At 42.6% G+C, this 72,089-nt stretch overlaps 2 protein-coding genes and 1 pseudogene across 2 annotated transcripts; 1 reads left to right on the forward strand and 2 right to left on the reverse strand.

The window, feature by feature from the left end:
- Window positions 1-10,196: 10,196 nt before the first annotated feature.
- On the reverse strand, window positions 10,197-20,462 carry LOC148140658 (putative G protein-coupled receptor 139). Its single transcript, XM_087978910.1, has 2 exons — window positions 20,399-20,462; window positions 10,197-11,107 (listed from the first exon to the last, which is right to left on the reverse strand). Exons 1-2 carry the CDS (start codon window positions 20,460-20,462, stop codon window positions 10,197-10,199), a joined length of 975 nt encoding a protein of 324 aa, XP_087835036.1.
- Window positions 20,463-23,494: 3,032 nt separating this feature from the next.
- On the forward strand, window positions 23,495-46,912 carry LOC122541320 (major histocompatibility complex class I-related protein 1-like). The gene is made up of 8 exons (XM_043677977.2): window positions 23,495-23,672; window positions 27,700-27,960; window positions 34,316-34,591; window positions 35,902-36,159; window positions 40,840-40,944; window positions 43,841-43,873; window positions 44,225-44,272; window positions 45,570-46,912. Exons 1-7 carry the CDS (start codon window positions 23,606-23,608, stop codon window positions 44,269-44,271), a joined length of 1,047 nt encoding a protein of 348 aa, XP_043533912.2. The 5' UTR covers window positions 23,495-23,605; the 3' UTR covers window position 44,272; window positions 45,570-46,912.
- Window positions 46,913-52,689: 5,777 nt separating this feature from the next.
- Window positions 52,690-57,239, reverse strand: LOC148140659 (putative G protein-coupled receptor 139; annotated as a pseudogene).
- Between the last annotated feature and the right edge of the window lie 14,850 nt (window positions 57,240-72,089).

Consider the following 72,089-nt stretch of genomic DNA (forward strand, 5'->3'; position numbering starts at 1 on the left):
AATTATACGTTGGAATGGGGTGATTAAAAAATTTCAAGGTAAGGGTAGTTAGATCATTGACTATCAAAAGAATCAAACATTATTTGGGAAATGTGGTGGTGAGGCTAAAAGCAGATCAGACGTGCTCTTATTGAATGGAAGTGCTGGTAAAAGTGGATGAATACTCTGCTTATTTACATGTTCGCAAGAAAAGATTCTGAGCGAAGGAGAGATTCCAACCATCACCATTATTAATCAGCATTAATCACTGTTATTAAGTGTTACCAGAGATTCCTGTATTTACCAAAGATTCTCTCGCTTTTGTTTTGTTTTCACTTCACAAACATTTGCAGGCTTCATTCTCATTGTGAACCATGTGATAATTTGCTGGCACATAGTCCCAGCTCAGGGAGTGTCTGTCTCAAGAGCTTCACTATGAACTGCAAAAGATGTAAAGACTTCACACAGACATTAGCAGAGTGCCGTGAATTATTCGTGGCTTTGTGAAGGTTAATTCCTGCTGATCATCCATTGGCATGATTCGGATTGTTTCTTTTCCCGTGCGTGAATGTGGAAGATCCCAACATTAGGTTCCCCGTAAGAGAATAAACCTGCACCAAAACTAATATTTCAATATTTGTGGGCGGCACGGTGGCACAGTGGTTAGCACTGCTGCCTCACAGCGCCTGAGACCCGGGTTCTATTCCCGCCTCAGGCGACTGACTGTGTGGAGTTTGCACGTTCTCCCCGTGTCTGCGTGGGTTTCCTCCGGGTGCTCCGGTTTCCTCCCACCGTCCAAAGATGTGCAGGTCAGGTGAATTGGCCATGCTAAATTGCCCGTAGTGTTAGGTAAGGGGTAAATGTCGGGGTATGGGTGAGTTGCGCTTCGGCGGGGCAGTGTGGACTTGTTGGGCCGAAGGGACTGTTTCCACACTGTAATGTAATCTAATCTAATCTAATATTGGCAAGGGCTGAAGGCATAGCCCTCAGTCCCCATCACAAATGCAATTCCCTAATCGCTGACTCCTTCCTCTCAGACTTGATGGGAGAGTTCACAATCTTGAAATTCTTTCTATGCTTCCAATCGCATATTGTCTCCTTGACAAAGACTGCTTACTTCCACTGCTGTATCATGGTCTGACTCCACCACGATCTCAGCTCATCGCCTGAAACCTTTATTCCTGTCTTTGTTACCTCCACCCTTGACTATTCCCATTCTCTGTGGTCCACTTCCCACCTTCCCTCAGTTTGAACGCCTTCCAAATTTCACTGCCATGTTAAAACCCGCACAGCACCCTACTCTCCCATCACCTCCCCACTCTCACAGACCTGCACTGGCTGCCAGTCAAGCTCCCCCATCATCTCTGAAGAAGGGTTACACCCGAATGGTGATTTCTCCAACTCCTGATATTGCCTGGCTTGCTGTGTTCTTCCAGCTCTTGCTTATCTACTCTCATCAACTTTGGCATCTTCACGCAAGGTGATATATTGCAGATGCAGGAAATCTGAAACAAAATTGCTTGCATTTTTGTGCTGGACTGGCTGTGCTGCTCAAACAAAGCACAACACAAGGCTGAGGAATGTCATCTCATTTTCTGTGCAGGCGCTTTACAGCTTCAACTTCTTCATATTGAGTTTAAGTTCTTCAGAAGCTGACCGTCATTATGTAGGAGAGACTAGGACCCGAGAGCACAGCCTCAGAGTGAAGGGACAACCCTTTAGAACTGAGATGAGGTGGAATTTCTTCAGCCAGAGGGTGGTGAATCTGGGAAACTCATTGCCACAGAAGGCCGTTGAGGCCAAGTCATTGAGTGTATTTAAGACGGAGCTAACAACACTCTCACTCCAATTTAACATGCAGTTTTAGCAGTGGTACGGTGGCTCAGTGGTTAGCATTGTTACCTCACAGCACTAAGGACCAGGGTTCAATTCCATTCTCAGATGACTGTCTGTGCGGAGTTTGCGCATTCTGTCTATGTCTGTGTGGTTTTTCTCTGGGTGCTCTGGCTTCCTCCACAATTCGAAGATGTGGATTGGCTATGGGAAATGTAGGGTAAGAGTGTGGTTCTGGGTGGAATGCTCTTTGGAGGATTGGTATTGGCCAAATGGCCTGTTTCCAAACTGTAGGGATTCTACGATTCCTTTAAGTTTAAATGTTTGACCGAGTCCTTAAAACTAAATGTGGTTCCATCTCAGATGATAGTTAACTTTCCACTGAAGCACCTTGGGATGCTTTACTGCACTAAAAGTGCTACATAAATGCAGATAAAACACAACAAAGCACTCCGATAGCTTGAAATCTAAAACAAAACCAGGAATTGCTGGAGAAACTCGGTTGGTCTGGCAGCATGAAGATAAAACATTTTGAATGGTTTTTTAGAACCATCAACAATCCTTTTGTCTGCCTAACCTTTTTGCTGTCTTTCTCTGGGATCCATTTCAATGTGTCTCCACTCATGACTTTCTCTATCCCCATGCCATGTTATCAGCATAAATACCACCTTTTCCTAGCTGCTCCCAGTTCTGAGGAATGGTCACTGGTCTCGAAACATTACCCTTTAACTCGAAACATTTAAGGGGAGGGAGATGATGGCATAGTATTGTTGCCGGACTGTTAATCTGGAGATCCAGATAATATTCTGGGGACCCAGGTTCAAATCTAACCACGCAAGATGGTGGAATTTGAATTCAATAAAAATCTAGAGATAAGAATCTAATGGTCACCATGAAACAATTGTCACGGAAAGCACCTCTGGCTCACTAATATCATTTAAGGAAGGAAACTGCCACTCTTACCCCATCTGGTCTACATGTGACTCTGGACCCAAAGCAACACCATTATCATAGTTCCTGTACAATGTGGGAGCAGGCCATTTGGCCCATCAAGTCCATACCAACCCTCCTACACAGACCCACCCTCATACCCCTGCATTTCCTATAGCCAACCCACCTAGCCTGCGCATCTCTGAACACTATGGTCAATTTAGCAGCCAATCCATCTAACCTGCACATCTTTGCACTGTGGGATGACACTGGAGCATCAGCAGAAACCCATGCAGACATCGGGATGGGACCATTCGCCACAGCAGATTCGCCGCCACCGATTAGCCACTGCCCTTTGACCACCGAGCATATCTAAACTATATAAAATTGTCGTTATATTGGTTAAGGTAGTATTTGTGTTGTTTCAGTAACAACTTATTTTCGTTACAGGAGAGTTTTTTTAAGCTTGTTTTTTTTTTCCAGTTACCCTCAAGTCTTGAAAATGGGAACAGAAATTATTAGTTAACGTGGAAATAATAAGTTTTACCACCTTTGCTTCCCCATGATATGTGGTCAGTCTATGAGACAACAATAAATGATGAAGACCGTTGAAATAATCACGCTGAAGCCGCTCATCGGAGATTTGCTTTTGAACTCGGAGCTCACCACCCAACCATATGGAAATTTATTGGAATGTTAATGAAAGTACAAAACGGGCGAGATTTAAATATGGAATAGCGGGTTACCCACTACAAATAATGATCAACAAAAATTGAGACGCAGACGATAGGATAAAAAAAAGTCTTGAAAATGGTGAAAGAGATTGTTTGGAATATCTTAGAGGAATAGCGCATAACTATCAAATGAACTAAAAAATTTCATTGTTTAATATTAATGTGAGATTGTACTGCCATCATAAAGATTTTCAAAATATATTTCCTTTTTCTGGTTAAAGTTTGTAACTCATTTTTATATATAACCAATAAAATGATATTTACAGAGTTACACAGATGGACAGCATGAAACAGACCCATCGGTCCAACTCGTCCATACCGACCAGACATCCGAAACTATTTGCCAGGACTTGGCCCATATCACTCTGAACCCTTCCTATTTACAGAAGAACATCGATTATTCGAACTTCGGATTATCCGGACAAGATTGCAAGGTCTCAATGCTTGACTAAACTCTGTTATCCAGCATTCGAATATCTGAACATTTGATTATCTGAACAAAATACTCCCCACCTGTGTCATCCGGATAATCGAGGTTCCTCTGTATGCCTTTTAAATGCTGTGATTGTATCAGTTTCCACCATTTCCTCTGGCAGCTCATTTCATACACGCACCACTCTCTGTGTGAAAAAGTTGCCCTTTATGGCCCTTTTATATCTTTCCCTCTCAACCTAAACCTATGCCATCTAGTTCTGGACTTCCCCACCCCAGGGAAAAGACCTTGTCTATTTATCATATCCTTGCCCCTCATGATCTTATAAACATCAAAACGGTTAACCCCTAGGCCTCCGATGCTCCAGGGAAAACAGCCCCAGCATATTCAACCTCTCCCTGTAGCTCAAAAACTCCAACCCTGGCAACATCCTTGTAAATCCTTTCTGAACCCTTGCAAGTTTCACAACATCCTTTTGATAGGAAGAAAATCAGAACTGCACACAGTATTCCAAAAGTGGCCTAACCTGCAAATATCCTGCAAAGGCGCAACATGACCTCCCAACTCCTGTACTCAATACTCTGACCAATAAAGGAAAGCATACCAAATGCCTTCTTCACTATCTTATCTACCTGTGGCTTTCAAGGAAACATGAATCTTTGCTCCAAGGTCTCTTTGTTCAGCAACACTCCCCACGACCTAATTATTTTACCTCTTTTTTTAATCAATATGTAGTATGTAGTTGTATAAATAAAGGGGACTAAGAAGTACGAAAGAACAGGTGGGAGGGAAAACAATCAGTACATATATATATTTCCGGTGGCGGATAGTCTCCAGAGGTCAAACAACCCTATTGGAGAAACGCTGGTGGAGAACTGGCAGTGGCTAATCATCGGTAGCGAATCTGCCGTCACCATCCCGCAGACATAGGGAGAAGGTACAAACGCCACACAGTCACCAAACCTGGAATTGAACCAGGTCCCTGGGGTTGTGAGGCAGCACTGCTAACCATTAAGCCATCATGTCATGTGACGTGGTTGAATCTTAGCTGCCCTCTAGGCAGTTAGGGAGGGGCAATAAATTGCACCCTCATCCTGTGAATGATTAGAAAAAGTCTTTATTGCTTTCCACAGATGCTACTAGACTTAGAGTTATAGAGTCATAGAGATGTACAGCACGGAAACAGACACTTCGGTCCAACCCGTCCATGCCGACCAGATATCCCAACCCAATCTAGTCCCACCTGCCAGTACCCGGCCCATATCCCTCCAAACCCTTCCTATTCATATACCCATCCAGATGCCTTTTAAATGTTGCAATTGTACTAGCCTCCACCACTTCCTCTGGCAGCTCATTCCATACACGTACCTCCCTCTGAGTGAAAGCATTGCCCCTTAGGTCTTTTTTATATCTTTCCTCTCTCACCCTAAACCTATGCCCTCTAGTTCTAGACTCCCCCACTTTGTCTATTTATCCTATCCATGCCCCTCATGATTTATAAACCTCTAATAAGGTCACCCCTCAGCCCCCAATGTTCCAGGGAAAACAGCCCTAGCCTATTCAACCTCTCCCTGTAGCTCAAACATCCTTGTAAATCTTTTCTGAACTCTTTCAAGTTTCACAACATCCTTCTGATGGGAAGGAGACCAGAATTGCACAAAATATTCCAACAGAGGCCTAGCCAATGTTCTGTACAACTGCATTTCCTCCTCTGTAATATGGACATTTTTTCAAGATGTCACCACCTATTTTCCTATATTCAATATCTTCCACGTCCTTTTCCACAGTAAATACTGATGCAAAATACTCATTTGGTATCTGCCACATCTCCTGCAGCTCCACATAAAGGCTGCCTTGCTGATCTTTGAGGGCCCTATTCTCTCCCTAGTTACCCTTTTGTCCTTAATGTATTTGTAAAAGCCCTTTGGACTCTCCTTTACTCTATTTGCCAAAGTTATCACATGTCCCCTTTATGCCCTCATGATTTCTCTCTTAAGTATACTCCTACTGCCTTTATACTCTTCTAAGGATTCACTCGGTCTATCCGATCTATACCTGACATATGCTTCCTTCTTTTTCTTAACCAAAACCTCAATTTCTTTAGTCATCCAGCATTCCCTACACTTACCAGCCTTTCCTTTCACCCTGGAAAAAGTGAGGACTGCAGATGTTGGGGTACCAGAGTTGAAAAATGTGGTGCTGGAAAAACACAGCAGGCCAGGCAGCATCCGAGGAGCAGGAGAATCCACGTTTCAGGCATAAGCCCTTCTTCTGCCCGAAACATCAATTCTCTTGATGCTCATTATCTCATTTCAGAATACTTCCCATTTTCTGTCTGTCCCTTTACCTGCAAACATCTGCCCCCAATCAGCTTTTGAAAGTTCTTGCCTAATACTTGCCCAGTATATAGATGTGCCTACTTGAGAAGGTGCAAAACTTGACCTACTCTTGGAAAATAAGGCAGGGCAGGTGACTGAGGTGTCAGTGGGGGAGCACTTTGGGGTCAATAACTATAATTCTATCAGTTTTAAATTAGTGACAGAAAAGGATAGACCAGATCTAAAAGTTGAAGTTCTAAATTAGAGGAAGGCCAATTTTGATGGTATTAGACAAGAACTTTCAAAAGCTGATTGGGTGCAGATGTTTGCAGGTAAAGGGACGGCAGGAAAATGGGAAGCCTTCAGAAATGAGATAACGAGAGTCCAGAGAAAGTATATTCCTGGTAAGTATAGGGAATGCTGGATAACTGGCTATGTTTCCCTAGCAATTTCAGCTTTTTGACATTCCTGTTCTACTCTTGCTGTGGCACCAGTACGTATTTTCCTAATTCTTTGATGCGTAACACAAAAGTATTATGTGTTTACAAATGAAGAATTATTGAGAGAGTGCAGTTGTTCACTAACAATGATACGAATTTATTCCAAACATTTCAGGAATACTGGATATGGAGACTACATGTCGAGGTAGGCTCTGTGTGGCTCTGTGCTGGATATTACTGAGAATGTCAATATTATCAATGCACTGACTATAAATTTGGCAGATTGTGTTAATAGCAATAAAGTTATCAATACAGAGAATGTCTTTCCATTTAACAGCAGTGGAATATTACACATTATTACTGGAAACAGCCACGGTTGTTTTTCAGTCAATGTTCAAGCTAAGTGATCAAGTCCTATCATTCATAGAAATTACCTTATTCAGACTGAGATGTTAAATTATGAATAAGATTAGAGGTGTGCTTCCCCCAATTTAATAAAAACATTTAATTATTGACACTCCTTGCCAGTTTCCAGAATTCCATGAGAAATATTCAACTAACATTTACCCACATTCCAAGCAATTATTCCCAATTGTTGTTTATTTCAGATGCTATTTTGTAATGATTATCAGAAACCATGCAATGCTTCACACTACAAGTTTAAACTCAGATATTTGCAATGGCTTTATGTCAGTATTTAGATGATTTTCAAGACATTGAAAAGAATTATAAGATTTTAGTTGAAAAAGTGACCTCTGATTAATAGAACAGAGAGGCTGACTGAAAATCAACGACAAGAAAGGGAGAGAGAAAAAAGGAAAAAGAGGCAGAGACAGACAGATACGAGATGATACAAAGATACAGAGGTGACAGAGGCAGAGAGACAGATTTGCAGACAGAGGCAGACACACAGATAGAGAGACAATATACAGAGACACAGACAAACGGGCAAAGAGATGATAGAAACCAGAGGGAGATAGACTCAGGAACATGACTGCAGGCAGACAGACAGACAAATGGATAAACACAGAGACAGACAGACACATGGGCAAACACACACAGACAGTCACATGGACAAAGAAACAGAGAGACAGACACATGAACAAACACACAGACAGAGAGATAGACTCATGGAGAGACACTGATAGAGATAGACACAGACACATGGCCAAGCACAGATAGACAGACACACAAGAAATCATTACATTGACAAACCGATGCACAAAAAAAAGATACATGGACAGGCACACAGACAGAAAGACAGACATGTGGACAAACTGATACACAGTGAAACAATTCTGGATCCAGCATCTGCAGTCATTGTTTTTACACAGTGAAACAATATCTAGACAGACACAGGGAAGAAGTGCCGGATGCAGGTACAGTCACAATGTTTAAAAGACCTTTGGATAAGTACACGAATAGGAAAGTTTGGAAGAGTGTAGGCCAAACACAGGCCAGTGGAACTCGTTTAGTTTGGGAATACAGTCGGCGTGGACTAGTGGGACCGAAGGGTCTGGTTCCATTCTGTGTGACTCCATGACTCTATGAGTAGCAGACAGAAATTGAGTATGGGTGAGGCAAGAGGGTGACCAGTGGGTGAGTGGGTACCGGTGATGGGTAAGTGGTTGAGAAGGTAGGTCAGGTGTCAGTTATGGGGGGTGGGTGTATGAGAGTGAGGCAATGGGGTAGGCACAATATCAGTTTTATTCCTCTAATCTGAGCAATTCCTGTGGGAAGATGGTTTTCCAAACAAATATTCAAGGATTTCAATATTTGCAATCTAACCGTGTAATTCTGCTTCAACATCCTAGATTTCTTTTTGAAGGCACAGTCCCTGTGACCTTCAGTAACATTAAAATCGAACCTGATGACATGGAGGTGAGAGATGATTATTTTGGAAAGCTTGTTTGCAAACTTTGCTCGAGGATGAAACATGTGTGTGTGTGAAAGGAAACAGCTTCTGATCAAGGTAACCTTGCCACTTTACAAAGTCAAGTCCATGCCAGCCTCTGAAATTGTTTTGTTTGGTGAGAGAACTCCACATCTCACAGGCAACAGTGCCATCTACTGAGCCATTGCTGTAACCTCAGGTAATGCACCCTCTGGAGTACCATCTGATACTGAAGGTGAATCTGTCCACTCTGTCTTTACCTACTTAACATATTTCTCAGTCAATTCACAAAGTCTGTCGATTTTCATCAACAACAGAGTTTAACTGAACACAGACAAAAAAAAACAACTTTTGTAAATATAGAAAACAGGTTGAATTATCTTAAAACACACAGAAAGGCAAAGCCTTGAATCTGAAGTGGCCAAATGTCATTTTCATCAAATTTCATGAGGGGTTCCTCTCACGAGAGCTAGCAAGCTTTCTTCCAAGATCATCCAAAACTCACTTCATTTGCAAGGAAGTATACTCCTCTCATTCAATGCAAGCCCCATTGCTCTCCCACTTGCTTCAACAGAAACACTCGCTCCTGCTGGGACGCCCTGGGATTTCCTGCACCAATGCCATGTTTGAAAGGCCATTATGCATCCAGTATAATGCTGCCAATCCAGAATTGCCCTGCACTGTTTGTGATATTAACCCCAGGCATGTTACGTGAGGGGAGCGGGGTGGGGTGAGGTAGTTAGTGCCATCATTTGCAATGAAAGGTACTGGTTACTCCAGAGTGTAACATTATAGATCAGAATGACACTGTAAGTGGATAGGAGATGTACCATGATGATGAAGTGAGCTTGGTACCTGGCAGATGCCAGTATGGCATGTGGTGGATGTAGTCAATATCGATGGAATGTGCCCAGATATGCTGACACCTGGCATCCGAGACAGAATTCCAAAGGATCAATTTGGAATTGTCAGGTCCCCAGTATGACTTTTATTTTGGGAATGCTATCAAGTCAGCAGTTGAATGGGAGAATGTATATTAATGAAGTAAGATTATGTACTAATGAAGGGGATGATGAAGTCTAATTTCAATAGCCCCCTCCCTTACCTTAACATCCAACTGTAAAATGCAGCCTTTTTGGTCTCAACATCAAGAAGGTCCTTCCTGGAAATCTCACCTGATCTTCCTGAATTTCTTGCCACAGCCCAAGTGATCCATGGGCTGGGAAAACTTTGCCAGCTGTTCCTACCTGTCTCCTGGTGTTATTCATCACTGGACTTACAACCAAGGAAATTACAAACCTGTCTTAAGATTCAAATTAACTGATACCCTGTGGTACATTTGCTGTGGACTGTGGAGACAGTTTGATGAGTTCTGTTCAAGATAATCACATTAATATTTCATACGTCTGACAGCCTTGACTTTCTTAAATCTAACAAACTGTACATTTCTAAGCACTTGGGCACTTTAAAAAAAAATCCTCATTCTGCAACTTCCCCAGGCTTTTTCAATGTTTTCTATAACTGTAGCATCCTCCAACCCTACGCCCTTCCCTATCTCTGAAACCACAAGGAGCCCAACATCCCTCCCTATCTCAGGTATCTTCTCCAACCCAGTACACTTCCCAGTCAGTGCACTCAGTTGCTTTGCTTGTTCTTTAATTCAATAATTGACCTAATTAGGTATTTCACTGCAATCAGCAGCTGCTCTCTGAACTTGGATTGAGTTACCCCATAAATAAATGCATTTGTGCAGCAATTTAAACTCAGCACCATAACAGCAACTTCTGCAAAGATATATAAAGAATCATTGTAGTATGTGGGTTTAATTCCAGTAACGGCATAATATAAGAAGTCTATAACATATAAAAGCCAAAGTAATATGAAACTTCCGGATATGGTGAAGAGGAAAATCACAGACTTTCTTCTGCTCTCCATCTCCTGATCACTGCAATTCTCTCCTTTGCTCTGACTTCTCAGCCCTTTGCGAACCCGACTGGTCACCAAAATGTGTCTGATTGTCAGAGCATTCAGTAACAGAATCAAAGCATATGGGAGCAACGGAGTTAAAATCTGATCAAACCAGTCAAACCCCAACCATGCGGGGTCAGTATGATAGCTTGCCTTCTTCATACAGTACAAGGGGATATTGTCAATTATCGCTGCAGGTTCATAGATAAAGTAAAATGGAATGTCTTTGAAACAAAGTGAAATGCAGGTTGTTGTTAGCACTATAGTTGCGAGCCTCTTGGTACAATATTTTCTTTTCAGATTCTGGCAACATATCGTCACAAATCGATCAAAGGAGAAAGTGACAGTGAACCAGACAGAACATTCTGTTGCTGCATAAAACAGGACAATAATAATGCTGCAGACAGGGGTGACGTTCAGGAAAGATTCTGGGAAATAGTAAGAATTAATCTGCCACAGTACAACTCCAGTAATAATGACCAGTAGATCTGCCACTACCATGGCCACAAGGTAGAGAGTGGTACAAATGGATAGGCCACATTTCCCCTGGGACAGGATCATAATTGCCACTATGTTAACTGGAAACGAAAAGAGATGGCAAATTAGTGATGAAGCTTCTTACCATATCAAAAGATTTCTGACTCTTCTTGAGTCAGAAATTAAAACATTTAAACATAAAACACATTTCCAAAGTGACTCTAACTTAAATATGCCAATTTTCATGCTTCAAGAACATGTCTTGGGGTGAGCAACCGGCCTGCTTCAATATTGTGGTGAGGTTGGGAGTCTCTGATTTCACTTGTTTCTGAGTTTGAGTTTAATTGACTTTGGATTTTTGATTGGAAGAAAAACATGGCCAGAAATATGTGAACATCAAGAATGCAATACTGATCTCAGAATAAAGAAAGGCATGGAGGACAGTAGGTGTAACATAAAACAGTTTGTAAGCATTCTGAGTTTGAAAAGGTGAGAAAAAGAAGCAGAAGAAAGAAGATCTGTGGGGGACAGAACTAAACATTCAACTCAAAATTGAATTTCCAGAAACTTAGGGACAGAGAATTTGCAAAGTAACAAAGAAGGTAAAGGTTCCACATGTGGATTCACATATTATTGAAATTCATAAAGCAGTTAAACCCAGTCATAATAAAAATCAAACAAAATAAAACTGATATTCTGAAGAAATTGAGTTGAGAAATCAGAGATGTTATATTGAAGTGTATGAAACAGTTGAAGTATACCACAAAGGCTTTTTTCTTCATTTTACAGAAATAATTTAAGAACAAAGACATTGCAACATGTTCTACAAAGCTAATATCAGAACTGTGAGATTGTAAACTATCTGGAAATAAGGAGCAGGTTGGCATTGTTTGGAAAATAGATGGCTGAGGCCAGACCTAATGGAAGCTGTTCATTTATGAATGCGTTTGATAGAGTCCATATTGAGAAGACAGAATTCAGAAGAAGCACCTTAGAATAATTAAGATGTGTAAATAGCTATGGAGCAATTAACTTGAATGCAGTGTAGATACATTTAAGGGCTAACTAGCTAAGGACGTTGGGTAGAAAGTCATTATAAATATTCTGATCAGGATAAAATTAATTATGAAGGTCATATGAAGCAGAAACACTGTGAATTTTGCCAATTGTATGTAATCTGAGTAGTAATTACTCATAGTAATCAATTCCTTTACTTAGTACACAATATTGTTTATTAATAAGATTCTATGTTCGCATTGTAGCAAGTCATTGTTCATATTTACTATCCAGGGACTAACATCTGATGCCTGAAATCCCTATTTAAGTCTTCAATTATCGGTGCCATTGTCCAAAGAAACACACTTCACTATCTCAGGGCAAAGGCTGCTATAGGTACACGTGTTGCAACTTTGCGTCTCGGGTAATTACTGGTTCATCAAAAAAAATGAATCAGTTACAGAAGTAACCCATTTAATTACCGTAGGCTGACACTCAGTTCCTACAACAGACAGATCATGAAAATAAGAAATTCATGACCTACAGATTCTTAGGACAGTAGTGGATGAAGGGGATTAATCTGCAACAAATTGACAAAAAATATCTCAAATACGTCATTAGCTAGATGAGTTGAATAGTGTAACAGTTCTGTCTTGCTGTTTACCTGCCAGTAACTTGTGTTTTTATGTATCTATTGATGCTGTTCAAGTGGAATCATTGCGATATGACACTACACTTCAGAGACTGATTCTGAAACTTTAACAAAGAACAAGAATTCAAAGTTTGTGCAAAGATTTGTAGCTTGGGTGCTCGTTGTTGTGGTTCTGTTCGCCGAGCTGGAAGTTTTTGTTGCAAACGTTTCGTCCCCTGGCTAGGCAACATCATCAGTGCTTCGCACTGGCTTCGCAGGAGGCTCCCAAGCACTGATGATGTCGCCTAGCCAGGGGACGAAACGTTTGCAACAAAAACTTCCAGCTCGGCGAACCACAACAAAGAACAAGAATATTTCCATTGCCCATTATATTCATATAACAACAAGGCAGCTCCATGGAGTGCAGTGTTCAGTCATCTGATTGAAAAAAAGAGCAAACTTGTTTTATTTCTATTAGTGAGACACATTCAGTACCGTTCTATTCTGACAGACACCCTAATAATGCATACTCTCTAAGCATTGCCTTCACTGATAATCTGATTCACCAATGCCTAATATTTTTAATTTTAGTTACAAACAAGTTTGCTGTCAATGCAATGGAGTGAAATGACAAAGGTAATTTGGATACTTGACTTAAAAAATGATATCACAAACTGACTTTGTATATAATGATAAACATTAGACCAGCATATATCATTACCAGTCTTGAGACTACAACACCAGGAGCAATAGGAAAAGGAATGGCCATTCAGCCATTCAGCTCTTGAGAGTCTGCTCCTCCATTCAGTAGGATCATGGACAGACATTCCTCACATCCACTTCCCTGCATTTTCCCTATTAGTTTACTGGCCAGGAATCTATCTTCCCCAATCTTAAATGTACATAAGGACTCTGCCTCTCAGCTCTCTGTGACAGGGTGTTTCAAAAACTTACAACTTTTGGAGAAGAAATTCCTCCTCATTTCAGACTTAAATTGGCATCCTTTTATTCTGAGACTGTACTCTCTGGTCCTAGACTCTCCCATGAGGGGAAGCATCCTTGCAGCATTTACCCTGCCAAGCCCCTTAAGAATCCTGTCTGTTTCAATGTGATCATGTCTGATCCTTCTAAACTGCAATGAATAGAATCCCAACTTGTTTAGCCTTTACTCAGAAGGCAATCCATCCACATCAGGGATCATCCTCGTGCACTTTCTCTGCTTTGACTTCAATGGAATGTTACTTTGCTTTAAGTTCGGTGACTAAAACTAATCCAGGTGCGATCTCACCAACACCTTGTTCAGTGACAGTAAGAATTCCCTCCTCTTCTTATTCAAACCCCTTGAAATAAGGGCCAACTTTCTATTAGTTTTCCTGATTCCTTGCTGCACCTGTGTGCTAGCTTTCTGTATTTTGTGCACAGAGACCACTAAGTCCCTTTGTGTTGCCACTTTCATTGAATAGAACTAGATAACCACATTCAACTTCAGTGGTTATGATTAATTATCAGAAATACCAACAGCAAGAATCATGTCTGTATCTTTCTGATACTATGAAATGCTTTCACACTTTTCTGTGTAAAGTGATCTGTCCCATAGATCTCTGTTAAATTCTTAAAGCGACTCATGCTCAGCATATTCACTCACGTGAGATCGCCAGAGTGAATTTGAGATTTTGACATAATTTAAATTCCATTCATTCATTGTAAAAGTTAACTGTCTATGACAGCAAAATTAACTCCTGCTTGCCATCAAATATATTTGGAGTTGAGATTAAACTGGCAATCTCTAAAGACTGAACAATTTTAATTGCATTTGTTTACTTATGAAAGGTAGAAGTAATTCACGTCCAACAAAGGTATTGATCATTCGATCACTATCAGCTCCATCTATTGAGCTCCTAATGTCTCTGTGATCATTTTGCTCTGTTCATTCACAATTCAATTTCAAACTTGCAATATCCTCTTAGGGCTACTCACTGCACTCTAGCTGTGTACTGTAACTGTAGTCCTTCAGTTAAGTAATTCAAGTAGGGACTTTGTGCCTATGGAGTCCCAGACTAATACAGTCTCTCTCAAATTAAATTGACAATGATAGATATTTTCAAGGAAGCCCTCTGCAAGTTCCCTGTGCTGATGTCAGATTCAGCTCGACATGATATTCTATTGAAGGAAATAACTTGATAATTCAGATGCACTGTCCCAAGCTAATCCAACCATTAAATCTATTACAGCATGTAAATGCAGGATGGAAATAGCAGTTCAGCATTCCAGGTAACAAGATTTACAAATGAGATATCGGACTACCTTTGCCTGTCAGACTATTCCAGTCTATAGATAGTTTCAAGTCTCCAATGATTATTGCTGTGCCTTTCTGATAAGCTTTCATTACATCTTCCTTTCCTACTATGTAGTTCATGTTACAGGATAAGAACACCATTCTCACATGTGCCTTCTTGCCAGTATCAATTCTAAATTCTGCCAAACTGTTTCCACATGTTGGTTTCCTGAACTCAGGCCATTCCATTCTACTATGCTGATGCCATCATTAACAAACAAAGTCATCCCTTCACCATTTCCTGGTATCCTATCATTCTGACATGCCCTGTACCCTCCAAGATTCAGTCCCAAATACTTGCCATTCTGCAGCCATGTCTCGGTACTGGCTTCCAGATTGTCTTAGGAACCCTCCAACCACAAGGGATGCACTCAGATTTCTCCAGTTTCCTCATTTCCCCTCCCCCCACCTTGTCTCAGTCGAATCCCTCGAACTCAGCACCGCCTTCCTAACCTGCAATCTTCTTCCTGACCTCTCCACCCCCACCCCCACTCCGGCCTATCACCCTCACTTTGACCGCCTTCCACCTATCACATTTCCAATGCCCCTCCCCCAAGTCCCTCCTCCCTACCTTTTATCTTAGCAAGCTGGACACACTTCCTCATTCTTGAAGAACGGCTCATACCCGAAACGTCGATTCTCCTGTTCCTTGGATGCTGCCTGACCTGCTGTGCTTTTCCAGCAACACATTTTCAGCTCTGATCTCCAGCATCTGCAGTCCTCACTTTCTCCTTATGTATCTATTACTATTACACCAGTTGCATTTCAAACAATGGTTGGTTTCAGACTCAGAGCATTTAGAGCTATAGAGTTACAGAGATGTACAGAACGAAACAGACCCTTTGGTCCAACTCGTCCATGCCAACCAGACATCCTAAACTAATCTGGTCCTATTTGCCAGCACTTGGTCCATATCACTCTGAACCCTTCCTATTTACAGAGGAACTTCGATTATCCGGCATTCAATTATCCGAATTATCCGGACAAGATTGCAAAGTCTCAATGCTTGGCTAAACTGTGTTATCCAGCATTTGAATATCTGAATATTTGATGATCTGAACAAAATACTCCCCACCAAAATACTCATTCGGATAATCAAAGTTTCTCAGTATATACCCATCTAGATGCCTTTTAAATGCTGTAACTGTACCAGTTTCCACCACTTCCTCTGACAGCTCATTCCATACACGCACCACTCTCTGTGTGAAAAGGTTGCCCTTTATGGCCCTTTTATATCTTTCCTTCTCACCCTAAATCTATGTCATCTAGTTCTGGACTTCCCCACCCCAGGGAAAAGACCTTGTCTGTTTATCATATCCATGCCCCTCATGATCTTATAAACATCAAAACGGTTACCCCTCAGCCTCCGATGCTCCAGGGAAAACAGCCCCAGCCTATTCAACCTCTCCCTGATAAAAGATACTCATTTATTATCTTCACCGTCCCCTGTGGCTCCACACATAGGCTGCCTTGCTGATCTTTGAGGGGCCCTATTCTCTCCCTAGTTACCCTTTTGCCATTAATATATTTGTAAAATCCCTTCAGATTTTCCTTAACCAATTTTCAAAAGTTATTTCATGTCCACTTTTTGCCCTCCTGATTTCTCTCCTAAGTATACTCTTACAGCTTTTATACTCTTCTAAGGATTCACTTGATCTATCCAGTCTATACCTGACATATGCTTCCTACTTTTTCTTAACCAAAACCTCAATTTCTCTCATTATCCAAAATCCCCTACACCTACCAACCTTTCCTTTCACCCTAATGGGAATATACTGCCTCTGGACTCATGTCATCTCATTTCTGCCTGCCTTATTTCCCAAGGGTAGGTCAAGTTTTGCACCTTCTCTAGTAGGTACATCCACATACTGGATCAGAAAATCTTTTGTACACACTTAAATGACAGTCCAAGTCTATGTTTGGAAAGTTAAAATCCCCTACCATAACCACCTTATTATTCTTACACATAACTGAAATCTCTTTACAAATTTGTTTCTCAATTTCTCACTGAATGTTAAGGGGTCTATAATACAATCCCAATAAGGTGATCATCCCTTTCTTATTTCTCAGTCCCAACCAAATAACTTCCATTGATGTATTTCCAGGAATATCCTTTGTACGTGCAGCAGTAATGCTATCACTTATCAAAAATGCCACTGACCACCCTCTCTCGACCCTTTTCTATCCTTCCTATGGCATTTGTATGATGGAACATTAAGCTGCCTGTCCTGTCCATCTTGAGCATGTTTCTGGAATTGCTATGATATCCTAACATGCCCAAAAGTTGATCTGCCTTCCCTGTTAGACCTCTTGCATTGAAGTAAATGCAGTTTAATTTATCAGTCCAACTTTGCTCTCTGCTTTGCTTCTGTCTGTCCTGACTTTTTGACTCGATCAGTTTCCCAACTGTACCAGTCTCAGAGTGAACCTTTTCCTCACTGTTTCCCTAGATCCCATCCCAACAACCACCCAGCCTCCCACACCCCCCTCCCTCCAACCTTACTAGTTTAAATCCTCCTGAGCAGCTCTAGCAAATCTCGCTACCAATATTAGTCCCCTTCTAATTTGGGTGCAATCTGTCCTTCTTGCACAAGTCATTTCTACCCCAGAAGAAATGCTAATGATCCAAAAATGTGAACCCTTCTACCCTGCACAAGCTTCTCAGCCATGCATTCATCTGCTCTATCATCCTATTCCTATCCTCAGTAGCTCATAGCACCAGGAGTAATGCAGATATTACTACCCATGAAGACCACCTTTTTAAATTCCTGCCTAACTTCTATATTCTCCCCTTCAGAATCTCATCCTTTTCCCTTCCTGTATCATTAGTTTCAATGTGTCCAATGACCTCCTGCTGGTCCCTCTCCCGTTTGAGAACACTCTGCTCCTTCTCTGACAAATCCTTAATCCTAGCAGCAGTGAAGCAGCATAACATTCTGATATTTTGTAGTTGGTCGCAGAAACGCCTGTCTGTGCCTCTGATTAGAAAATTCCCTATCACAGTTGAGTGCTTGGAACCCAATGTACCCCTCATTACATTACAACCAGTCTCAATATCAGAAAGCTGGCTGTTGGTGCTACATTCCCCTGAGAGTCCATCACCTGCTACGTTTTCCAAAACAACATACTTGTTTGAAATGGGGATAGCCATAGAAGACTCCTGCACTAACTGACGACCCTTACTCGCTTTCCTGGAGTTTCATTTTCTCATTTAGTTTTATTAATTTACACTTCTTGTAAACATTGGTTGAGTTTTAGATTTATACTGTCTACCTGTTCTTGCGGATAATCTTTTTTTTTGGCCAAGACTCTATTCTTGCACTTGGTAAAACTTCCCAAATGTAGTATATTACCCGAATTATTTAGTTTAACATTGTCTCTACTTCCCCAGTCATGCAATTAGTCGTATTACCAGCCCCATAGAGATTATAAGGTCTGCAGATGCTGAAAAGTCAGAGTCGATAAAATGGGGTGCTGTAAGATGCATAGCAGGTCAAGCAGCATCAGAAGGGCAAGAGAGTCGATGTTTTATGTAGGACCTTCATCAGGGATAAAATGTCCTGCCCAAAATGTTGACTCTCCTGCTCTTCTGATGCCCAATACCAGCCTCAGCATGATTCAAATGGAGACTAACTCATTTTGCACATCCCATGCTTGTTCTCAGTCTCTCTGTATTAAAGAGTCATCCATGAACTCCTACATGCTGCTAATGCAACACAGCATCTGCTCAGCTAGCGTAACACATTCTAAGGAACAACTGAATTATTTTATTCAATTATGTCTTTATCATTGCTAGTTTTCTATATAACTACACTTACTACAAATAACTCACCAGCTAACTAACTGCCTTCTTTTCAACTTTTGAATCCATTGTGAAAAGAAATTCACAAAACCACTGAGATCTGATGGTACTCAGAGAGAGAGGGGCCAATTTCCCATTGTGCCTCCACTGGCTCTTCAAATGATCATCAGTGCCTTAACCATTGATTACATTCTTATAAGACAGAGGCAATTCCATGGGATGTAGAGATTATCACCTGAAGGAATGATTTAAAAATAGAGCCAAGCTGTTGCACACTGGTTAGCAAGCAGCAGTCAGCTCAACTATACAGTGACAGATACTATCAGTGATATCTGCCCTGGGGTTCAGTTGGTTGGATGGTTGGTTTGTGAAGCAGTGTAATGTCAACAGCATGGGTTCAATCCCACATACAGCTGAGGTTAACATGGAGGACTCATTCTCAACCTCTCCCCTTGTCTGAGGTGTGGTGGCCCTCAGGTTAAATCACCACCAATCATCTCTCTCCATTGACAGAGCAGCCATATGGTCTGTTAAGACTGTGGCAACTTGACACCTAGCCTCCAAACATTGCCTTAGGTCACCAGATGTTGGAGTAGATGGCCATTTAGCCCATCAAGTTTGCTCAGCCATTCAATGAGATCACAGCTGAGCTGATAACCCTCAAATCCACATTCCTGCTTCACCCCCCATAACCCTTGATTTCCTTAATAGTTAGAAATCTGTTGGTCTTGGCCACAAATGTACTTAACAACACAATGTCGACAGCTCTCTGAGATAAAGAATTTCACAGATTCACCACTCTCTGAGAAAAGAAAATTGTACATATTGATGTACGTGATGTACATGAAGAACTCAAATGGGTGACCTCTTGTTCTGAGATCATGCCCTCTGACCCTAGACTCTCCCACAAGCAGAAACATTTCCACATCCACTTTGTCAAGTCCCCGACAAATCTTACATGATTGAATTTTAATGTCTAGTTCAGTTACATACAGCAACTACACAATTCAGAGAAATGTGAGTCACAAAAGTTTATTGCATGTTTAGCAAGTACAATAAAGGCACAGAGGTAATTCAGGACATTTAATTGAACAGAAAGATGTCAGTGTCCCAATTTTTTGCCTGATAGTCACTGCTAGATCAACATTTGACATTAACAGTCAGGTGGAGGCTGAGGGGAGACTTGATAGAAATCTATAAAAGTATGAGATGCACAGAGAGAGTTTATTGTTAGAATCTCTTTCTCAGAGTTGAAATGTCTAATAACTAGCGCGCATGCATTTAAAGTGAGAGGGGAAAAAGTTCAAAGGAGATGTGAGGGGCAAGTTTTTTACACACAGAGTGGTAGGAGTCTGAAATGCGCTGCCTGGGGTGGTGATGCAGGCAGATATGATTGGGGCATTTAAGGAACTTTTAGATAAGCACATGAATACGCAAGGAATAGAGGGATGTGGACTAAGGGCAGGCAGAACAGATTAGTTTAATTTGACATCATGTTCGACATAGCATTGTTGGTAGAAGGGTCTGTTTCTGTGCTATTTTGTTCTATGTTCTAACAGCCATAGCATAAAACAAGGGACTTGGTCACACACAGCAAATGCACAACTTCAATGGTCAGAGTTTCTTACCAGGAACACCGATGACAGCAAGAATTGTACAGTATATATTCTTGAGACGGTGAAATGTCTCCATACTTGCCCCCCTGAAAAGTGAGCCATTCCTTTGTGCATCAAGCAATCACTCTGTTTTAAACTCTAAGGTGAGACATTTGCAGACCTTTATTGTTTACCCAGTGGGATCATCAGGAGAGGTTGCCACATCATTTAAATTAGATTCTATATTTTAAAAATAACACAAGTAAACAACTTATGACAGCTAAATTAGGTCATTCATGTCACTGGATATATTCAGTGTTGAGACTAAATTAAGAAACTCTAAAGATTTTATGATTTTTCTTTATACTGATAAAAACTGCAAACTATTTTTGTCCAGCAAATATGTTGATCATTTGAACACTCAATCTTTAAATCTCCTATTATTTCAGTTATTATTTTGCTCTGTTCTATTCCCCATTTTGTGTTGTCCTATCTGGGCCGATCATTGCATTGTGGCTGCCCCTTTATTTGAGATCATTCAATGAACCTAATCAAGTGGAGAAGGTTTTTCTGTGGATTGTCAAACTTACAGACTTGTACAACACAGAAAAGGACCCTTCGGATCAACTGCTCCAAGCTGACCAGATATTCTCAGTTAACCTAGTCCCATTTGCCAGCAACTGGCCTTTATCTCTCTTAACTCTTCCTATTCATGTACCCATTCAGAGGCCTTTCAAATGCTGTAATTGTCCCAGCCTTCACCATTTCTTCTGACATTTCAATCCATACATGCAACACTTACTGCAAGAAAAGATTGCCCCTCAGGTCTCTTTTAAATTTCCCCATTCCCCCTTCAACCTGTGCTCTCTTGTTTGGACTTCCCTATCCTGGGAAAAAAGGCTTTGGATATCCAAAGCCCCAGTCTGTTCAGATTTCCCCCATATCTCAAACTCTCCAACCCCAGCAACATGCTTGTAAATCTTTTCTGCACCCTTTCAAGTTTAACAAGACCTACAGCAGAGACCAAAACTGAATAAAATATTCTAAAAGTGGCCAACTAACGTCCTGTATAGCCACACTCCTATACTCAATGCACTGAGCAATAAAGGCAAGTGTACCAAACATTATCTTCACAACTTTGTCTACTTGTGACTTCAAATATTCATAAAAGCCTTACATTGTGGAAACAGGCCCTTTGGCCCAACAAGTCCACATTGATTCTCTGAAGAATATCCCACCTAAACTCATTCCCCATTACATTACATTTACCCCTGACTAATGCATCTAACCTACACATCCCTGAAAACTATGGGCAATTTAGCATGGCCAATTCACCTAAACTGCACATCTTTGGATTGTTGGAGGAAACGGAGCACCCGGAGGCAACCCACACAGTCATGGGGAGAATGTGCAAACTCCGCACAGACAGTCGACCGTGGCTGGAATCAAACCCAGGTCCCTGACGCTGTGAGGCATTGTGCTAACCAATGAGCCACGGTGCCACTCCAATTTCACCTTCAAGGAAATACAAACCTGCACCTCAAGATCTCTTCGCTCAGCAACACTTCCCAGAACACTACCATTAAGTGTAGAAGTCCTGTCCTGATTTGCTTAACCCAAATGCAGGACCTCATATTTATGTAAACTAAACTCCATCTGCTACTTCATGGCCGTTCGGCCCATTTGATCAAGGTCCCATTGGCCTTTGAGATAACCTTCTTCACTGTCCACTACACCACCAATTTTGGCATCATCTGTAAACTTACTAACTACTCTTCCTGCATTCAGGACTCTCCTGCATCCTGCAAATGCTTTGAGGGCTGCGTGTAGTGTTTGAGTGCTGCATAAGCATTGGATTAATTTTCACTTGCCCACATTGTCAGGACAGGTATCATTCCACGTAAGAGTGCCATGCATTAAACTTCCAGGTCTGGCAGACATAGAAGCAGCCCTGTGCTAGATGCACCATAGAAGGCTTTGCTTCAGTTCAGTGGTGAGCACTGCTGCCTCACAGTGCCAGGGACCCTGGTTTGATTCCAGCCTTGGGTGACTGTTGGTGTGGGTTTCCTCCCACAATCGCAGGTTAGGTGAATTGGCTATGCTAAATGGGCGGCACGGTGGCACAGTGGTTAGCACTGCTGCCTCACAGCGCCAGAGACCCGGGTTCAATTCCCGCCTCAGGCGACTAACTGTGTGGAGTTTGCACGTTCTCCCCGTGTCTGCGTGGGTTTCCTCCGGGTGCTCCGGTTTCCTCCCACAGTCCAAAGATGTGCAGGGCCAGGTGAATTGGCTATACTAAATTGCCCGTAGTGTTAGGTAAGGGGTAAATGTAGGGGTATGGGTGGGTTTCGCTTCGGCGGGTCGGTGTGGACTTGTTGGGCCGAAGGGCCTGTTTCCACACTGTAAGTAATCTAATCTAATCTAAAAAAAATTGTGAATAGTGTTCAAGAATGTGTAGGTTAGGTGCATTAGTCAAGGGTAAATGTAGAGAAAAAGGGTAGGGGAATGAATTTGGGTGGGATATTCTTTGGAGGGTTGGTGTGGACTTATGGGGCCGAAGGGCCTGTTTCCACACTGTAGGGATTCTGTCACATAACATGAATTCTAGAACATTAGCCATGTGCATTGTGGTTTCCAGGTACCTCTTTATGGAATGGACTTTAAAAAAGGCCATTTGGTCCATCGCACCCATGCTGTCATCAAACATCTCTCACTTTCCAGCACTTGACTGTACCCTTGTACGCTGAGGCATTTCAAATGCTCCTTTGAGAATTCCCCGGAGAAATGTGTTTCTTCAGTGCATTTTGGCCTCACAAAGCAGGAGGATTTATCACGTTCTCTTCCAAGCAGACAGCAGGCACTGAGTTTTTCTTTCAGCAGCTGCCGTCAGTTACTGTTGTGACTGCAGCACATCCGAAAGGCTGAACTCAACTCACTTCATTGTGTTTCCACTGTCACTTCCTGATTCAAAACCTTTTCTGCTGAGCTCAGCTGACTTCCGTAATATCTCACAAGTGTCTAAATTCCTGGAGGCAAACCTTGAATAGCCGAGTTCTGCCAGAGCTTGGTGACTCATAGATTGTTTGAATTGCAATTGGTCTGGCCGTGGATTTGTCTCCAGTCAGTAAGAGGCTATTCGAGTGATTAGGAACAGAGTTTCATGGTCGCACGGGATAGAGCATTCCTGGATTGTGGGGGACACTTCTGCAGAAACGATCGCCCCAAAATTCCTCTCCCACCATGAGTAGAGACGGAGGAATGGAGGGATTGGTATTCCTGGTGCTTCTGTGTGGGGAAGTCTCTGCAAGTGAGTATTCACAGCTGAGAGGGGCAGTGTCAGGCTGGGGTAATGTTAGCACAGAGGGAAACCGATAGCCCGAGGTATGAGGGAGCAGTACCAGGCTGGCGATTATATTAACATAGAGGGAAACTAATAGAGCGAGGTAGGGGCAGTGCCAGACTGGGGGTTGTGTTACAACATCTCAGAGGGAAACTAATAGAGTGAGGTGTGAGGGTGAAGTGCGACGCTGGAGGTTATGTTAGCGCCGAGGGAACCAATAGAGTGAGGTGTGAGGGGGCGGTGCCAGACTGGGAGTTATGTTAGCACAGAGGGAAACTAAATAGGGTGAGGTGTGAGGTAGGTAATACCAGGGTGGGGTTATGTTAACACAGAGGGAAGCCAGTATAGTGAGGTGTCAGGGGCAGTGCTAGACTGGGGATTATGTTAGCACAGTGGGAAACCAATAGAGTGAGGTGTGAGGGGGCAGTACCAGGCTGGGGGTTATACTGGAACATCTCAGTGGGAAACCAATAGAGTGAATTGTTGGGGGCGGGTGCAGTACCAGGTGGACATTGGAGTTGCAAGATTGAGAAGGGTGTAGGAGAACGGGACGGGGAGGGTGGGGTGCCCGAAACGTCGACTCTCCTGTTCCTTGGGATGCGGCCTGACCTGCTGTGTTTTTTCCAGTGCCTCACTTTATCGACTCTGACTCTCCAGCATCTGCAGTCCTCACTATCTCCTCGGTTGTGAGGGGGTTAGGCCATGGGTAGCATGCCTCCACCATTAAATTAAATCATGTCTGATAATTTCCCATCTTCAGATTCCATCAATGTTCCAACAAAAATCCAATTCACTTTTGAAAACACTTGAAATGAGAACTCCCCTACCCCCCAACCCAGCCCCCGCCATTGCCTCGACGTTGCCAACTTTTTGAGTTCAGGATTTCCACTATTGCTCAATGTGAGGAGAAACCTGCTGACTTCCCTTCTGAATGGCCTGTTATTTTATATTGGTGTCGAATTGTTTTATGTTGATTCTGTCAATTACTTGTAACCCTTTAAACGCTTATAAAAATACAAAGCAGAAGGATTAGAAGCAGAAGTAGGCCATCCGGTCTTTTGAGACTGCTCCAACATTCAACATGATCATAGCTGAACATCCAACTCCGTACCCTGTTCCCGTTATTGTCCCACACCCTTCACAATCGATTAGCTGTGAATGTTCTGCACTCAAGGAATGATAAGCTTAAATACAAACAAAAGATGCTGGGGTAACTCAACAGGTCTGCGGAGAGAGATTAATATTTTGATTCCAATGTGGCACTTCTTCAGAACTGTCAGCATTCCAGGTTCTAACCATTCATTGTGAGAATATGTTACCACAAACACCACTGGTTCGTTTAACAATCACCTTAAACTGGAAATCTACAATTTCTAAACTATTCCCCAAAGGAATTGGGTTCCCCCTGTCTTGGCACTGTGTGATATTGAACACTGCTATCAAATCTCCTTGAAGTCTTTTCTTCTCCAAAGGAAACCGCCTGATCTGTGCACATCGTTGTCATTCCTCAACCCTGGAATCATTTTAGTTTATCTTTTCAGTAAGCTCTCAAAGAGTATTCTGCATTCCCTACGTAGCTGCACCCAGAATTGAAAACAATACTCTGGTTCAGCCTGCGCTTTTCTATCTGTAATGGTTCAGCATGAATTCACTATTCCTTTCTTCGGATGCATGCACCTCTGGGACGGCTAGCTTTTGTTTCCCAACCCAAATTCCCTACTGGCTTGCCAGGTCATCTCGAGGGGAGTTAAGAATCATACACTCCCTACCATGTGGAAACAGGTGATTCGGCCCATCCAGGTCGACCCCCGCCCATTGTATCTCTGTAACCCAGCATTTCCCATGCCCACTCCACCTGACCTGCGCATGTTTGGACTGAGGGAGGAAACCAGATGATCCGGAGGAAATGCACACAGATACAAAGGGAGAACATGCAAACACCACACAGGTAGTCTCCCAAGGAGGAAATCGAACCCAGATCCCTGGCATTGTGAGGCAGCAGTGCTAACCACTAAACTGCCCTGCTGCACAATCCTGTGGGACTGGAGTCACATGTACTCTTGATCTTGCAGATTTCCTCCACTCTGGGATAGGAGTATGAATGAATGTGAAGTTACTTGCTTTGGAAGAAAAATTGTTTTTTTAAAAAGCGGCATATTACTTCACTGATGAGGTGCCAGGAAGTGTGGGTGTCTGATGAGATTTTGTCTTGAAATCTCTTTTTTTAGTTTCTTTTTTCCCCTCTGTTATATTATCATGGGAGGACTGTTATTCTGAATTTTTTACCTCTTTATTTTTCTATTTTTTTCCTATGATTTTATACTTTTGAAGGTCTGTAATGCTGGACCTTTTAAAGAGGTTGTACTGATGCTAGTGCTGTAAGTGGTGACTTGTAAACTTTTCACTGTACTCACGTGAGTACATGTTACAATCTAATTCTAATGTGGTATTAAGTGTGTTGGATTGGAAGTCAGACAGAATAGATTAAATGTCACTTTGCATCAGCAGTTTCATTTGGAAAATTTTAGCCCAACTGGTATTCATCAGTCAGGGCTTCCTCAAAGGTGCAGTGGCTTGCAAAGTATCAATGGGGGAGTTATGAAGTCTAGATTAGAGTGGTGCTGGAAAAGCACAGCAGTTTAGGCAGCATCCGAGGAGCAGTAATGAGTTCTGAAGTCTGACTGGTCAGCTACATTGGCCCAAACTAGGCCAGATGTCAATTACAAAGTATTAAGTTGAATACAGCGATGAAAACATTCCTTCGTTACTCGCGCAAAACATTGAAAAAATTAAAAATAAAGCATTGTGCTTTGAAGATTTCCATCACTGGGAAACGTCAGGAATATGAAACTTGTTTTTAGTGATTCTTTGAATCATGCATGTTATCCTTGATTTAGACTTCATCACTTTCTCCAACTTTACCCCTTGACTTTCTATTTTCTACAATAGTGCTGCCCATCTCTGCAAGCACTCTCGGAGAACTGGTATTCCTAGGTAATCGAGACCATTTGGCCCATCAAGTCTGCACCAACCCTTTGAAGAGCATCGCACCCTATTCCTGTAACACATACATTTACCATGGCTGACCCACCTAACCTTGATAACTACTGCGCAATTTAGTTGCTGACTCCCTTTTTAGAAATTTTTTCCCAATAATTTTGCTAAGAAAAATATGACAGCTACATCCTCACTAAGGTTTTCTGTTACTTATTTGCTGTTAGCTGCTCTTGATATCTTTTTAGCTTCCCACTAACCTCCTGTACTCGAGAGCTCATCACAATGACTTGCAAAGGAAGCGCAATAGTGCCTAGGACCTGGGCTCATTTCCAGCTTTGCATGACTGTGTTTTTGGAGTTTGCGCATTCTCCGCATGTCTTCATGGGTTTCCTGCCACAATTCAGAGATTTGCAGGTTAGGTAGATTGGCCATGCTAAATCATCCAGTAGTGTCCAGGGTACGCAGGCTGAGTGGAATAGCTATGGTAATTGAGGAGTTATGGAGATAGGGTGGGAGGAGTGGGCTGCTTTTCAGAAGATCAGCGCAGACTCAATGGGCTGAATGACCTCTTTCTGCACTGTCAGGATTTGATGACTCCCTTTTTGAGGTCAATTTGTACCATTTGTGGTGTATTAGCTTGTTACCACTCCCAAAACTCAGTAAGGTTTGTTAAAGGTTTTGTACCTGCTCTTCTTTAAAAAAAAAGACAATCTCTGCAGAGTTTCCTCAGTTAATCACATAACTGCAACAACAACAGTTCTTTCTTGCTTATGTGTCGCAGTTTTCCACAGTTGGTATCCCAAAGTTTGTGAGAGAGATTGAGTGGATTGTAGGGGCACAGGAGGGTACTCAGTGGGACACTGAAAGGGATCTGAAAGCAGGGAGTAAGATTCAGGAGGACCATGGCAGCAGGGTCGAGAGGGAGAGCAGGGATAGTTTGAATGTCTCATTTTATGTTGGATTGTAAATGTAGTGGCCATGCCTCTCTCTGTTTCAGATTCTCACTCTCTTCGGTACCTGGCCACTGTTCAGACTGCGACCCACCACCTTCCAGGCTTTGTGATCATCGGCTATGTGGATGATGTCCAGTTTTTCAACTACGACAGCACTCGGAAGACATTGATCGCCCAGGGGCAGTGGATGGTGGAAAGTAAGAAGCCCCCATTCTGGGAGCGAAGTGCAATGCTGGCACAGCAGAAGGAGAAACATTTCGAACACTACATTCAAATGCTAGCGGCACGGACCAACCAGTCGGGTGGTGAGCTCATACACCTCAGTTGTTAACATCTTTTGAGAGAAGCTGAGAGTAGAAAGGGATCTGGATAAGGTCATGGGAAGGAAGGGGTTCCATCTCCTTAGAGCAGGGTCTAGCAAACAATGTGTACATTAGACCTCAAAGTATATTTGAAAAAAATGCTGTGCCCACCCTACCTGATGTTCCAAGGTTCAGGGGAACACAGATTTCAGGGTTTGACCAAAAAAATGCAGGAAAACCCAGGAAGGGAACCAAGAGAGGATATTAAAGAGGAAAACCAGGATATTCTGAGACTGTTTGAAGAGATAGATAGCACTAGTGTAGAGAATAGAACTTTAAGACGTGAAAGTTGGAGTAAGGGAGAAAATAATGAAATCTAAATCAAGGATACAAAATATGTGGAGTACAGTAAATTAGACTTCAGAGCAACAGGCACAGATTGACTTGTGGAAGTACGATGCTGTGACAATAGCAGAGACCTGGCTGAAGGGACTGCGTGTTAAATACCACTGGGTATAAGGTGTTTGGTAAAGATAGGAAAGGAGGAAACAGAAGAGAAATGGCATTATTGGTCATGAGGAGCATTGGTGGAAAAAGGGCAATTGCATAAATAAGGTTGTAGACAGGACTCTGAACTAAATGGGGCATGAGGAGGGTTCAGTTAAAGGGGAAATTAGAAAACCCAAATTAAAGGAGGAGGTAAGAGTGCAGAACTCAGGGGAAGTTATTAAAATCTCCAGTACACACAGAAATACGGCAGTGTATATGGAAAGGGTTAGCAATGAAACTTCAAGCACACTGGGCAAACGAATGACTGTGAGAAAAGGGACCGTTAATACCGGACTTAAGCTGTTATGTCTGAATGCATGCAGTATGAGAAATAAGGTAAATAAGCTTGTGGTGTAGATCGAAATTGGCAGGTATGATGTGGGCATCATGGAGACTTGGTTATAAGGGGATTAGGATTGGGAGCTGAATATTCAAGGATTGAAAAGGTAGGTAGTTGGGCAGAGGTGGTGGCTTGCCTTATTAGTAAAGATTAAATTAAATCAATAGTAAGAAATGAAGTAGGGGCAGATGGCATAGAATCTGTGTGGGTAGGATTGAAGAACCGCAAAGGTAAAAAATCAAACCATAGTTGGAGTTACATACAGGCTCCAAAAGTAGTCAGGAGCTAGGGCACAAGATGCACCAGGAGATTGAAAAGATGTGTAGGAAGGGCAAAGTTACATCGATCATGGGGGATTTCAATATGCAGATGGATTGGGAAAGTCAGGCTGGAGATAGATTGCAAGAATGGGAATTTGTGGAATGTTGACCAGATTAAATTTTGGAGCAGCTTCTGGTGGAACCTACTAGGGAACAGGCAATACTGGATTTATTGTTGTGCAATTGATAGGGGAGCTTAAAGTGAAGGAACCATTAAGAGACAGTGATCGTAACATGATTGAATTTACTCTGTAATTTGAGAGGCAGAAGACACCATCAGAGGTAACGGTATTATAGCTAAATAAAGACAACTGCAGAGGCATGAGGAAGGAGCTGTGTAGAATTGACTGTAAGAGGAGTCTAGCAGGAAAAACAGAGGAACAGCAATGGCAGGATTTTCTGGGACTAATTCAGGAGACACAGCAGAGATTGATCCCAGGAAAAAGAATCATGGTACAGGGAGGTTAAGGCAACCATGGCTGACTGGGGAAGTCAGAGGTAGTGTAAAAGCGAAAGAAAAAGCATATAATGTGGCGAAAGGAAGTGGGAAACTAGAGGATTAGGAACCTAACAAAGACCAATAGTGGGCAACAAAAAAAGCAATAAGGAGGGAGAAGATTAAATATGAGGGTAAGCTAGCCAGTAATATAAAGGAAGACTGTTAGAGTTTCTTTAGACATATTAAGGGCAAAAGAGAATCAAAAATGGACATTGGGCCTCTGGCAAATGACACTGGAGAGATAGTAGTGGTGAACAAAGAAATGGCTGAGGAACTGAATAATTACTTAATGTCAGTCTTCACGGTGGAAGACATGAGTAATACCCCAAACATTCAAGTGAGTGAGGGGGCAGAGCCAAGTGTGGTGACCATAACCAAGGAGAAGGTGCTCGAGAAACTAAATGGCCTAATCCATCTGAACCAGATGGATTACACCGCAGAGGTACAAGGGAGATAGCGAAGGGATAGTGGATTCATTAGTGGTGATCTTTCAGGAATTGCTAGAATCAGGAAGGGTGCCAGAGGACTGTTTAAAATGGAGCAAGGCAAAAGATGAAAAATTACATTAAAAGATTAGCCTAACCTTGATTGTGGGTAAGATCCTGGAATTGATTGTGAAGGATGAGATTTCTGAATACTTGGAGGTTTATGGTAAAATAGATAATGTCAGCATGGTTTCATCAAGGGGATGTCATGCCTGACAAATCTGCTGGAACCTATTGACGAGGTAACGAGCAGATTAGACAAAGAAGTGCCAATGGATGTTATCTATCTGGACATCAAGAAGGCCTTTGGCAAGGCGCTGCACAGGAGGCTACTGAGTAAGATAAGGGCCCATGGTGTCAGAAGCAAGGTGCTAGTATGGATAGAGCTTGGCTACTGGCAGAAAGCAGAGTGTGGGGATAAAAGGATCCTTTTCAGGATGGCAGCCAGTGACAAGTAGTGTTCCACAAGGGTCATTGTTGGGACGATAACCTTTCCCTTTATACATTCACGATCCAGACAAAGGAACTGAGGGCATCCTGGCTAAATTTGCAGATGATACAAAGATAGGTAGAGGGATAGGTAGCATTGAGGAGGCAGGGAAGCTGCATAAGGATTTGGACAGGTTAAGAGAGTGACAAAGAAGTAGCAGATGGAGTACAATGTGGGAAAATATGAGATCATACACTTTGGTAAGAAAAATAGAGGTATGGGCTATTTTCTAAATGGACAGAAAATTCAGAAGAATGAAGTGCAAAGAGACTTGGGAGTTCTAGTCCCGGATTCTCTCAAGGTAAACTTGCAGGTTGAGTCAGTAGTTCGGAAAGCAAATGCAATGATGGCATTTATTTTGAGGGGACTTGAATATAAAAGCAGGGGTGTACTTCTGAGGGTCTATGAAGCTCTGGTCAGACCACACTTGGAGTATTGTGTGCAGTTTTGGGCCCCACATCTCAGGAAGGATGTACTGGCCCTGGAGCACGTTCAGAAGAGATTCACAAGAATGATCTCAGGAATGAACAGTTTAACATATGAGGAACGTTTGAGGACTCTGCCTTTGTACTAGATAGAATTTAGAAGGATGAGAGGGGATCTAATTCAAACATACAAAATACTGAATGGCCTGGACAGAGTAAATGTTGGGAAGGTATTTCCACTGGTCAGAGAGACTAGGGCCTGAGGGCACAGCTTAGAGTAAAGGGAAGACCTTCTAGAATAGAGATAAGGAGAAACATCTTTAGCCAGATAGGGGTATTTCTATGGAATTCATTGCCACAGAAGGCTGTGGAAGCTAGGTCATTGAGTGTTTTTAAGACTGAGTTAGGTAGGTTCTTGAATATCAAGAGGATCAATAGTTGCCACAGAAGGCTGTGGAAGCTAGGTCATTGAGTGTTTTTAAGACTGAGTTAGGTAGGTTCTTGAATATCAAGAGGATCAATAGTTATGGGGAGAAAGTGAGAAAATGGGGTTGAGAAACTTATCAGCCATGATTGAATGGTGGAGCAGACTTGATGGGCTGAATGGCTTACTTTCTGCTCCTATGTCGTATGGTCACAAGGGACATCCCAGAAGGTTCAAACATAGTATCAATCTGACCTGATTTAACAAATAAAAAGAGTGCAATTAGTTTGCACATCTATTGGTAACTAGTGAGTGTGTTACGACATGGGGTAAACCCCTCTGCTAATTTAAATCTGACACACAGAGAAGTTCACCTCATGCCATAATGTGTTAAATTTTGAGAGGCAAAGAACAATCCCAGATGACACTACTTAAAGTAAAAGTAACAAGTTTATTCTTTACGTCCAACAGAGAACATTGAAACAACAACTATTTACAACTCCTTTCTCTCTAACCTATCTTTTACCCTCCACTGGACAACATTGGTCAGACAAATTTCCTTTTAGATTTACGGCAAAATCAATTTCAAACCCAGGTATAGTCTTCAGATGTCAAACTTTCTCTGTAGATTTCTTTCAGTTGACCATAGTGTTCTGCTGCAAAAAATTTCTTATAGACAGGTACCTTTTGGAGAGTTATTCAGCTGGCAGTCTGTTTGTTGGTGCTTGGTGCTATTCTCCCCCTAACTGTTCATATTGTTTTATACCACAAAGCATTGAATCATTTCATTGGTTTGATGCCATTCCAAACAGTAACATTCAAATTTGATTGGATTTTAGTATCTGTGGCATAATTTAAACTTTGAATTTGTTTTTGTACCATGGCAACACAGTACCAGCTATTTGTGTCAATCAAATGTTAAGTATTTAAATCTTTCAGCCCAATCTGTGCCTCTCTAAGTCTGCGCCAGCTTCCAGTCTCTCTTAAAGGTATAGTACTCACCTACACCTTCATAACAAGTGGGAAGGATAGATGTGACATATCTGGAGGGAAATTACAGAGAGAGTTGATATTATACAATGGTTATAATTGGGGCTGGGGGCAGAGTGGAGGTGGAAAAGCATATTAGAAAACCAAAGGGAGATTATGAGGAAAGACTGGTGGTCAACATGAAAGAGTGTCTCAGATTCTTGTGTGGGCATGTCAGTATTAACAGGTTGGTAAAACTAGGACTTTTTAGGGACCAAAAAGTTTTACACATGAAGGTGGGAGAGACATGGCTGGCATGCTAAATGAACATTTTGCACAAGTCTTTATCAAGGAGGTGCTTACGGCCTAGGCAGGAGGCTCTTGGTGATCAGGGTGAAATGTTCATTAGAGTATGAATAGTTAAAGTTGGCACTACGACCGGATAAGATCTATCTATGGATAGTGAAGGACAGTGGAATTTTGCAGAGGCACTGGGCATGATCTTTCAGTCTTCCCTCGACTCGGGGAGAAGCCCAGAAATTGGAAAATTGTAGATTTTACACTCTTGTTCAAAAAAGCCCGGAAGGTTACAGCCGACAGTCACAGACAAATCAGTTTAACCTCTGCATTGCAGATATTATTCAGGATAGAATTCATAGTCAGATGAATAAACATGGCTTGTTTAGGGAAAGCCAGCGAGGATTTGTAAAGGGGAAATTAAATTTGGCTAAATTGCTGGAGTTTCTTTGAAGAGGTAACAGGAGATTGTGTGTTTTTTTTTAAGTTGAGGGGAAGAATGCACGGGGAAGGGTGAAGTCCTTAAAACAGCCTTGACAGGAATGGTGTGGAGTTGCAGATTTACTAACAGTCTATTCTGGAATTTGTAGACCTTTCTAATATATGTGATTAAAGCTTTCACACTCCTTTAAATTCATTCAATGGATTGCTTCTATTCAGTTAAATCAATCAACATGGTTCAGGAGTTTATTGACAACTTCATTGGGAAGTCTCATTTTTTAAATATGGCATATTTTAAACATATTCATGCTTTTAAAGAGCATTTCAAATAGCAAAGTCTCAATGTCTGAGTGTACTATCAATAAAATATCAGTGCGCAGGAAGAAAAGTAATTAAGAAAGCAAACAGAATGTTGCTGTTTATTTCAAGGGGAGCAGAAGGCAAAGACTGGGAGGGTATACTTCAGTTATCCAGGCCATGATTACTCTACATCTGGAGCACTGTATATGGTATTGGTTTCCTCGTTAATGTAATAGTGTAAATGCATTGGAGACAGTTCAGAGAAGGTTCACCTGACCAATACCAAGAAGGAGGGTTGCCTTAAGAGGAAATGTTAAGGACGGGCTCGGCTTGTGATTGCTGGAGTTCAGAAAGGTTAGAAGTGACTTGATTGAACCATAACCGTTCCTGAGGGGTCTGCCAGGGTGGGTGTGAAGAGCAAGTTTTCTCTTGTTTGATGACCTAGATCCAGGTTCACTGTTGAAATAAAGGAGATCATCTATTTAAGACCAGGAAAAGGACATGTATCTTTCCTTTGTGAATCCTTTGAACTCTCTTTCTAGCAGGTAGCCTTTTTAAAAGAGAAAAAGGGTGATGGGGAATGAATATCAGAAATGGAAGGTATTGGGAAGTCATTAGTTCAGCTGAATTGAATGGTGGGATAGTTTCAAAGACCTAATTCTGTCCAAGTTCTATAAGTTTAAGTACTCCTTTAGAAGGCACCCAGGGTTTGATGCTACTGCCTGCTTTCCAGTGTTGAATCTGATGTGAGGTGCAGGCTAATGGGTGGGCTCACTCAGTCCAATGTCTTCTGATTCCCTGAGTCTATCTCACTAACAGGGATCCACTGGTTCCAACTAATGACTGGCTGTGACCTGAGGGAGGATGGCACCACAGATGGATTCTCACATTTCGGCTGGGATGGGCAAGATTACATGAAATTTGACAAGGATCACCAGGACTGGGTCACCACAGTACGATGGGGAGAAAAGACAAAGAAATGGTGGGAGGAAATCAGGGCCTGGAATAATCAGCAGTGGACATATTACCTGGAGAAGGAGTGTGTACACTGGCTGAACACCTACTTGGACTACGGACAGCAGATGCTGAGTATCAGTAAGTGATGAGTCAGGGAGAGTGAAAGTCTGTAAGTGCGGGTGGAAGTACAAGTCTGCAATGAGGTGGGAATGAGAGTTGGAGAGTGGTGGGAAAGTGTGAGGTTGTCAGTGTGGGGATGGTGAGAGGGGAAAGAGAGCTAGTAAGTGAATAGGGGAGTTGGGGGTGCGAGTAAAAGTTGTGGAGTGAGAGGTGAGAGAGTAGGTTAGTGGGGAGGAGCGAGAGTTATGTGTGAGGGAGAAGAGAGAGGGTGAGTGAAGGGATAGAGTCAGAGGTAGTGGGTGAGCGGAGTGAGAGACTCTGGGCATGAGTGGGGAGTGAGAATCGGAGAGTGAGAGTCGGTGAGTGAGGGGGGAGTGAGTCAGTGAGTGGGGGAGGGGGAGTGAGAGTCGATGAGTAAGAGTTGGTGAGTGGGGGAAAGTGAATGGGGAGGCAGAATGAGAGTCGGTTAGTCTGGGGGAGAGTGAGAGTCAGTGAGTGAGGGGGCAATGATTGTTGGTGGGGGAGGGGGGAGTGAGAGTTGGTGAGTAAGGGGGTGAATAAGGGGGGAGTGATTGTCGGTGGTGGAGGGAGAGTGAGAGTCGATGAGTAAGAGTTGGTGAGTGGGGGGAGAGAGTGGGGGAGGGCGAGTAAGAGTCAGTGGAGAGGGGGAATAAGAGTCGGTGAGGGAGGCAGGGTGAGAGTCGGTTAGTGATGGGGAGAGTGAGAGACGGTGAGTGAGGGGTCAATGATTGTCGGTGGGGGAGGGGGGAGTGAGAGTTAGTGAGTGAGTACGGAGTGAGAGTCGGTGAGTGAGGGGTGAATGAGAGTAGTTGAGTGAGGGGGGAGTGAGTCAGTAAGTGAGGGTGAGTGAGTCGGTGAGTGGGGGAGTGATTGTTGGTGGGGGAAGGTGAGTGAGAGTCATTGACTGGAGGGAAGTGAGTTGGTGAGTGGGGAGAGTGAGAGTCGGTGGCGGGGAGTGAGTGAAGGGGTGAATGAGAGTCGGTGAGTGAGGGAGAAGTGAGTTGGTGAGTGGGGGGAGTGATTGTTGGTGGGTGAGTAAGAGTTGTTGAGTGGGGGGATTGAGAGTCGTTAAGTGAGGGGGGAGTGAGAGTTGGTGAGTGGAGGGGAATGAGGGGGTGAGTTGTGGCTGAGTTGATGAGTGAAGGACAGTGAGTGAGGGGCGATTTGAGAGTTGGTGAGTGTCGGGTGGAGTGAGTGTAACAGTGAAGGAGTGAGGGGAGTAGAGTGAGTGAGTGGCTGTCTCTCTCTCTGTCTCTCTCTCTCTCTCTCTGTTCGTGCAGTAACTCCTCTCTCTCTCTCTCTCTCAGTTTCCCCCATGGTGTCCTTTACCCGACAGGGTGATTCTAACCGGCTGTCTTGTCTCGTCACTGGATTTTATCCACAAGCCATTGAGGTGACTCTGTGGAGGGATGGAGTGTTGATCGATGAGACCCTGTCCACTGGGATCTTACCCAATCACGATTGGACCTACCAGATCCGGAAATGGATAGAGTTTGATCCAAAGGATTGGGCTGAGTATTCCTGTCGGGTGGAGCACAATGGGCTGGAGGAGAAGTTGATTTATGGTAAGACTGATTCTCACTGTTAGAGAGGAAACAGTCTCAGACCAGAATCATAGGAGGGAATGTCAATGTGAGTTTAGGACAGGCGAGGGGCCAGGATGGAGAGTGAGAAATAAATATTCACTTTCAGTATGTCAAAGATGTACCACTTGTTGACAGGAGTGATTTAGACTGTGTGTGACAGCGTGTCAGGAACCAACGTACCTTGGAGTATTGTGAATAGACTCTAAACTGTTTGGTGAGGTAGAAAGAAAGATACACATCTTCCTTCAAGCAGAGAGTTTACTGCGTTGCTCAGTTCTGTCCCTATTAGACCATACCTGGTTTCATAGTTGCTCTGTTAATAGATGGTCAAAACAAATTAACATGAACCATTAGGTTCTCTTCACATGAACAATGTGATTCGCCATACCCAGATTCGCTTCTTTGAGGTAAATCTTTTGTTGCCAGTTTTTCTAAACTGAATTGAAACAAAATAATGAGCCAGGCTTTCTGGAGAATGCCATTCCACTCCAGTCATCTTTCACAGAACAAAGAGCTTACTGTTTCTGAGAGGCGATACTGATCTGAAGGAGATGCGCTCCTTCAGAAACACAGAACCATACTACCATTCTGACCTGCCCATTGAGCCATAGAACCGAAGGCAAGCCATGCTCCTTTTTCACAGTGGTCAGTATTCTGAGACCAAATATGGTGCCCAAAAAACAGACAGTATGGTAGCTGCTGCAAAAGGTTACGTTTGTTAGTAACCGTGAGGCTGGTGTGCCAGGTGGGGAGGGGAAGTATGATGCCAAGTTAAGTAGGGTGGCAGTTTGGAAGATAGAGTGCCAGGGGATTAAGTGCCATCTGGCTAGGATGGCAAGTGGATCAGGCAGTCAGGCATTAGGGGACCGTGTAGATTAGATTAGATTAGATTACATTACAGTGTGGAAACAGGCCCTTCGGCCCAACAAGTCCACACCGACCCGCCGAAGCGCAACCCACCCATACCCCTACATTTACCCCTTACCTAACACTATGGGCAATTTAGCATGGCCAATTCACCTGACCTGCACATCTTTGGACTGTGGGAGGAAACCGGAGCGCCCGGAGGAAACCCACGCAGACACGGGGAGAATGTGCAAACTCCACACAGTCAGTCGCCTGAGGCGGAAATTGAACCCGGGTCTTCGGCGCTGTGAGGCAGCAGTGCTAACCACTGTGCCACCGTGCCTGTCCTTGCCACCGTGCCTGTCCTTAACTGATGGAGTGGTGTGGGTTGTGTAGAGTCATGAGTTAAACCGCATTGAAACAGACCCTTCAGTCCAACTCGCCCATGCTGACCAGATATCCTAAACTAGTTTGTTCCCATTTGCCATCATTTAGCCAATACCTCTCTGAACTCTTCCTCATCATGTACCCATCCAGATGCCTTTCAAATGTTGTTAATGTACTTGCATCCACCATTTCCTCTGGCACTTGTTCAGTATGTGCACTAACCTCTGGGTAAAAAAGTTGCCCCTCAGGTTCCTTCTAAATCTTTCCTGTCTCCCCTTAAACTGATGCCCTCTCCTTCTGGACTCCAGTACCCTAGGGAAAAGGACCTTGGCTATTCACGCCATCCATGCCTCTCATGATTTTGGAAACCTCAACAAAATCACCCTTCAGCCACCGATGCTCCAGGGAAAATAACCCCAACCTATTCAGCCTCTCTCTATAGCTCAAACCCTCCAACCCTGGCAACATCCTTGTAAATCTTTTCTTTGCCCTTTCAAGTTTAACATCTTTTCTATAGCAGGGAGACCAGACTCGTTCCCCTCAGTCCCCTCCACTCACCAAAACTCACATATTTTGTCCATCAGGTAGGGGTGGAGTGGTGTCAAATCTAGAGGGATGCTGGGGTCAGTGGGAATTTGCATTCATGGGATGGAAAGTTGGGTCCAGGGGTGGAGACGGGGTGTTGGGGTTGGATGTATCGAGACTGGGGATTGGGCGGGAGATGTAGGATTCAGCATACGGATGTGGGAAGCTGCACCTAGAGTGGAATAAGGGAGGGGTGGGATCGTGGGTGGAGAGGAGAGTTGGGTATGAAGGCAAGATTGCAGGAGGAGATGTAGATTTTGGTCAGAATTTGAGATTTTAAAGGGGCTGTGGGGAGGGGTATTCGAGGTGGTCTGAGGTACATTGCGAGAGTCAACATAATAATTATCTAGGCTTAGACTGGGCCTTGAATCATGGAATCCCTAGAATGCAGAAGCAGGCTATTTGGCCATTTGAATCCACACCAAACTTCCGAAGAGCATCCCACACTGACCCGCTCACCCTGTGTTATCCCTGAAACCCTGCAATTCCCATGATCAACTCACCTAACCTACACATCACTGGACACTGTGGGCAGTTGACAGTCTAACATTTCCACTGAGTCCCTGTGAGTTAGCTGCAGCAAAACTCTCTGAAGGCTCCAATTTCTCTGGAGATCTTCAGAGGGTTCCAGGAGTACAGGAAATGCCCAGCAAATCTTCAGTTACCTGGGTCACATCTTCAGTACTATGGTGCATGGTCCCCTGTGCAAAACTCAAATCGACTCTGCAGAATGAGCAATCTTCCCAAAGGAAAGTCTGGATTGAAATTGTCTAATCATTGCCTTGTTGCCAGTTACAATGTAGGCCATGAACAAGTGGAGGTCTGTCAGTGAGTGGGCCATGGTCAGGGTGGGTGAGGGTGGTGGGGAAATAGAAATGGAATTCATGGCCAGTCCACATGAAGGAGACATTCGGGTTTGGATCTGGTGGAGGTGACACTCTCAGGCCTGAGTCCAGAGGATTATGTCTGACATGGAGCTAAAGGGGACAAAGGTTTTCAGGCTCTATGGCAGGTTTGGTAGAGGGGAGGTTGGTGTTTTTGATGTGGGAGTTTGAGTGTGAGTGAGCAATGTGTAGTAGAGTTGGGGAGGTGTGTGTCTTCACGTGCGTGTGCTCGTACATTCGTATCCATGTGCTTGTGTTTTCATATGCATGTCTGTGTGTGTCTGAGTTCGTGTCTGTGTTTGTATGTCTCTGTGTGCCTGTGTGTTTGTGTTTGTGTCTGTGTCTCTTTGTGTGTGTCTGTGTGTTCATGTCTGTGTGAGTCTGCATCTGTGTCTGCCTGGGTGTTTTTCATGTCAGTTTGCTGCATCTGGGTTCAATTCCCGCCTCAGGCGACTGACTGTGTGGAGTTTGCACGTTCTCCCCATGTCTGCGTGGGTTTCCTCCGGGTGCTCCGGTTTCCTCCCACAGTCCAAAAATGTGCAGGTCAGGTGAATTGGCCATGCTAAATTGCCCGTAGTGTTAGGTAAGGGGTAAATGTAGGGGTATAGGTGGGTTGCGCTTCAGCGGGTCGGTGTGGACCTGTTGGGCCGAAGGGCCTGTTTCCACACTGTGAGTAATCTAATCTGTCAGTCATTGCAAGGCTTTGAGAGAGCAGCAGGGTTGAGGATGTTGGTTGTAAAAGTATGAACATAGCATGTCATAATAGCTAAAGACTTTTATTCACAATTCATGTGAAGCCTCTTTGATCTTTCTGATATTGTGCATGTTCTTTCATCGTTTGTGCCTACGGTTTGTCAGTTCCCCTCCTTCCTGGCCATTGAAAGCTCATTAGCCACCACTATTGGATTTCCCAAACCAACCCAAAGCCCCTCTTTTGAGCTCGGCAGTGCATCCCAGGCTTCTAATTTTAATCTGTGCAACCTCCCGATGCCTCCTGCATCTCTAATGATATCTCTCTTATTTTCATCCACCCAGAGCTTATCACTCTGAGAGGGATAAAATTAAATGTTGCGTTGTTATAATAAACCTGCCTGGAACCTTGGTGAGACTGCATTTAGAATCCTGTGTGAAGATCTGGTCTCTGTGTAATTAAAAAGCAAAAATATAGAGACACTGGAGAGGGGTGCAGAAGAGATTTTCGGGATGGTAACAGAATTGTGTGTCTAAGTATTGGGGCAGGATTGGCTGTCTGGATCTCCTCCGTCAAGGGAGCAAGAGAAGGAATTGGCAACAGAGGTCATTAAAATAATGAAATGTTTTAGTAGCATAAATATATTGTGAATGTTTCCTGTTGGGTGGGCATAGAGCACCAATAAAACATTGTCACCGACACAGTCCAGAGGAAATTCAAGAGAAAGTTCTGCAAGCAAACAGGAAAGTGGTGTCACAACCAGACTGAGTGGTTGAAGTGGATAGCACAGATGGGTTAAAGGAGAAACTTGGCAACAATATGAGGCAGAAAAAAATGGATGGCTATGACAACATGGTTCTGATGATGGTGGTACAGTGGCTCTGTGGTTAGCACAGCTGCCTCACAGCGTCAGGGACCCGTTTTTGATTCCAGCCTTGGACAACCATCTGCATGGAGTTTGCACGTTCTCCTGTTTCCTCCCACAGTCAAAGGATACGCAGGTTAGGGTGATTAATGATGGGAATTTGTGTCTGAGTGAATTGCTTTTTGGAAGGTCGGTGCAGACTCAATGGGCCAAATGACCTCTTTCAGCATTGTAGGGATTCTACCATAAATTGACATGGGTTCAGATAGGAGGAGGCTTGAGTGGAGCATTGTCACCAGAATAGAATAAATGAGCTGAATGGCCTGTGTAATCTCACACTTTCTCTTTCTCGCTGTCTCTGAAAGTACACACACTTTTTATCTCTCCTTACTGTCTTACAGTGCCAGAGTCTGACTCCCATGTTCTTGTTGCTGTTATGGTTTCACTTGGAGTCTTCATGATCATCACTCTCCTTTTAGGGGCTTTCGCTATCTTTTGCAAGAAAGGTAAGATTCCATGCAGCTCTCCAATGGAGGACCTATGGATATGTGGGGTGAGTCCAGGGCCATGGAAGTAAAGGGCTCATGGTGTTTGTGGAGCTGTTCGGGGAGAGTGTTGTCCTGAAGAAACTTGGTGGTGGGGGATTGGCTCAGTCTGTGGGGTCCTGAGTCCAGGGAGGTGACTGTAGCACCTCATCAATGTTTAGAGGCATTGAAGGGTCCCAGGATTGGCCAGCGAAGGCTTTGTAAGTGTTCAGGGTGGGAGAGCGGATCTCGCTGTCAGTGGAGAGAACTTAAGTGTGGAGTGCGCTTACCAATTCTGGAGGTCTCATCGCATGACTTAGCCACGCTCCAGCCAATGTTTTGGCCAGTCCATCAACCCAGTCGACTCCCTGCCTTCCCACACCAATCAGAACGCAAGGAGACATCATACCAATTGGATAATGGAACATAGAACATAGAACAATACAGCACAGAACAGGCCCTTTGGCTCTCAATGTTGAGCTGACCTGAGACCTATTCTCAGCTCGTCCCCCTACACTATCCCAAAGTCAAGTGTGTGCTTATCTAAGGATTGTTTAAATCTCCCTCATGTGGCTGAGTTAACTAAATTTGCAGGTAGGGCATTCCACGCCCTTACCACTCTCTGCGTAAAGAACCTGCCTCTGACATCTGTCTTAAATCTATCACCCCTCAATTTGTAGTTGTGCCCTCTCGTACAAGCTGACATCATCATCCTTGGAAAAAGACTTTCACTGTCCACCTTGTCTAATCCTCTGATCATCTTGTATGTTTCTATCAAATCCCCCTTAGCCGCCTTCTTTCCAATGAGAACAGACCCAAGTCTCTCAGCCTTTCCTCATAAGACCTTCCCTCCAGACCAGGCAACATCCTGGTAAATCTCCTCTGCACCTTTTCCAATTCTTCCACATCCTTTCTGTAATGGGGCGGCCAGAACTGTACACAATATTCCAAGTGTGGCCGCACCAGCTTTTTGTGTAGTTGCAGCATGATATTGCGGTTCCGGAACTCAATCCCTCTACCAATGAAACCTAACACACTGTATGCCTTCTTAACAGCACTATCCACCTGGGTGGTAACTTTCAGGGATCTATGCACATGGGCTCCCTCTGCACATCCTCTGCACATCCACACAACCAAGAATCTTTTCATTGACCATGTACTCTGCCATCCTGTTATTCTTCCCAAAGTGCATCACCTCACATTTAGCTGCATTGAACTCCATTTGCCACCTCTCAGCCCAATTCTGCAGTTTATCCAAGTCCCCCTGCAACCTGTAACATTCTTCCAAACTGTCCACTACTCCACCGACTTTAGTGTGATCTGCAAATTTACTAATCCATCCACTTATGTCTGCGTCTAAGTCATTTGTAAAAATGACAAACAGCAGTGGTCCCAAAGCAGATCCTTGTGGCACATGACTAGTAACTGGACTCCAGACTGAATATTTTCCATCAACCACCACTCGCTGCCTTCTTCCAGAAAGCCAATTTCTAATCCAAACTGCTAAATCACCCTCAATTCCATGCCTCTGCATTTTCTCCATCAGCCTACCATGTGGAACCTTATCAAAGGCTTTACTGAACGTCAACTGCCCTACCCTCATCTACATGCTTGGTCACCTTCTCAAATAATTCAATGAGGTTTTTGAGACATGACCTGCCCTTGATGAAACCATGTTGACTATCTGAAATCAAATTGTTGCTTGCTAGATGATTATAAATCTTATCTCTCATAATCCTTTCCAAACCTTTCCTACAATAATGCTTGACCTTCTGTCACCCCTCCATTTTTCCCTTTTATTTTTGATATTTTAACATCTGATTAAAAATAAATGTGTAAAGGAAGTGATCGATGAAGCCAATCTTTGATACTAATGGCCCTCTCCACTTCCTTCGGCGTTATAGACAATTGGAAATTGGTTCAGCTCAATTGACTGGATTGTTCATTTGCAGAGAAGTGTGATGCCAACAGCGTGGTTTCAATTCCCATCACTGGTTTGAGGTTATCATAAAGGACTCTCTTTCTCAACCTTTACCTCGCCTAAGGTCTGGTGGCCTTCAGGTTAAATCACCACTAGGCACTTTTCTGTAATGAGAGAGCAGTCTTTATGATCCGATACGACTATGGTGACGGAACAGAAACAAGAGACATTTGGATGTTGGTTGTATGGTCCTCATCTCCCAGAGACTCCAAGGCAGTCCTGCTATTTAGTCAATGCTGTATATTGGGCCTTGGCGGTGGTATTGGGTGGGTGGAAGTTGATGGATAGCAGAGGCTGAGGGTGTCCCCATGCTCCTCAGGTCCTGGTGGAGGGTCGCAGGTCAATGAAGGGAGTACTGAGTGTGTGTGAGGGCATCAGGCTGTAGGTTGAGGGCCTTATCTTTGAGGCAGAAGATGCTACAGCCAGAAATGGGTTTCAGTTTGGGAGAGGCTCTCAGTTCGCTCAGAAGGGTGGGAGGGAATGACGGGGGAGTTGAGGTAAGAACTTTGGGTGAGTGTGGGAGCGAGAGGGTCAGGTGAGTGTGGGAACAAGGAGCTTGGTTTCAGGTTTGGAGTGAAGTGTTACAGGATGGAGTTAGAGTGAGTCAGAGTGAGGATTTGGTGGGGAATTTGCTAATTAGGTTATGTGGGAGTGAGAGGGAACAAAGAGCATTAGGATAAGCAGGAGGAGTGAGAGGGAGCCAAGGAGATTGGAGGGGGCAGTGGGAGTAAGAGGGCATGGTGGGAGAGAGAAGGAGCGGGGGCAGTATTTATGTGGGACTGATCTAATGAGAGAAGGGTCAAAACATTTCGTTTGACTGGGAGTCCTACTCAGTTTTCTGCCTTAATTTTTTTTGTCAGTATATTGTCAATCAGTGAATGCTCCTTGTTTTCACAGTGAGAAGGAAGAGTGACTACATCCATACACACAGTAAGTTAAATTATCCTCTGGATCCTCTGTCCATTGTGTGACTGATACACTGACCAACTGGTTGCTCCCTCTGTTGGTGTGTCTCTATCTCTATGTCTCTCATTGACTCTCTTTGTATGGTTCACTATTTGCATTGTGGCTGTGTGAGTATGAGTGTGTGTGTGTGTGTGTGTGTGTATCTGACTCTGTGTCTTTGTGTTTGTATGTATGTGTGCCTCTGTGACTTTCTCGCTCCCTATATTTTATCCTCATCCTTTGCCCTGTCTGTATCCCTCTCCCTGTTTACCCTGTATGTCTTGTGTGCTTGGTGTGATATTGAACAGATTTTAATGCCTCTCTTTCCACTAACAGCTTCTGATGATGGGATATCCTCAGCCAGTTCCACTGCCAGTTCCTAAGGTACAAATAGTTTTAAACAATGTTGGGAGCAGATCATTCTCACTGGTATACTGGAGCAGGTATTAACTGTACATTCTGGACGGTGGACTCTAAGCTCAGTCTCTCTCTCCCTGTGTGATGACTGAAGATCAGCTCATACAGTTCAACACTGAGCTTTCAGACTGCCCTTCAACAGATAGTTGCCTGGTACTCACCTGAGATTTCTGAGACAGGTGAGATTTGGTTATAGAAATATCTGGAAATATGGCATCGTGGATATGGCCTTCTGTCAGCTGCTCGACTTCCTTAAGGGATTCGGTATTGCGAGCTTTCTCAACATAGTTATTCACGAGTTTAGCATTGGTCTCCCGGGATTCTGAATTTTTGGGTGTTTGCGGAATGCTGTGTGGTAGATAGGGTCTGGATCTGATGGGGAAATCACTGCAGTTCAGAAGATCAGAGCGTGCGGAGTCATGCAACACGGAAACAGAAACAACTTGTCTGTGCAGACCAATTTTCCCAAACCAAGCTATTCCCATTTGGTGATGTTTGGCCATATCCTGCTAATCCCTTTCTTATTAATGTACCTGTCCAAATGTCTTTTAAATGTTGTAACTGTACCCTCATCCACCACTTCCTCTGATGGTTCATTTCACATATGAACCGTGATCTTGGAGAGAGTGCAGTGTAGATGGACCGGAGTGAAACCTGGACTTTTAGAGTTTAGTCATGACGAGAGATTAAACAAACCTGAAGTGTTCTCTTGAAATTTGGCAGGTTAAGGGCTGATTTGGTTGATGTTTTTTGAGATATTAAAGGAAGTAGCCAATTTGATGGAGGCAAACTTTCTGTTGATTGGGGAGTCTCAAAGGCATGTTGTAAAAGTTAAAGCCAGACACACCGGGTGTGTCGTTAAGAAACTCTTCCACATTCAAAAATGGTTGAAATGCTATTGCCTAATAGATAATTGGTGTTAAATTGACTGTTAATGAGTTTGATGAGCAGAAAGCTGCAAATCTCCAAAAGGAGGAGATCAGGGGAAAGTCAGTAAATGGGCAGTTTGGCCACAAGTCCTCCACAGTGACAATATATTCAGGGGCTAAGTGGCTTCCTGGTGTTCCCTGCCCTGTGCATTTTGCAAATATTATGTATGTTGGTCAGCTGGCTTGTTCCCAGTGAATTTTGTTCTGATTTCAATTTTTATTTATCAGCCATGTGGCGTCAATTGCCCATCCCAGATTTTGATTGCACTTGGTGAGGTCTGAGGTCTGCTGTTTATTCCCTGAGTCTGTAACTATCATTTCTTTCTTTTCCCCAGTGGTCTACCATATCTGACTGGGAATCTACAGACATCATTTCCCAAGATCAGCGTCTGGAGGGGAGAAGAGATTAAGATAGGATTGACTCCTGCTCACTCTCAAATTCTGGCGCATTTTGAAAATCTGATTCCTGATTCATGGCAACATTAATATTTTGTTCACTGAAATCTGACCTGCTAATGCCGGAGCTGTATAATCAAAATGTGACTTCTATTCCTGGAAAGTAACCTCACCTCCAACTGGTGACCACTCCCCCACCAGTTACTGTGCAAATGGCACTACCCTGTCAGTGATGGTGATGTGTACATGTTTGACCCCCTTCACAGATCATTCACCAATGGGATAGCCTTGGACCTCAGATCCTTGCACTTTCAGTACTTAGTTAACCTTTACCTTTACTTGTATTCATAACAATTCTTGTCAAGACTGATTGAACCCAGTAATTGCCTGACTGTGATATAAACTGTCCAACTGCAGGAGAGGACCAGACAGCAGCACCTGTGGATAATGGGCCACAAGTTTAAGACTAAGATGAGGAGGAAAATCTGCTCTCTGAGGCTTTGAAATTCTTTCCACAGAGAACTGTGCAAGCAGAGTCCCTGTGTACATTTAAAGATAAAATGGATCCATTCAGATGGAATCACAGCTGAAAGGGAAGAGGAAAGGGCTCACGTGGAATGGCAGTTCAACCGTGATCCAACTGAGTGGCAGAGCAGGCTGGAGGGGGAGAATGGCCTACTTATTAAGCTCTTATAGTCTGCATCACAAGCTCATCTCCCTTCCCTGGTATAATCGTTGTCTCGGAATCTCTTGACTTCAGATGTTCCCTATGTTCAGGTTGTGAGCGCAATGCACTGTCTGACTCTAAAACAGGGAAATAGTGGTGTACTGTACTCCCAATCATTCTGTCCAGGCCTCTGAGATTCTACTAACAATCTTATCTTTTTGAATAAAAGCAAAGTACTGCGGATGTTGGAAATCTGAAGCAAACAGAGGGAACACTGGAGAAACTCAGATCTGGCAGCATCTGTGGAGACAGTGAACAGAGTTCACGTTTCAAGTCCAGTCTGACTCTCCTTCAGAACAATGAATTCTTCTGTTTGGCAGTATAGTCATGCCTGACTCGAGACGTTATCCGTGTTTCTCTTTCATAGATGTTGCCTGACCTGCTGAGTTTCTCCAGCATTCTTTGTGTTTGATTCTTATCTTTTTTTTGTTCTCAGAGGGCTGTCTGCTTCATCTTCCATTCCTGACAGATACTTTTTTCATTTTTCATCACTTGAGAGCTTCCAAAATCGATGCTGTCTCTATAATGTTTTGTCAATAAAGACCTCAAACTGTGTTTGGTTTGCACTGCTGCCTCACAGAGGCAGGTTCGATTCCAACCTCGGCCGACTGTGTGGAGTTTGCACATTCTCCCTGTGTGCGTGGGTTTCCTCTGGGTGCTCCAGTTTCATCCCACAGTCCAAAGATAGATGAATGGGCAATGCTAAATTGCCTCATAGTAGCTAGGGATGTGCAGGCTAGGTGGGTTAGGATAGGATAGAGGGGTGGGCCTGGGTGAGCTGCTCTTCAGAGGGTTGGTGTGGAATCAAAGGGCTGAATGGCCTACTTCTGCACTCAAGGGATTCTATGTTTCCCAACAACCCCCCCCCCTCCCCCCCCCCCCCCCCCCCCCCCCAACAACCCCCTCCCCCCCCCCCCCCCCCCCCCCAAACCACACCACACTTGCACCTCGGCTACTTTACTGAGGGCAGAATGCATACAGGATTTTTCTTATTGAAAAGTGCAATATGGCCAAGATTTAGCAGGGTGACAAATTCTGAACCCATATCAATGAGAATTCTTGCCACTCTGACTCCTGGAGACCAGCTATTGTCTCTATATTCTTGAGGGGCAAATGACTAGGGGATCACAGGAAGAGGATGAGGGACTTCAGGGGATGGGAAGGTAGGGTTCAGAAACAATAGCTGAGTGGTGACCTTCAGGAGGCATCTTCTGGCCCTTTCCCTCTAGTCCTTGCCATATTGGACCCAAAATGGGGACCCCGACACTGCACTTAAACCTAGCAAGCATGTTGACCTAGTCCTCCATCTGGGAGACCAGCCACAACTCTTAGCTGCTGGGAAGACGGTTAACTGAGCTCTTGGCTAAGGCTGTTAGTTGGCCATTGATTGATTGATGGCGAGTGAAGACGTCACCCAGAGATATTGCTACTGAACCTTTAATCATCGAGTTGGTGAGAAGCTTGTTTCTTGGGTTAAAGTGCACAAGTATTTGCCCTTCCTGACTCCTTCCTCACTACTCCAAGGCAGTCTGCAATCAAACATTATAATTCCAGAGTAAGAATCAAATATTCAAATTGCAGCTCATGAAAACTAATTTAGAACTGTCCTGAAAGTCATTTCACAAGACTGAAACATGTGAATCAGGTGTCATGAAATTGAAGGAATTTGCAGTCCTTAAATTAGCTCTCTTTAATAAGTCAATGTTGCATTTTCAAGCTTTTTAACAGAAATAGCCTGTGCAATGGATATTTGGCTTGCACTTTTTTAAATCAAGGTTTTGTTTCTCCCTCGTAAGTTTGGCTTCCCATACTTCTTTCTCTCTCTCAGTAACAGAGCTTCTTCGTAAGCATGCTGTCTCTGCAGCATTATCGGGTCAAAATCCACACACCTTCTAGGAAGGTTATGATTATTTTAATGTTCAAATTAGCAAGAAGCATTAATAACAATTAGCAAACAGTTTGCAGAGATTTCAAAAAGCAAGTTGGTGCTTGAAAAAGGACCCTAATAATCTTTGAGGAGGTAGCAGAACTGTTTACAGGAAATTGTGTTAGGTGCAGAGCAGAGGAAAGTTAAGAACATAATGACAAGTTATCACACGGGTGTGGATTAGAGAACATTACGTAAGTACTTTGTATTAGTCTTCACACAAAAGAAAGTTCTAACTGTAGCACGATATCCTTATACCATTCCAACCCATCATTCAAGGTTAGGACCTGGAACGAAGAAAGCTGACAACATGTAGTGGGCGGCACGGTGGCACAGTGGTTAGCACTGCTGCCTCACAGCGCCAGAGACCCGGGTTCAATTCCCGCCTCAGGCGACTGAATGTGTGGAGTTTGCACGTTCTCCCCGTGTCTGCGTGGGTTTCCTCCGGGTGCTCCGGTTTCCTCCCACAGTCCAAAGATGTGCAGGGTCAGGTGAATTGGCCATACTAAATTGCCCGTCGTGTTAGGTAAGGGGTAAATGTAGGGGTATGGGTGGGTTTCGCTTCGGCGGGTCGGTGTGGACTTGTAGGGCCGAAGGGCCTGTTTCCACACTGTAATCTAATCTAATCTAAAAAAAAGTTACCTCAGAGGTTCCTGTCCAGTACCTCAAGCAGTGGTTCCTATTTTTGATATTTCAATTATTTATGTGGAGAAGTCGGCCAAGCTGGGCAAGCGGATGAACTGAGGCAATGTAACTAATCCCATTTTCGAGTTCAGATAGGAAGAGGAAGAAGTTTGTGTGCACAAATTTCTAGAGGTGTCACAAGACGTTGAGAATAACTGCTTAAAAATGAAGTACTGTGAGCTTCTGAACTTTAAGATCTCCAAGAAAATATGGAGGGAAAGACCATGGCCTAATGGTATTATCACTAGTTATTAATCCAGAAACTCAACTAATGTTCTGGGGACATGAGGTGCTGCAAATCCTGCCACGGTAGAATTTGAATTCAGTAAAGCTTTTTGTAATTTACATAAATGATTTATGTGTGAATATTAGTGATGTAGTGGGCAGTGAAGAAAGTTATCTCAGAGTACAATGAAAGCCTGATCAGATGGGTCGAGGAGTGTGAGGTTTTGGGCAAGCAAATCAGGGCAGGACATGCACACTTAATAGTAATATCAGTGGGAGTGTTGCCTACTAAAGAGACCTTGGAGTGCAGGTTCATAGTTCCTTGAAAGTAGAGTCGCAGGTAGACAGTATGTTGACAAAAGTGATCTGTTCCCTTGCCTTTATTGATCAGTGCATTGAATATAGGAATTAGGATGATATAGCTATATAGGACATTGTTTAAACCACTGTTAGAATATCCAATTCTGGTTCCCCAGTTTAAAGGAAGTTTTTTTGAAAAAATTCATTCATGAGATGATCGCTGACTAGGTCTGTATTTATTGTCCATCCCAAATTGCTCAGAGCACAAGTAAGAGTTTCTACTGGTCTGGAGTCACATGCAGGCCAGACCAGGTAAGGATTGCAGGTTCCTTCCTAGAGAACATGAGTCATTAAGATGGATTTTTCGCAAAATGTGTCAATGGATTCAGCGTCATCATGAGACTCTTAATTCCGCTCTCTGTGGTGGGATTCAAACCCAGATCCCCTGAAGATTACCTAGGTCACTGGATTAACAAACCAGCAATTAAATTTAGGGCGGCACGGTGGCACAGTGGTTAGCACTGCTGCCTCACAGTGCCAGAGACCCGGGTTCAATTCCCGCCTCAGGCGACTGACTGTGTGGAGTTTGCACATTCTCCCCGTGTCTGCGTGGGTTTCCTCCGGGTGCTCCGGTTTCCTCCCACAGTCCAAAGATGTGCAGGTCAGGTGAATTGGCCATGCTAAATTGCCCGTAGTGTTAGGTAAGGGGTAAATGTAGGGGTATGGGTGGTTTGCGCTTCGGCGGGGCGGTGTGGACTTGTTGGGCCGAAGGGCCTGTTTACACACTGTAAAGTAATCTAATCTAATCTAAAGCACAAGGCCATTGTCTCCTCATGCTGTTGAGCATGAAAGGCTTCAGAAAATATTTACAAGGATGTTGGTAGAATTGGAGGGTTGGAACTACAGGGAGAGTCTGAATAGTGGGGCTATTTTCTCTGGAGTGTGGGAGGCTGAGGGAGCTATAGGAGTTTATAAAATCTTGAGGAAGCATGGATAGAATGAATAACCAAGGTCTTTTTCCCAGGGTAGAGGGGTCCAAACTTAAAGGGCTTAAGTTTCAGGTAAGACAGGGAAAGACATAAAAGACCTAAGTGGCAACTTACTCAAGCAGAGGGTAATGCATATATGGAATGAGCTGCCAGAGGAAGTGGTGGAGGCAATATTTAAAATTCATCTGAATGGGTGCATGAATTGGAAGGATTTAGATGAATGTGGGCCAAATGTTAGCAAATGGGATTAGGTGAATTTAGTATACCTTGTTGGCATGCATGAGTTGGTCGAAAGGATCTCGAACCGTGCGAGATTACAACTCTATAGTTGCAATCTGAAAGTCAGGCTCTACTGGCAGCCATGAAACCATTGTCGATTGTCAGACAGATATCTGGTTCACTGATGTTATTTAGGGAAGGAAACCTGCCATCCTTACTTGTATGGCCTACATGTGACTCCAGATGCACAGCAATGTAGTTTCCTCTCAACAGCCTCTATGCAATGAGGAATTGGTAATAAATGCTGGCCTAGCCAGAGCTCTCCACATTTCATGACTGAATAAGAAAAAAAATACAATATTCCTATGTTAAAATACAAAACACTCTGGATGTGGAAGATCGGAAATTAATACTGAAAATGCTGGAGAAACTCTGCATCTCTAGCAGTAAGAGTCAAATATGGCGCTTCAGAATTGAGAGCTAAAAAGCCAAATGAAATAGAAGAATTGAACTCGAGATGAGTTAAGAGTATCTGCTCTTGACACCAAAATAACATTTGACTGAGTGTGGCAACAAGGGAAACAAAAATGAAGTCAATGATATGGGGTGTCCATCAACCGAGGACAATGGTTGCTTTTATTTGAGGTCAAATATCTCAGTCTGACCACGTTGCTACAGGAGCTTCTCAGAGTAATGTCCTAAAACCAAATGCCTTAAGTTGATTCATGAATGACCAGTTCTCTGTCAAAAGAACATTATGGACATATTACCTAAAGATTGCATGATGTTTAGCACCATTCACAATTCCTCATACATTGAAGTAGTCCTATCCAACAGGCAGTAAAACTGGACCATATCCAGGCATGAGTGGCAAGAAGTAGTCAAGCCAGGAATGACCATATTCATGAAGAGAAAATCTAACCATCTCCCTTTGACTATCAATGATTCTACTATCAATGAGTTCTCCAATATCCACATTCTGGGTATTTCTAGTGAACAGAAAATGAAGTGGAGAAGCCATGCAAATACTGATGCCTAAAGAATAGGTTAGAGGCTACAAATTCTAAAGCAGACAACTCACTTCTTAATTCTCCAAACACTGGTCATCATCACTAATCAGAAATATGCTGAAATAGCCTGTATTTTCTTTCAGCCAAAAGAAAGTATTGTGGTGAACTTGGTGGTGGAAAGTTGCTCAGTTGCGCGTGACAGCACTTATGGGTAAAAAGGAAAATAAAAGGTGCAGACTTGAAGGAACAAGATCAGTTTCGATCTGCAGCAAAGTAAATGAAGCCTGGAAACAGTTATTATTTCCTGACATTTTTACTGTTTACTGTTGCCTGTAATGAGTGACTGTGAAACTGAACAATTAGTGTGTAAGTCATCCATGTCTTTGGCAAAGAATGGAAAGAATTTGGAAGGAAGGAACTTGGAGAACAAAGGATTTTGAGGATCCAGAATAGCACCTCATCAAGAAGCATGGCTGGTGGTTATTGAATTGCATTTTCCGAGCGTATTTTCCCTGAACCATAATGCTTGCTGTAACTTCCATTGTCTTTTTTTTAGATATGTGCATGTTTTTGAAGGCAGTTAAGTTTTATCAGGTGAAGGTATGTGTCCACAGTTCATAGTTTTATTTACTTTTTTTGAGAACTCATTTATTTCTTAAAATCAGTAGTCTTGTTGAGTACAGGAAGGCAAATTTGGAGCTGTGTGTACATTGCTTAGATCAGAGTGGGTCTTTAAATTTTCAACAATGTTTTTTTATGTTTCAGTGAGAGACCACCTCATTCAAACAAAAGCAAAACAAGATTTGATCGAACAAGCCAGTTTTCAGTCTGAGATCTGACTTGTCCCATAACAACATCAATTGAGATTAAAACACATGTATAGCTGAGGATGTTTGCAAGAAAAATCTATAATTCAGCATCTATAATTCTTCAGTTATTTGAAATCTGGAGAAGTATCTCATTCATACTAAGGAAACATTAGCAACTCATCTCCAAGTTGTTCTCCATTGTTTTGCTTATTAATTATTTAATTTTAAATTTGACTATATGTTTCACCATGCTCTTCAATTGTTCCCTGAACTTGGACTGAATCACCCCATAAATAAATGCATTTGAACAACAATTTAAACTGAGCAGCATAACTGCAACATCTGCAAAGATATGCATCGAATTATTGTAATATTCAGGACTAATTCCAGTAATGACAAAATACAAGAAATCTATAATATATAAAAGCCACAGGAGTATGAAGCTGCCAGATATGCTGAAGAGTAGCACCATAGACTTCCTTCTATTCTCCATCTCTCGGTCATGGCAATTCTGTCCTTTGCTCTGATCCCTCAGTGCCTTCCGGACTTGACTGGTCACTAATATGTATCTGACTGTCAGAGTGTTGAACAACAGAATTAAAGCATACGGGATTAATGGAGTTATGACCTTATCAAACCAGTTAAATGCCACCCATGCAGGATCAGTGAAGAAGCTTGGCTTTAAACTGCAGAACCAGGGTATATTGTCAATTATTGCTCTATGTTCAATGGTGAAGTAGAAGGAAATATCTTTCAAGCAGAGAAGAATGCAGATAGTTGTCTGAACCAGCACTGCAATTTTTCCACTGCAATATTTTGTTTTCAGCTTCTGGCAACAAATGGCCACAAATCGATCAAAGGAGAAAGTGACAGTAAGCCAGACTGAACATTCTGAGGATGCATAAATCAGGACAAAGTTAATATTACACACAGGGGTGATGTTGAGGAATGATCCTGGGAAATAATATGATTTAATTCTCCATAGTATAAATGCAGTGATAACAACCAGTAGATCCGCTGTTGCCATGGCTATCAGATAACGAGTGGTGCAGGTGGAGAGTCCACACTTTCCTCGTGATAGAATCAAAATTGCTAATAAATTAACTACAAGACAGATAAAAGAAACAAACTGAATATTACTGATAAATCATTATCTATGTTGACCTGGGAAGTCAGACATTTTATATGTAGAATAATAGATTGGGAAGGGGAAAGACTAAATATTGATGGAAAAAAAAGGACAACATAACCTTGTTAAAGGAGCAGCATCGTCACAACATCAATGTTTAGAATTGGGGAAAAGGTAGACAAACAGCTGCACCCCAAAATATGATGACAATATTAACATTTGAAAAAGGTAAAAAAAAAAGAGTTTGCCTGAGCTACAGGATTAATCCTGTCAGCCAGAGTTTTCTTCATTTCATTACAAATTCCAGACAAAGATACCCAAGATTATAACAGGAAATGACTCCGGCAACAACCCAAGATCACACTCTTAGAAAGTGGATTATGTGGCTAATCCAAAACCCTGTGTTTGGACGTCCTGGGGATTCAGTAGGACAATTGAAGATTAGTCAAGAGAAACATGAAGCTCATTATTCTAGAGTGCATGGTAAGAGATAATACAAAGGGGAAAATTAGAGATTTAAATCAATTAATCAAGTTAGAAAAAAGAGGAATCTGTGAATTCAAATTATTAAACAAATTCTATAAAACAAAAATTCTATAAACAGATATATAAATGTAGCACTATAACAGAAATAGGTTTAATACTGGATAGACAGTTCAAGATAGAGAGCTGGCAGACATACTAAAGGATCGTTTGTTTGACCTTGGACGGTACGAGAGACCTAAAGATATATGATCATATTAATGAATAACAAGACTAGCAATAAGATAAAAGTATTATATATAAAAAGAGGATATATGGGAATAAAATAAACAAACTAAACGAGGAAATAAAGACTGTGGTTTTCACAGGTTTCAGTTGAAAAGAACCTAGACAAGATGTAGCAGTTATAATGCTTCACATACTTAACAAGATATAGCATAGAGGACTAACACACAGATAAAATAATTCCTGTACTTAAGAAAGAGGAATAAATATGCGTAGAGAATTACAGACCAGTGAGCCTAATTTTGATGATAGGAAAATAATGGAATTCATAAGGAATGAAATGAAGATTATCTAAAAATAGGAAGTATTACAATTAATAAAATGGCTTTCAAAAGGGAGAGCCCAACTTATCTGTAGAAGCATAGAAAAAGGAGCAGAAGTAGGTCATTCGGCCCTTAGAGCCTACAACGTCATTCAATATGGTCATGACTGATCATCCAACTCAGTATCTTGCTTGTGCTTTCTCCCCTTCCTTTTGATCACTTCCGTCCTAAGAAATATACGTAACTTCTTCTTGAAATCATTCAATGTCAGTAAGATTTCCTACTAACTGAATTAAAGGCAACTTGTGGTCATTTACCTACAACAATTTACTATTGTATTTTTAAAAGGAACTTGGAATTTTCCCCACTCTAATGTAAGACTGACTAATTCCCTGTTTTTTCTCTCTATATATTTTAAAAAACTAGATGGTATACATTAACCTTGAACCTTGATTAACCTCGAATCCATCGGAACTATTCCAGAGTCAATAGAACTTTGAAAGATGACCACCAATGCATTGAACATTTCTGTGACCACTTCCTTAAGCGTTCTTTGATGTATATCAACAGGGTCTGGAGATTCATTGTTCTTTAATCCCATCAATTTCAGCTCTGATCTCCAGCATCTGCAGCCCTCACTTTCTCCTCAACCCCATCAATTACCCTAACAACATTTCCCTACTAAAACTGACTTTCTTCAGTGCGTTCTTCTCATTAGGCACTGTGCTCCACAACATTTTTGGGAGTTTATTGAGTATCCTTCATAAAGGCAGAATCAAAGTATGTACTTAATTGGTCTGCCATCTCTTCATTACCAATTATAACTTCTGCTTTTGGCTGTCAGGGGCTTCCATTTGTCATCACTTACTCTTGTTCTTCTATTCACATATCTATAGATATTTTTACAATTTGTATGAATGTTCCCAAAAAGTTTACTCCTGTACTATATTATCCTCCATCTTAATAAAATGATAATACCATAAGGATAGGTGCAGGAGTAGGCTGTTTGGTCCCTCAAACCTGCTCCACCATTCAATAGGATCATGGCTGATCTGGCATTCCTCATGTCCATTTTTCTATCATTTCCCGTAACTCTTAACTCTCATACTGATAAAGACATCTTATCTTTAAATATCCATAAGGACTCTCCCAACACAGCATTCTGTTGCTTGCCTGACCAAAACTTTTTGTTAAAACAGTGACAGAGATAACAGAAGATATGGCTTATCTGGGTTTTTTAATCATCCTTGGTATTGTGCACAAGAGTGGATGAATGAGTAAAATGAGAGAATGTGGAGTCACGGGGCAAATGGCAGATCAGGATGGAATCATTGCTTTTCACAATATACATTAATGATCAGGCAGTGCATCCAAAAACTAAAGGGTGGAGATTTAAGGTCAGAGGGATCAGTTGTAAAAGAGACCTAGGAGACAACTATATCATGCAGAGGCTGGTGCATATATGGAATGAGCTGACAGAGGAAGTGTGGAGGCGAGTAAACTTACAACAGCTAAAAGGCATCTGGATGGATAGTTGAATAGGAAAGGTTTACAGGGACATTGTCAAAATACTGGCAAATGAGATTAGATTAATTTAGGATATCTGGTCAGCATGGACGAGTCGGATCCAAAGGTCGGATTCTGTGCTGTACAACTCTATGACTCTAATGGTTTTGATACTGGAATCAAGAACACAGTTTCTAAATTTGCAGCTGTCAAATAATTAAGGGGAAGCTCGACAAGTATGTGAGGGAGAACAGAGTAGGTGGCCATGACAGCAGGCATTGATGAGAAAGGAAGCAAGGAACCTTGAAAGAAGAAATAATATTTACATTGTCTGTTTGGAACAAATTCCCACTTTCGTTGTGCTGTATGTGTGATGTCATCAATATTTACTTTGAAAGCATCATCAACAGCAAAATGCTTACCCTTTGTTGTTGATTATGTCTGAAAGGGAAGGCGGCAGTTTCATTGAGAAAAAAGCAACGCAAACAAAACAAAGAGAACAATTCCAGGGACTGACCAATTTCAATACTGACTCTCTGAGTGTCTCCTGTACTGATCACTGACTCGGCTGTACATAATGTACCACTAAAGGAAACAAGTCGAAGACAATCAATGAGACTGAGAGTTATGAACATGTTTATTGTCTTTCGAAGCAAATGAACAAAACTGGAAATGTAATTCAGGATGTTTAACTTAAAAAAAAGTGCCACTGATCCGAATCTGATCAGATAAAAAGCATAATTATTAATCAAGACTAAAATGACAGAATGATTCCCTATCACTGATTTACAGATTTCAACTCTAAGAAAAAAATTCCAGAAAGAACAAAAAAGGAATAAAGAAATCTTTTTTTCACTCCAGGAACTGACTCAATCTCCGAAAAATGCAAGAGTGACAGATACTTACCAGGAACACCAATTATAGCAAGAATTGTGTAGTATGCTTTCTTGATGCTGAAAAATATTTCCATATTTTTCTTTGTGATGTGATCTGTCCCTTGCTGCTGCCGACAATCCCTGTAAATTGGACTCTGAAGCAATATATTTGCAAAACCTTCTATTTTTAGTCTTTGGGACCTCCGTAGGGGAATTGACATTACGGGATTGCTCAATATAGTTTCTTTAGTGATAATGAGAACCTGGTAATTATTTTAAATAATTATAATGCCAGGTATTACTTATTTGTTAGATTGAATAAGCGAATCAAAGAAACTAAACAACTTTCATTTCATGAATTTGTTAGCTGAAATTACAAGCTGTAATCAACTAGCGATGGTATTAATCAGCTCTTCAGCGTGCACAAGAGGCCAGAATTTAAGGAAATCTGATAACTTGGAAGGATTTGGGACTCAAGATAAGAGCAGATTTGAAGATTTGAGACAAAGTTTGACCAAAATTTGACAGAGTAGAAATTAAAAACATAACTGAGGCCTGAGAGAAAGAAATATTTGGGGGAAAAGAAGTTCTATTGCTACAGGAGCAAGGAATCTGCTTGTACTATTAAATGACGTCAGTTATGGAGGAAAATGAGACATGAAATGAAAATAAAAGAAATGGTTGATATGAGGGTTCAGAATATGAGTGAGCCGATAGACTGAGCAAATTATTTTTTAATATTCAGTCACAGAATATGGATGTCACTGGCCAGCCCAGTGTTTAGTACCCATTCCTCATCACCCAGAGGGCAATTGAGAGTCAATCACATTGCTGTTGGACCAGAGTCACATGTTGGCCAGATGGGTAAAGATGGCCAAGTTCCTAAATCCAAAATGGTTTTAGATTTAAAGATCATTAGTAAATCAGAAGGGTTTTTCCTACACTCAGAATAGACACCCATACACATATAAGTCTATGGGGTGAATTTGAATTTGCAGAATTATATTTGCAGATACATTCTTTTTTGCTCAAAAAGTGCACAGTCTGCAGGCAGTCAATGCAGGTAATCAATCCATGTAATATTTTATGAATTCTTATTTTGGAAATAGCACATGTCTGATTCAAGATTGGGATACATACAGACGGACTCTAACCTCACAGCTTTAATGCATTGTCTGAGCTGAAATGCCACCCTTTTTTAAAATATAAAACCTTGCTTTCTTGAGAATGCGACTAAAAAGAAGTTCTGGGATTTACGTATTAATGAACTGAAACCTGCAACCCATTCCAAAAGACGAAAGACTTAACAACAGTCTAGGTTTGTTCAATATAGCATTTCACTGTCATCTTTTGTGATAAATTCTGCGTCTTTTGATTCTTTTTCAAAGTTACCAAATGAAGGATCAGCAGTCCAAAAGCTAGTGCTTCCAAATAAACCTGTTGGATGAAAACTTAGTGTTGTGTGATTTTTAACTACGTCCACCCCAGTCCAACATCGGCACCTCCACATCATGATAAAAGGGCATTGAATTATCATCACAGACAAAATAAGCACTTCCTCAGTACTAACTCTCTGACAATGAAGCACTCCCTTATTACTTAATTTCTGACAGTGCGGCACTCCCTCAGTACTGACTCTCTGAACTTTCAGCACTCCCTCAACATTGACCCTCTGAAGCACTCCCTCAGTACTGACCCTCTGATATTTCGGCCCTCCCTCAGCATTGACCCTCTGACAGTGCAGCACTCCCTCAACACTGACCCTTTGACAGTGCAGCAGTCCCTCAGTACTGTCCCTCTGACAATGTAACATTCCTTCAGTATTGACCCTCTGACAGTGCTGCACTCCTTCAGTACTGACTCTCTGACAGTGCAACATTCCCTCAGCACTGACCTTCTGATAGTGCAGCACTCCCTCAGTACTGGCCCTCTGACAATGCATCAATCCATCACTACTGACCTACTGACAGTGCAGCACTAGTACTGAAGATTGGACAGTACAGCAATCTGTTACTACTGATGCCACGACAGTGTTAGCGTTGCCTCAACATTGACGTTCCCATAATTCATGATTCCTCAGTGTTCTACCTCTGTTAATGCAATACTTCCCAATGATGCCCTTGTGACAGAGTAACCCTGTCCAAGGAGTACTGTGAGAAAGTGAGGACTGCAGATGCTGAAGACCAGAGTTGAAAAATGTGGTGCTGGAAAAACACAGCAGGCCAGACAGCATCCGAGGAGCAGGAGAATCGACGTTTCGGGCATAAGCCCTTCTTCAGGAATGAGATTCCAAGGAGTACTGTGAGCAGTTTTGCTCCCCTTAGTTCAGGAAAGATGTCATTTCACTGGAGGCCAATGAAGAGAAGATTCAATGGAATAATCGCTTTCGGCAATAAAGTCTAAACTCTAGTAACTGGATTTTAGAAGAACGAGAGGTGATTTCATTAAACATGTCTGATTTTTAAGGGCTTAACATGGTAAATGTTAAATGGATGGTTCCCCGCATGGAAGAGTCTAGGAGTAGAGGACTGAGTCTCAGAATAAGGCAAAGCAAATCTGAGACTCAGATGAGGACAAACTTCTTCTCGAGGAGGATTGTGATTGCTTGGAACTCCTTTCTGCAGAGAACTATGGGGGCAGTGTCCTTATTTATATTTCAATCTAGGATAGAGAGATTAATGATCAATCAGGGAACAAGGCTTATAGGGAAAGTGCAGGAAAGTGGAAGTGAGAAATATTGGTTTGCTCATTTTGTTAATGAATGGTTGTGAGGTTTGATGCGCCAAATGGCCTACTCCTATTCCTGTTTCTCATTCTCTTAAAACTGATAGTAACAGGCTCCACTATCAATAATAATTCTGCATCTGGTGACAGCATGTTAATGGGCATTACATTTGCTGAAATAAGCATATCATGCTGTATTTCAAAAATGGTTTTCTTATTTCAGTTTGAATTCTGGTAAAATACAAATACGTTTCTGACCACATGGAACAGGGATCATCTCTGAGTCATAGAAATTGACAACATACCATTCAACCACTGTCAAAGTGCTACGCTGCCTCATTTCCACTTCTCAGCACTTGGTGTTTAGCTTGGAAATTTAGGACATTTCAAGTGTATATTCAATTATTATTTAAAAATACAATTAGGATGCTTGCCTTTGTCACCCTTCATGTTTAGGTTTCTAGACTTCCAAAATGCTCTCTGTGCAAACATCTTTCTCAATTCCCCTTTAATCGCCCAGATTGCTGATATTAATTTGTTCAAGGATGTCTGTCTTTGTCTCCATTCATTCTACATCATCAGGAATTGCACTCACCTCCATCCAATTTCTCTGCAGCATCTTCTGTTCCATACAAAGTCTGAAAATCTTATCCTCCCCTTCTGAATATGCTTTGGCCCTGGCGAGTCCTCATGAATCTCCACTATACTCACTCCCATATTAGCACATCACTCCCATGCCAGGCACTGTGTGCAGAATCTATGGTCCAGCTCTTAGTTCATTTTGCTCTTGCATTAAATTCCTGCTATCTCCAGGCAGTTCCCAGCTTATGAACATGTTTCAGAGTATGTTTGTAAGTCAATAAGTTGGAAACAATGTGGTACTGTGAAAGTACAAGTGAACATTTACATGCCAGCTCCTTCAACTTCTGAGTAACATAGGATATCTTGCAAGTAAGATCACACATTCCATATTCATAAGTCAATCATGAGCTGGAAAGGTTCTTCCCATGGATTTTAATTATCTTCACTGGCAATGGTGTATAAGCTGTTATACAACCCATTATGCGGTTATACGTACTTATTTTCATGCAGTCATCAATCTCATTCCATTCTAAGATATTTTCCTCAATACTATTCCCCAATATTTTTCCCAATGCTGTAATTCTGTACAAAACTTCTGTTGTGACATTGTATTAAATACTTGTTGAAAATCCAATTACAGAAAAAGCATGTGCATCTCTCTACCCACTGTATCAACTTTAAAATGTGTACAAATCTATCAGATATAGTCCTTCTAACAAATGTATAGATTTAAACTTTTAGACTGGGCTTTCATATCATCCACAGGCTTCTTCTCACATTCTGCTGCTCTTTCCGCATTGTTGTTTTTATTTTCCCTATTTCTCCCAATCTGAGGGATTTGCCTTATGCTATGCTTTTATTGTAGTTCTTTCTTTAGCTTTGATTCTGTGTCATACTCATATAGGTAATGCTAAGTATTTGTTGGTAATCTATTGGTGAAAGCCCTGTTGAGAAATAAAGAGCATTATGCTGAGGGAAGATTGTACTTTTGTACATCCACACTAGTTGATGGCAAAGGATAATTACTCTGTTTCTCAGGTGTCAGCCATTTTCTGATTCATTATTACGGACAATGTATTGATGAAATCAGGGGCAACATTTCTGATGGATAAGTTAATCAAGGTTTGGCAGTTAATTGACAGGATCTGCTAACTGGTGCACTTTCCATGGCCAAACCTCTAAGAATCAGAGTCCAGTTACTTAATAACCATCCCGTCATCCCTTGTCTAGTCCTGTTAGTCTCATTTCTATGAGATCTCTCCTCATTCTTCTAAGTTCTCGTGTATTTAGCCCGAAATGATGCAGTCTCTCTTCAGAGCGATTCCACATGTGGAAGAATTCAAACCTCAACGCCATAAATGCAAAGCATTACTAATAGATCCCTTGGAGGTCATCAGGAGCAGACTTGTCGGGTGGTTACAACGTGGAACTAGCTTCCATGGGGAGTTGATGAGGCAAGTTGTTTAAATGCTTTCAAAGTAAAACAAGAGAATGTTTATTTGGAAAAGGGGAGGGACTGATGAACTGAATAATTGAGATGGCGTCAATGGGATGAAGTTAGTTCTACAAGCAGAATAAAATTTAAGACAGAGCAGATTGTTTACCTGGCCATTTCTCTTCTCGACATTGTCTATTAAATAAAATTCTCTGTATCTGTATATGTCGAGGAAGATCCAAATTTTGAAGTTACAAAAGACCTGCTCCACTGAGCTAACTCATAATAGAATACCTCAAATATAATGCAGTGATCCAGTGGCATTGCCTGGCAGGAAATATTGGTTTGCAGCATTGTTATGACATTGTCACAGCACACATGACAAGTGAATCAACTGTTGCTATGCACTGCGGATAGTCAGTGGTTCAAATGTAGAGACACCCAGTAACTTTTTTCCTTTTTATTTTTTGTCTGCATTGATGTCTATTGCTGAAAATGTGTTGCTAGAAAAGCGCAGCAGGTCTGGCAGCATCCAAGGAGCAGGAGAATCGGCGTTTCATAGAACATAGAACATAGAAAAATACAGCACAGTACAGGCCCTTTAGCCCTCGATGTTGCGCCGATCCAAGCCCACCTAACCTACACTAGCCCAATATCCTCCATATGCCTTTCCAATGCGCGTTTAAATGCCCATAAAGAGGGAGAGTCCACCACTGCTACTGGCCGGGCATTCCATGAACTCACGACTCGCTGAGTAAAGAATCTACCCTTAACATCTGTCCTATACCTACCACCCCTTAATTTAAAGGTATGCCCCCTCGTAATAGCTGACTCCATACGTGGAAAAAGATTCTCATGGTCAACCCTATTTAAACCCCTAATCATCTTGTACACCTCTATCAAGTCACCCCTAAACCTTCTTTTCTCCAATGAAAACAGCCCCAAGTGCCTCAGCCTTTCCTCATACGATCTTCCTACCATACCAGGCAACATCCTGGTAAACCTCCTCTGCACCCGTTCCAGTGCCTCCACATCCTTCCTATAGTATGGCGACCAAAACTGCACACAATACTCCAGATGCGGCCGCACCAGAGTCTTATACAACTGCAACATGACCTCAGGACTCCGGAACTTAATTCCTCTACCAATAAAAGCCAGTACGCCATATGCCTTCTTCACAGCACTATTTACCTGGGTGGCAATGTTCAGAGATCTGTGTACATGGACACCAAGATCCCTCTGCTCATCCACACTACCAAGTATCCAACCATTAGCCCAGTACCCCATCTTTTTGTTACTCTTACCAAAGTGAATCACTTCACACTTACCTACATTGAACTCCATTTGCCACCTTTCTGCCCAGCTCTGCAGCTTATCTATATCCCGCTGTAACCTGACACATCCTTCCTCACTGTCAACAACTCCACTGACTTTCGTATCATCTGCAAACTTGCTCACTCAACCTTCTAGCCCCTCCTCCAGGTCATTTATAAAAATGACAAACAGCAATGGTCCCAAAACAGATCCTTGCGGAACACCGCTAGCAACTGCACTCCAAGATGAACCTTTACCATCAACTACTACCCTCTGTCTTCTTCCAGCCAGCCAATTCCTAATCCAAACCTCCAACTCACCCTCAATGCCATATTTTTTGCATTCGCCTACCATGGGGAACCTTATCAAACGCCTTACTAAAATCCATATACACCACATCTACCAGTTTACCCTCGTCCACCTCCTTAGTCACCTTCTCAATAAATTCAATAAGGTTTATGAGGCACGACCTGCCCTTCACAAAACCATGCTGACTATCCTTGATCACATTATTCCTATCCAGATATTCATAAATCCTATCCCTTACAATTCTCTCTAAGACTTTGCCCACAACAGAAGTGAGACTCACTGGCCTATAGTTACTAGGGTTATCCCTACTCCCCTTCTTGAACAAGGGAACCACATTTGCTATCCTCCAGTCTTCTGGCACTATTCCTGTAGACAACGAGGACATAAAAATCAAGGCCAATGGCTCTGCAATCTCCTCCCTTGCTTTCCAGAGAATCCTAGGAAAAATGCCATCAGCCCCAGGGGACTTATCTATTTTCACCCTTTCCAGAATTTCCAACACCTCTTCCCTACATACCTCAAAGCCATTAGGGTTTTCCTAATCCTACCAACTTAGGACTTTTCATGTCCCCTCCTTGCTGCTTTTAGCTCTCTCTTCAGATCCTTCCTGCCTACCTTATAACTCTCAATCACCCCAATTGAACCTTCACGCCTCATCTCTACATAGGCCGCCCTCTTTCCTTTAACAAGGGATTCCAATTCCTTATTAAACCACGGCTCCTTCACACGACCCTTTCCTCTCTGCCTGACATGGACATACTTATCAAGGACACTCAATAGTTGCTCCTTGAACAAGCTCCACATATCATTTGCGCCCTACCCTTGAAGCCTACTTTTCCAAGCCATGCATCCTAAGTCATGCCTCACCGCATCATAATTTCCCTGCCACCAGCTATAACTCATGCCCTGCAATGCACACTTATCCCTCTCCATCACTAGAGTAAAAGTCACCAAATTGTGGTCACTGTCCCCAAAGTGCTCACCTACCTCCAATTCTAACACCTGGCCTGGTTCGTTACCCAGAACCAAATCCAGTATGGCCTCACCTCTTGTTGGTCTGTCTACATATTGTGTCAGGAAACCCTCCTGCTCACATTGGACAAACACCGACCCATGTAACGAACTCGAGCAATAGCTTCCCCAGTCAATTTCTGGAAAGTTAAAGTCCCCCTTAACAACCACCCTATTACTTTCACTCTTCTCCTGAATCATCCTCGCAATCCTTTCTTCTACGTCTCTAGGACTATTAGGAGGCCTGTAGAAAACTCCTAACAGGGTGACCTCACCTTTCCTATTCCTAATCTCAGCCCAAACTACCTCAGATGGCGAGTCTTCATCCATCGTCCTTTCCACCGCTGTAATACGATCTTTGACAAGCAATGCCACACCTCCCCCTCTTTTACCCCACCTCTGACCCTACTAAAACATTTAAACCCTGGAACCTGCAACAGCCAATCCTGCCCCTGTTCTACCCATGTCTCCGTAATAGCCACAACATCGAAATCCCAAGCTGCAAGTTCTCCTACCTTATTTCGTATACTTCTTGCATTGAAGTATACACACTTCAAGCCAATTTCCTGTTTACAGGCACCCTCCTTTGAGATTGATGCCATGTTCCTAACCTAACTACACTCCACGTCCTGCACCGTAAAGCTACAATCTAGGTTCCCATGCCCCTGCAGAGTTAGTTTAAACCCTCCCGAAGAGCACTAGCAAACCTCCCCCCAAGGATACTGCTGCCCCTCAGGTTCAGGTGTAGACCATCCTGTTTATCGAGGTCCCACCTTCCCCAGAAAGAACCCCAGTTATCCAGATACCGGAATCCCTCCCTCCTGCACCATCCCTGTAGCCACGCATTTAACTGTTCTCTCTCCCTATTCCTCGACTCTCTATCACGTGGCACGGGGTAACAAACCAGAGACAACAATTCTGTTTGTTCTAACTCTGAGCTTCCAACCTAGCTCCCTGAAAGCCTGCCTAAGATCCTCAGCCCTCCTCCTACCTATGTCGTTGATGCCAATATGGACCACGACTTTGGGCTGCTCCCCCTCCCCCTTAAGGACCTGGAAAACGCGATCAGAGACGTCACGTACCCTTGCACCTGTGAGGCAACATACCAAACGTGAGTCTCTCTCGCCCCCACAAAACCGCCTATCTGTGCCCCGAACTATCGAGTACCCAATAACTATTGCTCTTCTCTTCTCCACCCTTCCCTTCTGAGCAACGGGGACAGGCTCCGTGCCAGAGGCCTGAACCCCATTGCATACCCCTGGTAAGTCGTCACCCCCACAAGTATCCTAAATGGTATACTTGTTCTTGAGGGGAACAGCCACAGGGGGTTCTTGAGGGGAACGGCCGCAGGGAAAACGGTACACAGTATTCCATTAAAGGAGCAGACCTGTGAGGTTTACTTTCATTCGGATAAAATAGAAGGGATCACTTGGGGTATTTGACTGAACAAAAATGGAGAACTAATCTGTATTGTGGGCGGCATGGTGGCACAGTGGTTAGCACTGCTGAGTCACAGCGCCAGAGACTCGGGTTCAATTCCCGCCTCAGGCGACTCTCTGTGTGGCGTTTGCACATTCTCCCCGTGTCTGCGTGGGTTTCCTCCGGGTGTTCCGGTTTCCTCCCACAATCCAAAAATGTGCAGGTTTGGTGAATTGGCCATGCTAAATTGCCTGTAGTGTTAGGTGAAGGGGTAAATGCAGAGGAATGGGTCTGGGTGGGTCGTGCTTCGGCGGGTCGGTGTGGGCTTGTTGGGCTGAAGGGCCTGTTTCCACACTGTAAGTAATCTAATCTAATCATTATCTGTACCAAGGCTATGTGTAGATCAGCAAGTAATACAGAAAAAAGCAGAGACCTTGCTTTTCTTCCTCACACATGCATGACATACATTTACGCAATTTTGAGAGTCACAGCCACTAATGAGGAGCGCCAAAGTAAGCAAGAATTGTTCAATGTATTTTCCTGACATGATGTGATGGCTTCACGCTAATCTCATCCCATATGCATGTTTTTCTGTCTGCCTGCAGATAGTATGATGAATAAACTGCTGTCTCTTCTTACAAACAATTTTATTTAGGTTCTAAATTGGAGATACCCTGAACTTTTAAGCTCCTTGAACTTAATCATTCAAACAACATTATATTCATCGAGGCCTCACATTGCTTCAGTGACACCATTTTACTCTGATTGAGCAGTTAAGTACCAAATTTGAAGTGTTTCTTGAATGCCCAATAACATTTTGACATGCAGCTTCCCTCTATAACTGTAGCCAATCAGATAAATAATTAAATGAACAATTTATGACAATACATTTTCAGACTAATACCAACTATCAGATTATTACAGCCCTTCAGGCTAATGTAGAACGTCAAGCTAATTGCACATAACATAGATACAAAAACAAGCCATTTAGTCAAACCAGTCTTTTAAAATCCTTTCAGTGAGGTTGGAATTGCTGCCAAGAACTTCATTAATTAAACATCTCAAATGCACTTATGGAGGTCGTCATGAGGCATCTTCTGAAACTGTAGCAGCTCTTGGTGTGTAGGCACATTCCCAATGCTTTGAGGAAGGGAGTTCCAGTCTTTTGAACCAGACAGTCAACAAATGATCCCATTCACTGTCAGATTGCCACATGGCTTGGAAATGAACTTGCAAATAAATGCCTGCAGCAATGTTGTTGGACCAAGCTGCCTGGCTTACATTAGATATCTTCCTTGCTCTAAGATATGATTCTAACCAATGGACTCCCATTAATTTCAACTTTGCTACAATTGTTCCATCCCACATTCAGTCAAATAGTCCTTGATATGAAGCTCTCGGTCACCTCATTTCTTGAGTTCTGACATTTTGTCATTTTTTTTTAGTCATTTGTGGGAAATGGGCGTCACTGGCTGGCTAGCATCTCTATTTGCCCTTGAGAAAGTGGTGGTGAGCTGCCTTCTTAAATCGCTGCAGTCCACTTGCTGTGGGTTGACCCACAATGCTTACAGGAATGGAATTACAGGAGTTTGACTCAACAATTATGAAGGAGTTGTGGTATATTTCCAAGTCAGGGTGGTGAGTGGCTTGGAGGGAACTTGCAGGTGGCGGCGTTCCCAAATACCTGCTGCCCTTGTCCTTCTAGATAGATGTGGTTGTGGGTTTCGAAAGTGCTGTCTAAGGATACTTGGTGAATTTGAACCAAAGCTGTAATGAGATCTGGCATGGAGTGGACCCGGAAGACCCCAAAAAGAATGTCAATGAGCTGGTTAAATGGCACTATATTGAATTGCAAATTACATTTTCCAGCACGTAGTCAAGAATAAACTAACGGATTGATAGTTGGTGCAATTGAATTTCTGCTGTGTTTTAGTTTTGGTCAGGATGTGCCTGGGCAATTTTCCACATTGTCGGGTAGATTCCAGTGTTGCAGTTGAAATAGACAACTTGGCTAGCATTGAGACTTGTTTAGAGCTCTCTGTACTATTATAAGGATATTGTCAGAGCCCAGAGAACACAATCATTTTAATAGAAATGAAATGGAAGACAAAAATAAGGCAACAGATCCTGGTTTAATGAATGCAGTTCAAACATAGCCGTAGCAGAAAAAAATCGACCAGCTTCCTTTGTTAGATATGGGAGATCATTATTTTGTACTTTACTTCTCATTAATGAAAGAAAACTTAAATATTGTGGCTGGTTGCCGACATACTTTAGTTTAGGTTAGATCTCATGGAATACAGGGGGAACTAACCATTTGGATAGAGAACAGGCTCAAAGGTAAAAGAGAGAGGGTGGTGATGGAGGGTTGTTTTTCAGACCGGAATCCTGTGAACAGTGGAGTGCCACAAGGATCGGTGCTGGGTTCTCGAATTTTTGTCATTTACATAAATGATTTGGATGCGAGCATAAGAGATACAATTAGTAAGCTTGCAGATGACACTAAAATTGGAAGTGTAGTGGACAGTGAAGAGGGTTACCTCAGATTACCACAGGATCTGGACCAGATGGGCCAATGGGCTGAGAAGTGGCAGATGGAGTTTAATTCAGATAAATGCAAGGTGCTGCATTTTGGGAAAGCAAATCTTAGCAGGACTTATACACTTAATGGTAATGTACTAGGGAGTGCTGCTGAACAAAGAGACCTTGGAGTGCAGGTTCATAGCTCGTTGAAAGTGGAGTCGCAGGTCGATAGGATAATGAAGAAGGCTTTTGGTATGCTTTCCTTTATTGGTCAGAGTATTGAGTACAGGAGTTGGGAGGTCATGTTGCGGCTGTACAGGACATTGGTTAGGCCACTGTTGGAATATTGCGTGCAGTCCTGGTCTCCTTCCTATCGGAAAGATATTGTGAAACTTGAAAGGGTTCAGAAAAGATTTACAAGGATGTTGCCAGGGTAGGAGGATCTGAGCTACAGGGAGAGGCTGAACAGGCTGAGGCTGTTTTTCCTGGAGCGTCGGAGGCTGATGGAGGACCTTATAGATGTTTACAAAATTATGAGGGGCATGGATAGGGTAAATCGGCAAAGTCTTTTCCCTGGGTCGGGGAGTCCAGAACTAGAGGGCATAGGTTTAGGGTGAGAGGGGAAAGATATAAAAGAGACCTGAGGGGCAACTTTTTCATGCAGAAGGTGGTATGTGTATGGAATGAGCTGCCAGAGGAAGTGGTGGAGGCAGGTATAATTGCAACATTTAAGAGGCATTTGGATGGGTATATGAATAGGAAGGGTTTGGACGGATATAGGCCAGGTGCTGGCAGGTGGGACTGGGTTGGGATATCTGTTCGGCATGGCCGGGTTGGACCGAAGGGTCTGTTTCCGTGCTGTACATCTCTATGACTCTGACCTCACACTTGTTAATCATTTCAATTGCCTTTGAGGACGCTGTCAATGGGATCTTCCAATTCTTGTGAAAGGAAAAAGCTAAAATGAATCATGTACTGAGTGATATTTTTATTCCTGTTTGTTTGGGGGCAATGCAGGAGAGTTAATTTGATGCAAAACGATAGTTTAGGCCTTCATTGACCAAATGTATCATTGTCCCTGGTGATTCTGAAAACTACCCAATGGTCAAAAAGTAAAGAACTTTGGCAGAATATTAAAGCCAAGTATGAACCATGTCGCCTGAAATGTGAAAAAAAAACAGGATCCTTACATTTAGACTTGAATTTCATTGTCATGTGTACTCAAGTACAGAAGTGCAGGAGTGCAGTGAACAATATATAATGTTGTCACGCAGGGCACCATCTTAAGTACAAAGGTACCTCAGTACAAAAAAAACTCAGGTACAAAATAGGCAAAGAAACAAAGTTAGAAAGTTAATCATTACCTTCATTGAATAAGTTGGAAAATAAAACAAAGGTCAGAGTCAACATTAAATTCCTTCTTAATATAAACAAGAAAAATAAAGGAATAAAGTTCAAAGTTCAACAGTGTTTGATGAGTCTCCACTTTTCTCATTCTCTGGGAGAATTCAGCTGCCAGTTCTTAACCAAACCACCGCAGATACTGGGGGAGGTCCCTCACCGCTCGCTCTTCCTGCTTTGGGCTGCAATGTCATCACTGCTGCTGCTGCTGCTGAAGCTGCCACCTCCCTGACCTCTTCCTCCTATTTCCAGAACATGCCAAAGTGCTGTCACAACCGTCTGAGAACCAAGCTGAGACACTGCCGTGGGCCACCGAGGGATTGGGCCGAGACATCATCAGGAATTCAGGCAGAAGCTCAGAGGCTCAGATAGGTGGTAGATAAAAGTGTCAAGATTTGCTTCCAAAACAAGAGAGCTGACTACGGAAATTTCCCATTAAATCAGCCCTTACTCATCTTAGAACCTTCTGTTCGCTGTTCCTAAACAGCAATGTCTTTTCTTAACAAATATATTCTGTAAGAAGTTGCCTATCTACACAAAAATGAATTTAGAAAATTCAAAGTGCTATTCTAATCAAACTGATAGACAATGTGCATAGAAGTCTAAACGCTTGTAGAATTGCAACTTTAAGCATTACAGATGACAAAGTTAACACAAACCAATTTTTCCAGTTAGTCATGACTCCACATTTAAACACACTAGTGCAAGGACATAACATTGGTTATGATTTCTTGACAAGGGCTAGTAAGCAAGGTTGACATCACCACTGCGTTTGCAACCTTGGAAGTATGGATATAAGCTGCACAATGGTAGTGTCCCTGTCTCTAGGCTAGGAGATCTAGATACAAGCCCCACCTGTGCAGAAAATGCCTCACAATTTGTCCGAGCAGGTTGGTTAAAACAAAATGTCTAAATCTTAGAGTCATTGTAGTAACTTCTTTGATTAAAGGCCATAATGGTACAGTGGCAGTGTCACTGTCTCTGAGCCAGAAGTATTGGTTCAAGTCAAACCTGCTTCAGAGGTGTGCTATAACAGAGCTCAGCAGGTTAGTTAAGGAATATCTATAGGCCTAACAGGGACTGCTTGACCTTGCATCTGTAACTGTAAAATTTTCGGACACTGACTTCATTCTATTCACTATCCCATGGTGTATTTTTATGTCAACTGAAGCTGAGCAGAGTCACATAATATTAAGTTGCCAAGACTTGCATTGGCTGCTGTTAAGTAGAACAACACATTCGAGTTGACAAAAAGTATGCCTTGATTGTGCACTGAAAGGTAAACTAAATTGATCAACAAATGACAGTTTCCCGACTAATCCTAATCACTCTTCAGAAGATGTTGGGAAAGATGGCCTTGGTTTCCTAATCGCAACTCGAGAGGGCACTGAGGGAAAAAATGGAATCGATGGTTGCAGATTGAGCAAAGTCAAATTCACCCAAAATAATCCCCATAAGCCCCAATGTTTTGGGTCAAAGAATCAATCAAATCCACAAACCCCAGCAATGAAACTGATCAAATACCTAAACCGATGTAAAAACATTAAAATTCAAAAGGCTTGGATACAGTTAAACACATAGAACATAAAAAAACCAGCGGGAAACAGGTCCTAGCTTTTCTTTGTTGCTTCGGGCATTGAGGAGAAAAGTCATGCTGCAGCTATACAGAGCTTTAGGTAGACCACATTTGATGTATTGCGTGCATTCTCGTCACCACACTGCAGGAGGGAAGTGGGGGTGCAAAAAAGATTTACCAGGATGTGGCCTGAATTGGACTGCACTAGCTTTATGGAGAGGTTGCACAAACTTAGATTGTTTTCAAACTTGGAGAGATGGAGGCTGAGTATGACCTGATATAAGGATATAAAATTATGAAAAACATAAATAGGATAGATCATCAGAGTCGTTTTCACAAGATGGAAATGTCAAATATTAGCGTACATAAATTTAAGGTGATAGAGGGGGTAAGTTTAAAGGAGGAGATGTGTGAGGCAAGTCCTTTACACAGATGGAAGTATGTGCCTGGAATTAACTCCACTCAGTTATAAAACAACACTGTCGATTAACGGGCACTCATCAGTGGAACTGTTAAATGGGAGGCCCTTGAAGGTGGATGCACCAGTTTTAGAACATGACCTCAGGCCAAATATAACCTCTGAAAACTGTGAGAAGGTAAAGCAACTAGAGAAAATGTCACAACATAAAAGCAGTAAAGGTACAGCAACTCTAGACAGTGAAAAATGTCAAACTTAAATGCAAGGTAGAAAGCCTGGTTAAAATATGACAAACCAACTGCAGATGCTGAACATG

This window comes from Chiloscyllium plagiosum, unplaced genomic scaffold (assembly GCF_037043375.1).
Source record: "Chiloscyllium plagiosum isolate Xiang-an unplaced genomic scaffold, Cpla_swu_hap1 HiC_scaffold_35, whole genome shotgun sequence".
Taxonomy (NCBI): Eukaryota; Metazoa; Chordata; class Chondrichthyes; order Orectolobiformes; family Hemiscylliidae; genus Chiloscyllium; species Chiloscyllium plagiosum.

Excerpts from the sequence above, each read along its gene's own strand:
- LOC122541320 (XM_043677977.2), top strand. The coding sequence starts at position 23,606 with ATGAGTAGAGACGGAGGAATGGAGGGATTGGTATTCCTGGTGCTTCTG. Across the intron at positions 36,160-40,839 it reads GGAGGAGAAGTTGATTTATG|TGCCAGAGTCTGACTCCCAT; the intron begins GTAAGACTGATT and ends ACTGTCTTACAG. Across the intron at positions 40,945-43,840 it reads CGCTATCTTTTGCAAGAAAG|TGAGAAGGAAGAGTGACTAC; the intron begins GTAAGATTCCAT and ends TTGTTTTCACAG.
- LOC148140658 (XM_087978910.1), bottom strand. The coding sequence starts at position 20,462 with ATGGAGACATTTCACCGTCTCAAGAATATATACTGTACAATTCTTGCT. Across the intron at positions 11,108-20,398 it reads TGCTGTCATCGGTGTTCCTG|TTAACATAGTGGCAATTATG; the intron begins GTAAGAAACTCT and ends TTTCGTTTCCAG.